At 46.1% G+C, this 60948-nt stretch overlaps 1 protein-coding gene across 1 annotated transcript; it reads left to right on the forward strand.

The window, feature by feature from the left end:
- Window positions 1-44283: 44283 nt before the first annotated feature.
- On the forward strand, window positions 44284-60450 carry LOC134991200 (chymotrypsin-like elastase family member 1). The gene is made up of 8 exons (XM_063950734.1): window positions 44284-44323; window positions 45934-46031; window positions 48253-48353; window positions 50068-50193; window positions 50628-50764; window positions 52581-52726; window positions 58701-58850; window positions 60442-60450. The coding sequence occupies exons 1-8, from the start codon at window positions 44284-44286 to the stop codon at window positions 60448-60450; spliced, it is 807 nt and encodes a 268-aa protein (XP_063806804.1).
- The last annotated feature ends 498 nt before the right edge of the window (window positions 60451-60948 follow it).

Below are 60948 nucleotides of genomic sequence, written 5' to 3' on the forward strand. Positions count from 1 at the left end.
GAGCCGAAATTCACATCAGATCCAAAAATGACCCCAGCGGTGCCAGATACTCAAATGCCACATGCGGTGCCAGATACACAAATGCCCCCAGCGGTGCCAGATACACATGACCCCAGCGGTGCCAGATACATATGCCCCCAGCGGTGCCAGATACACAAATGCCCCCAGTGGTGCCAGATACACAAATGCCCCCAGTGGTGCCAGATACACAAATGCCCCCAGTGGTGCCAGATACACAAATTCCCCCAGTGGTGACAGAATAAAAATTCCCCCAGTGGTGCCAGAATACAAATGCTCCCAGGGGTGCAAGAATACAAATGCCCCACGTGGTGCCAGAATACAAATGCCCCCAGTGGTGCCAGAATACAAATGCTCCCAGGGGTGCCAGAATATAAATGCCCCATGTGGTGCCAGAATACAAATGCCCCCAGTGGTGCCAGAATGCAAATGCCCCCAGTGGTGCTTACCCTCCTGCTGCCAGTGCCACTGCCGCCGATTCCCGTCTCTGATGCTGAGGGGGATCGAGCGCACCGCGTGTCTCTTCTGCGCCTCCCCTCACTGAGTCCATGTCTCCGGCGGCCATTTGAAATATAGCGCCGGCTTGTGAGCCAATCAAAGCTCACGGGCCGGCAGCCAATCAAGAGCCGGTCCGTGAGCTCTGATTGGATGACAGCCACAGACAATTAAAATGAATGCCGGAGACGGGGACACAGTGGGCAGGAGAGGCGCGCGCAGCGCTCTCCTCGCTTCAGTGTCAAGGAGACGGGAATCAGCGGCAGCAGCAAGCGTGTGTGCAGGGTGGGATGCCTGTGCGCACCAGGCAACCCCCGTGCGCACGCCTACACTGTCTCTCTTCGTCTCCCATTCTCCCGCCGCGCTGCACCGCTCTCCAGTCCGGCACCGTGGCGGGACCCGGCCATCCATCCCGGTGCCGGTATGTGTAGGGGGGGCGTTCGCCCTAATCGCCCCCCGCTAAATCCGCCACTGTGTCTTCCTACCCTTTGGTGCGGAAGTGTGTGTATGTTTTTCACCTGAATAGGTCTCCCTCTCGTGTACACTGTGGACTTCAGAGAAACAGGGTTATCTAGGTAAGTCTACCATAACCACTGATATCTTTCCAACAATGATTGTACTAATTGGTAGTTAAAATTAATAATAATATTTATTTAATAATGTATAAATACATTTTTATAGTAAGATAAACAATTAAACTATGGTTGGCCAACCCCAGAAACACTGCCAAAAATTAACATAGGATTGGGAGTCTCTGTATATCTACAGTCACTGTTACAGCTGTCATAAAACGAGATACCAAACATCAGAAAAAAAGGCTCCAGGCCCTATGGTAGTCCTTGATCTTTGGCCCCTCCCTCCATGAAAATTTTTGTTCCTATGCCCTTGACAACAGGTGATGTGCTTATATGTGTTTCATTCACCATCAATATGTCCATGAAAACTATCATGAAATATTTCCATATGGCGTTTTGTGAAATATCTTTCTATGTCTAGTTTCTAGTTATATCCCACTAAACATAATTTTTAGTGATGAGCGGGTTCGGATCCTCGGGATCTGAACCCGCCCGAACTTCACCTTTTTTTTCACGGGTCAGTACGGTACAGTAGTACGGTACAGGAGGCCACAGCTCTACCTACCACTGTGTCGTCAAGTATACTATCCATCCATACCTGTGGTGCATTTCAGTTTTGCACAGTTTGCTGACCACCAGTATATATAATATATAGCAGTACGATACAGTAGGCCACTGCTCTACCTACCTCTGTGTCGTCAAGTATACTATCCATCCATACCTGTGGTGCATTTCAGTTTTGCAGTTTGCTGACCACCAGTATATAATATATAGCAGTACGGTACAGTAGGCCACTGCTCTACCTACCTCTGTGTCGTCAAGTATACTATCCATCCATACCTGTGGTGCATTTCAGTTTTGCACAGTTTGCTGACCACCAGTATATACTATATAGCAGTACGGTACAGTAGGCCACTGCTCTACCTACCTCTGTGTCGTCAAGTATACTATCCATCCATACCTGTGGTCCACTTCAGTTTTGCACAGTTTGCTGACGACCAGTATATACTACGTAGTAGTACGGTACAGTAGGCCACTGCTCTACCTACCTCTGTGTCGTCAAGTATACTATCCATCCATACCTGTGGTGCATTTCAGTTTTGCACAGTTTGCTGACCACCAGTATATAATATATAGCAGTACGGTACAGTAGGCCACTGCTCTACCTACCTCTGTGTCGTCAAGTATACAATCCATCCATACCTGTGGTGCATTTCCGTTTTGCACAGTTTGCTGACCACCAGTATATACTATATAGCAGTACAGTACAGTAGGTCACTGCTCTACCTACCTCTGTGTCGTCAAGTATACTATCCATCCATACCTGTGGTGCATTTCAGTTTTGCACAGTTTGCTGACCACCAGTATATACTATATAGCAGTACGGTACAGTAGGCCACTGCTCTACCTACCTCTGTGTCGTCAAGTATACTATCCATCCATACCTGTGGTGCATTTCAGTTTTGCACAGTTTGCTGATGACCAGTATATACTATATAGCAGTACGGTACAGTAGGCCACTGCTCTACCTACCTCTGTGTCGTCAAGTATACTATCCATCCATACCTGTGGTGTATTTCAGTTTTGCACAGTTTGCTGACCACCAGTATATAATATATAGCAGTACGGTACAGTAGGCCACTGCTCTACCTACCTCTGTGTCGTCAAGTATACTATCCATCCATACCTGTGGTGCATTTCAGTTTTGCACAGTTTGCTGACCACCAGTATATAATATATAGCAGTACGGTACAGTAGGCCACTGCTCTACCTACCTCTGTGTCGTCAAGTATACTATCCATCCATACCTGTGGTGCATTTCAGTTTTGCACAGTTTGCTGACCACCAGTATATACTATATAGCAGTACGGTACAGTAGGTCACTGCTCTACCTACCTCTGTGTCATCAAGTATACTATCCATCCCTGTGGTGCATTTCAGTTTTGCACAGTTTGCTGACCACCAGTATATACTATATAGCAGTACGGTACAGAAGGCCACTGCTCTACCTACCTCTGTGTCATCAAGTATACTATCCATCCATACCTGTGGTGCATTTCAGTTTTGCACAGTTAGCTGACCACCAGTATATACTATATAGCAGTAAGGTACAGAAGGCCACTGCTCTACCTACCTCTGTGTCGTGAAGTATACTATCCATCCATACCTATGGTGCATTTCAGTTTTGCAGTTAGCTGACCACCAGTATATACTATATAGCAGTACGGTACAGAAGGCCACTGCTCTACCTACCTCTGTGTCGTCAAGTATACTATCCATCCATACCTGTGGTGCATTTCAGTTTTGCACAGTTTGCTGACCACCAGTATATACTATATAGCAGTACGGTACAGAAGGCCACTGCTCTACCTACCTCTGTGTTGTCAAGTATACTATCCATCCATACCTGTGGTGCATTTCAGTTTTGCACAGTTAGCTGACCACCAGTATATACTATATAGCAGTACGGTACAGAAGTCCACTGCTCTACCTACCTCTGTGTCGTCAATTATACTATCCATCCATACCTGTGGTGCATTTCAGTTTTGCACAGTTTGCTGACCACCAGTATATACTATATAGCAGTACGGTATAGAAGGCCACTGCTCTACCTACCTCTGTGTCGTCAAGTATACTATCCACCCATACCTGTGGTGCATTTCAGTTTTGCACAGTTTGCTGACCACCAGTATATACTATATATCAGTATAGTACAGAAGGCCACTGCTCTACCTACCTCTGTGTCGTCAAGTATACTATCCATCCATATCTGTGGTGCATTTCAGTTTTGCACAGTTTGCTGACCACCAGTATATACTATATAACAGTACAGTACAGAAGGTCACTGCTCTACCTACCTCTGTGTCGTCAAGTAGACTATCCATCCATACCTGTGGTGCATTTCAGTTTTGCACAGTTTGCTGACCACCAGTATATACTATATAGCAGTACGGTACAGTAGGCCACTGCTCTACCTACCTCTGTGTCGTCAAGTATACTATCCATCCATACCTGTGGTGCATTTCAGTTGTGCGCAGTATATATAGTAGTAGGCCATTGCTATTGATATATTACTGGCATATAATTCCACACATTAAAAAATGGAGAACAAAAATGTGGAGGGTAAAATAGGGAAAGATCAAGATCCACTTCCACCTCGTGCTGAAGCTGCTGCCACTAGTCATGGCCGAGACAATGAAATGCCATCAACGTCGTCTGCCAAGGCCGATGCCCAATGTCATAGTAGAGAGCATGTAAAATCCAAAAAAATAAAGCTCAGTAAAATGACCCAAAAATCTAAATCAATATCGTCTGAGGAGAAGCGTAAACTTGCCAATGTGCCATTTACGACACGGAGTGGCAAGGAACGGCTGAGGCCCTGGCCTATGTTCAAGGCTAGTGGTTCAGCTTCACCTGAGGATGGAAGCACTCATCCTCCTGCTAGAAAACTTAAAAGAGTTAAGAAGGCAAAAGCACAGCAAAGAACTGTGCGTTCTTCTAAATCACAAATACCCAAGGAGAGTCCAATTGTGTTGGTTGCGATGCCTGACCTTCCCAACACTGGACGGGAAGAGGTTGCGCCTTCCACCATTTGCACGCCCCCTGCAAGTGCTGGAAGGAGCACCCGCAGTCCAGTTCCTGATAGTCAAATTGAAGATGTCACTGTTGAAGTACACCAGGATGAGGATATAGGTGTTGCTGGCGCTGGGGAGGAAATTGACAAGGAGGATTCTGATGGTGAGGTGGTTTGTTTAAGTCAGGCACCCGGGGAGACACCTGTTGTCCGTGGGACGAATATGGCCATTGACATGCCTGGTCAAAATACAAAAAAAATCACCTCTTCGGTGTGGAATTATTTCAACAGAAATGCATACAACTGGTGTCAAGCCATGTGTTGCCTTTGTCAAGCTGTAATAAGTAGGGGTAAGGACGTTAACCACCTAGGAACATCCTCCCTTATACGTCACCTGGACCGCATTCATCAGAAGTCAGTGACAAGTTCAAAAACTTTGGATGACAGCGGAAGCAATCCACTGACCACTAAATCCCTTCCTCTTGTAACCAAGCTCCTGCAAACCACACCACCAACTCCCTCAGTGTCAATTTCCTCCTTACACAGGAAAGCCAATAGTCATGCAGGCCATGTCACTGTCAAGTCAGATGAGTCCTCTCCTGCCTGGGATTCCTCCGATGCATCCTTGAGTGTAACGCCTACTGCTGCTCGCGCTGCTGTTGTTGCTGCTGGGAGTCGATCGTCATCCCAGAGGGGAAGTCAGAAGACCACTTGTACTACTTCCAGTAAGCAATTGACTGTCCAACAGTCCTTTGCGAGGAAGATGAAATATCACAGCAGTCATCCTGCTGCAAAGCGGATAACTCAGGCCTTGGCAGCCTGGATGGTGAGAAACGTGTTTCCGGTATCCACCGTTCATTCACAGGGAACTAGAGACTTGATTGAGGTACTGTGTCCCCGGTACCAAATACCATCTAGGTTCCATTTCTCTAGGCAGGCGATACCGAAAATGTACACAGACGTCAGAAAAAGAGTCACCATATGACTGTGACAGCCCACTGGGTAGATGTATTGCCTCCCGCAGCAAGAACAGCAGCGGCGGCACCAGTAGCAGCATCTCGCAAACGCCAACTCGTTCCTAGGCAGGCTACGCTTTGTATCACCGCTTTCCATAAGAGGCACACAGCTGACATCCTCTTACGGAAACTGAGGAACATCATCGCAGAATGGCTTACCCCAATTGGACTCTCCTGGGGATTTGTGACATCAGACAATGCCACCAATATTGTGTGTGCATTACAGCTGGGCAAATTCCAGCATGTCCCATGTTTTGTACATACATTGAATTTGGTGGTGCAGAATTATTTAAAAAACGACAGGGGCGTGCAAGAGATGCTGTCGGTGGCCCGAAGAATTGCGGGCCACTTTCGGCATTCAGCCACCGCGTGCCGAAGACTGGAGCACCAGCAAACAGTCCTGAACCTGCCCTGCCATCATCTGAAGCAAGAGGTGGTAACGAGGTGGAATTCAACCCTCTATATGCTTCAGAGGATGGAGGAGCAGCAAAAGGCCATTCAAGCCTATACATATGCCTACGATATAGGCAAAGGAGGGGGAATGCACCTGACTCAAGCGCAGTGGAGAATGATTTCAACGTTGTGCAAGGTTCTGCAACCCTTTGAACTTGCCACACGTGAAGTCAGTTCAGACACTGCCAGCCTGAGTCAGGTCATTCCCCTCATCAGGCTTTTGCAGAAGAAGCTGGAGAGATTGAAGGAGGAGCTAAAACAGAGCGATTCCGCTAAGCATGTGGGACTTGTGGATGGAGCCCTTAATTCGCTTATCCAGGATTCACAGGTGGTCAATCTATTGAAATCAGAGCACTACATTTTGGCCACCGTGCTCGATCCTAGATTTATAACCTACGTTGTATCTCTCTTTACGGCAGACACAAGTCTGCAGAGGTTCAAAGACCTGCTGGTGAGAAAATTGTCAAGTCAAGCAGAACGTGACCCGTCAACAGCTCCTCCTTCACATTCTCCCGCAACTGGGGGTGCGAGGAAAAGGCTAAGAATTCCGAGCCCACACGCTGGCGGTGATGCAGGGCAGTCTGGAGCGAGTACTGACATCTGGTCCGGACTGAAGGACCTGCCAACGATTACTACTGTCACTTCATATGATTCTGTCACCATTGAAAGAATGGTGGAGGAATATATGAGTGACCGCATCCAAGTAGGCACGTCAGACAGTCCGTACGTATACTGGCAGGAAAAAGAGGCAATTTGGAGGCCCTTGCACAAACTGGCTTTATTTTACCTAAGTTGCCCCCCCCCCCCCCCTTCCTCCAGTGTGTACACTGAAAGAGTGTTTAGTGCAGCCGCTCACCTTGTCAGCAATCGGCGTACGAGGTTACTTCCAGAAAATGTGGAGATGATGATGTTCATCAAAATGAATTATAATCAATTCCTCCGTGGAGACATTCACCAGCAATTGCCTCCAGAAAGTACACAGGGACCTGAGATGGTGGATTCCAGTGGGGACGAATTAATAATTTGTGAGGAGGGGGATGTACACAGTGAAAGGGGCGAGGAATCGGACGATGAGGAGGAGGTGGACATCTTGCCTCTGTAGAGCCAGTTTGTGCAAGGAGAGATTGATTGCTTCTTTTTTGGTGGGGGCCCAAACCAACCAGTCATTTCAGTCACAGTCGTGTGGCAGACACTGTCGCTGAAATGATGGGTTTGTTAAAGTGTGCATGTCCTGTTTATACAACATAAGGGTGGGTGGGAGGGCCCAAGGACAATTCCATCTTGCACCTCTTTTTTATTTCATTTTTCTTTGCATCATGTGCTGCTTGGGGACTATTTTTTTGAAGTGCCATCCTGCCTGACACTGCAATGCCACTCCTAGATGGGCCAGGTGTTTGTGTCGGCCACTTGTGTCGCTCAGCTTAGCCATCCAGCGACCTTGGTGCACCTCTTTTTTTCTTTGCATCATGTGCTGTTTGGGGACTATTTTTTAAATCTGCCATCCTGTCTGACACTGCAGTGCCACTCCTAGATGGGCCAGGTGTTTATGTCGGCCACTTGGGTCGCTTAGCTTAGCCATCCAGCGACCTTGGTGCACCTCTTTTGTAACTTTTGAACCATAACCGCTACTTCAAATCTGTTTGCAGCAATAAACTTTTCAGACTATTCTGATGTCGTTTGACATGTTACACAACCCCCTTTCCATTTGAAAAAACTGACTTAGATTCAAGATGGACGATTTCAAGATGGCGCCCATGTTCGGTACATACCCTAAAAGAAAGCCCACCTCACCCATACCTTACTGGAGTATTCAGTTTTCCCATTTCCTGCACAGTTTTTGAAACAAAAGGTGGTACTGCGACTTTTGAATCACCCTGTACTGTATTTAGCTACTGTACTTAATGTAACATTTTTGCTTGATTATAATGTTTTCCCGTATGACTCATCTTTAGATCATATGATTATATACAAATGGCAATTAATGCAGTATAATTTTTTTTTCATCCAAACTGCATAATATAATATTGCAACATAAAAAACACGACTACAGCAAATGTTCCTTAAATTGTTACACATAACAATTTCAGAGACTGACAACTACAGTAGGAAACAATTATCTTACCTTACCTTATCTAAGACCATTACCTTTATCAAGGTTTCCTAAAATATAATGCAAATATAGTACAGTTCATACACAAGGTTACATAATCTGGGGGAGGCTATTAATACCTTTCCCGAACAGGTGATCAGAAAGGCTACTACTTACAATGGCTATGTTCACTCTGCCAAAGTATTACATCAGTTAAATTTTTAACCATATATAAAACGTGTTCCAAGTTTTTTTAAACACATCCAAATACAATATATCATTAATTATCTGTGTACTGGCCAAACTTTGCGTTGGGTGCCGCTCCCCCATTAGCAACCTTCCTCAGTATATCATCCAGTGGTGTGTATTCATCCATGCTGAGTTCCACTCTGGATAATGAGCCCGATTTTGTCCAAATTTAAACCTATTATTTATTTATCTTGTTCCTGGGTGTTCTGGGCTTGGTCATTTGTGCCATAAGGACGGTTTTTGAACTTCAGGGGGATAATTCAGACCTGATCGCTCACTAGCATTTTTTGCAGCGCTGTGATCAGGTCAGAACTGTGCATATGTATGCACCGCAATGCGCAGGTGCGTAGCACGGGTACAAAGCTGATCGCCGCTCAGCGATGGGCTTGTGCGAAGAATCCATTCGCACGGCCGTTCACAAGGAGTTTGACAGGAAGAAGGCGTTTGTGGGTGGTAACTGCCCATTTTCAGGGAGTGGTTGGAAAAACCCAGGTGTTCCCAAGCGTTTGCAGGGAGGGTTCCTGACGTCAATTCCGGTCCCAGACAGGCCGAAGTGTTCGCAGCGGCTGAGTAAGTCCTGAACTGTGCAGAGACTGCACATGATCTTTTCATACAGCTCTGCTGCACAGGCGTTCGCACACTTGCAAAGCAAAATTACACTCCCCTATGGGCAGCGACTATCTGTTCAAAGCAGTGCAAAAAAACCCTAGCGAGCGATCTGGTCTGAATTGCCCCCCATATTTCACTGCAAACGAACGTTGTGACTCATTATATTTGTTTATGTTCCTCTAGTTAGTCTGTTCTCAAATTTTGGTTCTTCTTCTGACCCCAATTTCTGTCTGCATCAATGGTGTTGGCCTGCACTGTACTCGGCCAGTTGTCGAAGTGTCCAATTCCTTCCCTTTTGCTTTTCCTGATACAATTGGATGAATACAGTCCTATTGTTAATATTTTGTATTATTTACTATATTTTGTAATACTTATTATGTTACATTTTTCAAGTAAAAAAACTATGAAAAATCAAAACAACTTAATGTGTTTTTATTTCCACAGTGGCCAGCTCAATTTTTACCAAACCCTTTGTGGGCAGCAATAACAAGGGCTATGTTATTGCAGCCTACCGAGGGGTATTCACAATTACATACAGGTAACCCTTGGTGGACAGCAATAACATTATTGCTGCACACCAATGGTTACCCCGTATGTAATTGGAAATAACCATCTACACCCAGTATATGCCCACCCAACACCACTGTCCACGCCAACCACCTACTGTATTACCCATAATACATCATTTATTCCTGCCCACCCCTCCTGAATTCCTGCCCACCCCTTCAGAATTCTTTCCCATTATTTAAATAGGCTCAAAATTAGCGATTGTCAACAATATTGTAATATTGTTATATCTTTCAATAGTTCAACAATATCTTTCAGTGTGTATGCACTATATTGTTACATTGAAAGATTGTAAAAAAATGTCACCAATATTGTTCATCAACAGTCCGTAGTGGATGCTGGGTACTCCGTAAGGACCATGGGGAATAGACGGGCTCCGCAGGAGACATGGGCACTTTAAGAAAGAATTTGTATTCTGGTGTGCTCTGGCTCCTCCCTCTATGTCCCTCCTTCAGACCTCAGTTAAAGAAACTGTGCCCGGAAGAGCTGACAGTACAAGGAAAGGATTTTGGGTATCCAGGGTAAGACTCATACCAGCCACACCAATCACACAGTATAACTTGTGATAACTTTACCCAGTTAACAGTATGAACAATGGTGGTCATTCCGAGTTGTTCGCTCGGTAATTTTCTTCGCATCGCAGCGATTTTCCGCTAATTGCGCATGCGCAATGTTCGCACTGCGACTGCGCCAAGTAAATTTGCTGTGCAGTTAGGAATTTTACTCACGGCATTACGAGGTTTTTTCTTCGTTCTGGTGATCGTAATGTGATTGACAGGAAGTGGGTGTTTATGGACGGAAACTGGCCGTTTTATGGGTGTGTGCGAAAAAACGCTGCCGTTTCTGGGGAAAACGAGGGAGTGTCTGAAGAAACGGGGGAGTGTTTGGGCGAACGCTGGGAGTGTTTGTGACGTCAAACCAGGAACGAAACTGACTGAACTGATCGCAGTTGCCGAGTAAGTGTGGAGCTACTCAGAAAATGCTAAGAAGTGTCTATTCGCAATTCTGCTAATCTTTCGTTTGCAATTTTACTATGCTAAGATTCACTCCCAGTAGGCGGCGGCTTAGCGTGTGCAAAGCTGCTAAAAGCAGCTTGCGAGCGAACAACTCGGAATGAGGGCCAATAACAGAGCATCAGATAAAGCCTGATGCAACTATAACATAACCCTTATTTAAGCAATAACTATATACAAGTATTGCAGAAGAAGTCCGCACTTGGGACGGGCGCCCAGCATCCACTACGGACTACGAGAAATAGATTTACCGGTAAGTAAAATCTTATTTTCTCTAACGTCCTAGTGGATGCTGGGGACTCCGTAAGGACCATGGGGATTATACCAAAGCTCCCAAACGGGCGGGAGAGTGCGGATGACTCTGCAGCACCGATTGAGCAAACGATAGGTCCTCCTCAGCCAGGGTATCAAACTTGTAGAACCTTCCAAACGTGTTTGAACCTGACCAAGTAGCAGCTCGGTATAGTTGTAATGCCGAGACCCCTCGGGCAGCCGCCCAAGAAGAGCCCACCTTCCTAGTGGAATGGGCTTTCACTGATTTTGGCTGCGGCAATCCAGCCACAGAATGAGCCTGCTGGATCGTGTTACAGATCCAGCGAGCAATAGTCTGCTTTGAAGCAGGAGCACCAAGCTTGTTAGATGCATACAGGACAAACAGTGACTCCGTTTTCCTGACTCTAGCCGTTCTGGCTACATAAATTTTCAAAGCCCTGACTACATCTAGTAACTCGGAATCCTCCATATCACGAGTAGCCACAGGCACCACAATAGGTTGGTTCATATGAAAGGATGAGACCACTTTTTGGCAGAAATTGTGGACGTGTCCTCAATTCCGCTCTTTCCATATGGAAAACCAGATATGGGCTTTTATGAGACAAAGCCGCTAATTCTGACACGCGCTTAGCCGAAGCCAAGGCTAATAGCATGACCACCTTCCACGTGAGATATTTCAACTCCACTGTTTTAAGTGGTTCAAACCAGTGCGATTTCAGGAAACTCAACACCACGTTAAGATCCCAAGGTGCCACTGGAGGCACAAAAGGCACCTCTGATGAAACCGCCCATTTTGGAGGCGGAGAAACGCGTCAGTTGACTCGTTCGACTGTGGAACGCAGGTGGAACGCAACCGGAAGCCAGAAGCCCCGAACCCGGAAGTCGCGGAACGCGGCACCACAGCGTCCACTGCTACCCAGGACTTGCACGTGGGACTCTCTGCTCTCCGTCCCATCCTGGCCTAGTGTCAGCCGCCAGCACACTGCACCACCAACGGCAGGACTTGCCCCAGGGAACCGCCGCAGAGTGGTTGGCTACGCAATTGGTCAGTGAATCAAACAAGGCTTACGGACGTGAGACAGGTGGACCCAGCTCAGCCAGCATTCTCACAAGTTTGCTTTTGAACTTTCCATATACCAGTTCAACTTTGGTGAAGTATCAACAAGCTTTACAATTCTAACTAGCTTTTCTTTTAACTCTGCACTTTTAGCTCAATATGCACTAACTTTTTACAGCCATCTAACAGTTGATTTTTGCATGCAAGAAAACAACACATTAAGTTGTGTCTAATTACCAGCAAGTCCTGAGGCCTAGGACACAGTCTTGAATTCTATATATATGTTTATTTATTTTTTATTTTTAACTGTGGATATGCAATGTAAAGGCACTCAGCCTTCCAGTGTTTATTTATCTTTTAAAACTATTATTTTACCAATAAACTAATTTGTATATTTACAAAACCAGCAGCCGTTGTATTATCATCCCCTCCGAGCGCCCACATATTTTCTTTTCTTGGAGGCACAAAAGAAGGCTGAATATGCAGCACTCCCTTCACAAACGTCTGAACTTCTGGCAGAGAAGCCAACTCCTTTTGAAAGAAAATGGAAAGGGACGAAATCTGGACCTTAATTGAGCCTAACTTCAGGCCCAAATCCACTCCCGACTGGAGGAAGTGAAGGAACCGGCCCAGCTGAAACTCCTCCGTAGGAGCATTGCTGGCCTCACACCAAGAAACATATTTTCGCCATATCCGGTGATAATGTTTAACGGTCACGTCCTTCCTAGCCTTTATCAGCGTAGGAATGACCTCCTCCGGAATACCCTTTTCTGCTAGAATCCGGCGTTCAACCGCCATGCCATCAAACGCAGCCGCGGTAAGTCTTGGAAGAGACAGGGTCCCTGTTGCAACAGGTCCTGTCTTAGAGGAAGAGGCCACGGATCTTCTGTGAGCAATTTTTGCAGATCTGGATACCAAGTCCTTCGTGGCCAATCTGGAACAATGAGAATTGTTCTTACTCCTCTTTTTCTTATTATCCTCAGTACCTTGGGTATGAGAGGAAGAGGAGGAAATACATAGACCGACTGGAACACCCACGGTGTCACCAAGGCGTCTACAGCTACCGCCTGAGGGTCCCTTGACCTGGCGCAATAGCTCTGTAGCTTTTTGTTGGGGCGTGACGCCATCATGTCTATCTGTGGCAGTTCCCACCGACTTGTAATCTGTGTGAAGACTTCTTGATGAAGTCCCCACTCTCCTGGGTGTAGGTCGTGTCTGCTGAGGAAGTCTGCTTCCCAGTTGTCCACTCCCGGGATGAACACTGCTGACAGTGCGCTTACGTGAGTCTCCGCCCAGCGAAGAATCCTGGTGGCTTCCGCCATCGCCACTCTGCTCCTTGTGCCGCCTTGGCGGTTTACATGAGCCACTGCGGTTATGTTGTCTGACTGAATCAGAACCGGTTGGTCGCTTGACGTAGGGCGTTGTATATGGCCCTTAGTTCCAGGATGTTGATGTGAAGGCAAGTCTCCTGACTTGACCACAGGCCTTGGAAATTTCTTCCCTGTGTGACTGCCCCCCACCCCCGGAGGCTTGCATCCGTGGTCACCAGGACCCAGTCCTGAATGCCGAATCTGCGGCCCTCTAGAAGGTGAGCACTCTGCAGCCACTACAGGAGAGACACCCTGGCCCTGGGGGATAGGGTGATTAACCGATGCATCTGAAGATGTGATCCGGACCATTTGTCCAGGAGATCCCATTGAAAGGTCCTCGCATGGAACCTGCCGAATGGAATGGCCTCGTATGATGCCACCATCTTTCCCAGGACTCGTGTGCAGTGATGCGCCGACACCTTTTTTGGTTTTAACAGGTCTCTGACCAGTGTCATGAGTTCCTGAGCCTTCTCCCTCGGGAGATACACTTTCCTCTGGTCTGTGTCCAGAATCATGCCCAGGAAAGGGAGACGAGTCGTAGGAATCAACTGCGACTTTGGGATATTTAGAATCCAGCCGTGCTGTCCTAACACCTCCAGAGAGCGTGCTACGCTGATCAGTAACTGCTCTCTTGACCTCGCTTTTATGAGGAGATCGTCCAAGTATGGGATAATTGTGACCCCCTTGCTTCCGCAGGAGTACCATCATTTCTGCCAAATATTCTCGGTGCCGTGGAGAGACCAAACGGCAACGTCTGAAATTGGTAATGACAATCCTGTACCACAAATCTGAGGTACGCCTGATGAGGCGGATAAATGGGGACATGAAGGTATGCATCCTTTATGTCCAGTCTTCCTTCTCTGCTCCTCTCATAGGCAATAATGATAAGCCATTAATACAGTCACACAGAAGGGAAATGGGCTGTGGGCAAGTTTTTTATAGGCTTTTCATAGACTTTTTATAGTCTTAAAAGGCCACATGTGTGTGTTAATAAGACTGAGATGTGTAATCTCATTAATCTTGCTGGACTGAGGCCAGTCTATTGGTTGCCAAATTATTCTGGTAAATTTACGGCTGAGTTTTACACCTTGTGAGCAGTATATTTAAAATTAGGGCATATTGTGTCTTGGCGAGATTAGTTGGAGCAAGATTCTGCCGAGTTTGGCTGTATTGACATTCTGTTACACAGTATACAGCAATGTGAAACTCACTGTAAAAATGCCAAAAATATGCTACTTTTTTAAACTTGCACTCTATTACATTTAATCCATATTTTTACTTTGGTGAAGGCCTCAGGAGACATCAACTGGCCTCCCCTTTAAGACTCAAAAAAAGAGATTATTAATAAATAAACATCATGGTAACTGAAAAACCATCTACAATTAGATCTACTTTACATGAATACCTGGAACATCTATTTATCGAATTGCTAAATTGTGCTGAAAAGATGTACTGTATCTGATGTGCAAATGAATATTATATTGGAGATATAATGATACAAGATTCACCTAGACTGCACCACAGGCAGGGGCATAGGAACCGGGAGGAAGGGGGGGCATGATTTCTGTCGGGTGGGCAAAGACTGTGTTTTGTCTCCCCGTGAACTTCGACACTCCAGCTGTTGAAGAATCTGCCCAGTGAAGCACCAACCTACCCTACTTAGTAAGGAGTCTGACACAATGAGAGTCCTTCTCCAGCAGGTGGTATTGCTCTTAATGTTCGTCATGACTGTGCCCACTTCAGCTGAGACATCGGAGCACACCTTTAGCGCACTCCCCCACCTGAAAACATATCTGAGGGCTACCATGATGCAGAAATGCCTAGCGCAGATTCTGATACTTCATGTCCATCAAGAACACACAGCTGCGCTGAACTTGTACTACAGTGTGTTGAGCAAGTTTGTAACCAGAAATGAAGAAAGGAAATGTATTTTTGCCAAAATGTAAGAGTAGGTCCTTCATGCTACTTTCTGAAGTCATGGGGGTATATTTACTAAAAATCGTATTTTCCCGTTTGAGGTCAAAGTTCAATCACGAATGACATCGAAAGTGTAAATATGCAACTTTTTGAATTTAGTACGACTAATTTACTAAGCTGCCGTATTCTGCATTTTCGGGTGACCGAAAGTAACCTCACCGCTGACCACAAAGTTCCCACCATTGGTTACAATGGAGCGCATAGGCGCTACATTGTAACACTGCCGTGTGCCGCCTGTCATACAGTACAGGAGCACACAGCCAATCAGGAGGGTGCCACAACGTGGCGCTCCCTGATTGGCTGAAGAAACCCTCTTAGACATAAGTCAGAGGGGGTTTCTGGCATTCGGGGAAAGGGGTCCCATGTGAAAACATGGGGCCCCTTTCAGTGCGAGGTCGGGTGTCCGTTTTTTTATTTTGACAAGTACCTGGATTACAACTGGATTAAAAGATGAAGAGGCTTCTACACTGGAGTATGTGAGTATAATTTTTTTCACAGGTACACCATGGATTCTACATGGAGAAGAGGACCGACCCTCGTGTGAACATAAAGTAAGTATGTGTATATGGAGGTGTGTATGTATGCATTAAAGTTATACTTTCAAGGTGTGTGTCTTATGTTTTTATTGGGGTATTTTTTTAGTAGTAGTACTACAGGTACCAGCGGGCCCGGTTTTCCTCCGCATGCTGGTACTTGTGGTTCTCCAAGTACCAGCTTGCGGGGGAGGCTTGCTGGGACTTGTAGTACTGCTACTAAAAACAATATTCTTTTTTTTTCCAAACGGCTATCAGCCTCCCATCCGCAGCCCTTGGATGGGGGGTCAGCCTCGGGCTTCACCCCTGGTCCTTGGGTGGCTGGAGGGGGGGGACCCCTTGATTGAAGGGGTCCCCACTCCTCCAGGGTATCCCGGCCAGGGGTGACTAGTTGGTTATGTAATGCCAGGGCCGCCGGGACCTATATAAAAGTGTCCCCCGGCTGTGGCATTATGTATCTGGCTAGTGGAGCCCGGTGCTGGTTTCAGAAATTTTTGGAACCAGGACCAGGCGCAGACCCCGGTGCTGGTTGTTTAAATATGGGGGAACCCCTATCATTTTTCCCCCATATTTTTGCAACCAGGGCCGGCTCAAAGAGCCCGAGGCTGGTTTTGCTTAGGAGGGGGGACCCCACGCATTTTTTTCCCCTAAAAATAACACTTTCCCATCCCCTTCCCACTGATAAACATGCACGGATCTCATGGATCCGTGCATGCCTATCCAAACACGGTAAAAAAAAGCAGGTCTGTTTTTTTTTAGCACTTTTTCACGAATTGTATTTCAGCACGGCAGTGTTTGGCTATTGTCGGCAGTGTTTGTGATTTGCACTTTAGTAAATTACCAATTTCTACCAAATTGCAGGCGTATTTGACCGATGGTGTATTGATTCGTGATTTTTTCCTAGGACTTCCAATATATTACGAATGCCCTCATCACTGCCGAGATTTTTGCTTAGTAAATTACCGACATGACACTTTGAAGAAAAAACGGCATCTCGGTCAAAATCGGGACCTTAGTAAATATACCCCATGGTATCTGTTCTAAACTTGTAAAACTTTTTTAAAATATAGATTATCATAGTATAACTACCTAATGTTCTTTAATATAGATTGCCTTAGTATACAGATTCACTGATTTGTTTATTAAAAAAAACTCGAAGTGTTCCGTTCATAAACATTCAATAAATAACCTGTATTGATGAACAACTATTCACTTTACTTGTACCCTAAATTTCATGTGGTGCATACAATAACAAACATGAGATATAGCAATTTAAATTTATAGGACATACCATAGACAGTGAGGCAGTGACTATAGATTTAAAAATACTCATAATCAAATGAGATTAGGCTGTCAACAAAATCTGAATAAAAACTAGGTTAATGACTATGAAAAATCAACATTTTTAAAATGAACAATTGAATTTTTCTCCTTCAGGGTCTACAGTGATCCACAGGATCTACCTTGGGATATGATGAAGTGGCAGTGGATAGGGCACCAAACAGTCAAACTCTTCAGACTCCCAGGATGCACTGGGGCCACCCTCTGTATCCCTGCCTCCCGGCTCAGGCAATTCAGTTTTTTGTTTGGTGCATCAGGAGCCGGCCACATTAAACAGTAGGGCTGCTAGCTTTTTTGCACACTATGGGGTATATTTACTAAGCTCCCGATTTTGACCGAGATGCCGTTTTTTCTTCAAAGTGTCATCTCGGTTAATCTCGGTAATTTACTAAACACTAATCACGGCAGTGATGAGGGCATTCGTAATTTTTTGCAAGTTCAGGTAAAAAATTACGAATGAATACACCATCGGTCAAAACGCGGCTGTTTAAGTATGAATCTCGGTCATTTACTAAGAAGTGCAAAGCCAAAAAAGAACAAACACTGCCGTGAAAAATTACAACTCGTAAAAAAGTGCTAAAAAAAAACAGACCTTTTTTTTTTATTCGTGATTGGATAGGCATGCACGGATCCATGAGATCCGTGCATGTATATCAGTGGGAAGGGGTGGGAAAGTGCTTATTTTTTCAAAAAAAATTGCGTGGGGTCCCCCCTCCTAAGCATAACCAGCCTCGGGCTCTTTGAGCCGATCCTGGTTGCAGAAATATGGTGGAAAAAATGACAGGGGTTCCCCCATATTTAAGCAACCAGCATCGGGCTCTGCGCCTGGTCCTGGTCCCAAAAATACGGGGGGAAAAAAGAGTAGGGGTCCCCCGTATTTTTAAAACCAGCACCGGGCTCCACTAGCTGGACAGATAATGCCACAGCCGGGGGTCACTTTTATACAGCGCCCTGCGGCCGTGGCATCAAAAATCCAACTAGTCACCCCTGGCCGGGGTACCCTGGGGGAGTGGGAACCCCTTCAATCAAGGGGTCCCCCCCCCCCAGCCACCCAAGGGCCAGGGGTGAAGCCCGAGGCTGTCCCCCCCCATCCAATGGGCTGCGGATGGGAGGGCTGATAGCCTTTGTTGTAAAATAAAAGATATTGTTTTTAGTAGCAGTACTACAAGTCCCAGCAAGCCTCCCCCGCATGCTGGTACTTGGAGAACCACAAGTACCAGCATGCGGCGGAAAAACGGGCCCGCTGGTACCTGTAGTACTACCACTAAAAAAATACCCAAAAAAACACAAGACACACACACCGTGAAAGTATAATTTTATTACATACATACACACATACATACATACTTACCTTATGTTCTCACGCAGGTCGGTCCTCTTCTCCAGTAGAATCCAAGGGGTACCTGTTGAAGAAATTCTACTCACGAGATCCAGGGGTCCAGGCTCCTCGGCAAATCCAGGGATAATCCACGTACTTGAATAAAACAAAAAAACGGTTGCCCGACCACGAACTGAAAGGTGACCCATGTTTGCACATGGGTCACCTTCCCACGAATGCCAGAAACCCACTTTGCCTTCTGGCTAAGTGGGTTTCTTCAGCCAATCAGGGAGTGCCACGTTGTAGCACCCTCCTGATCGGCTGTGTGCTCTTGTCCTCACTGACAGGCAGCACACGGCAGTGTTACAATGTAGCGCCTATGCGCTACATTGTAACCAATGATGGGAACTTTCTGCCCTGCGGTTGACCTAAAGTGACGTCACCGCTGAGCAGAAAGTTCCCATCATTGGTTACAATGTAGCGCATAGGCGCTACATTGTAACACTGCCGCGTGCTGCCTGTCACTCAGTACAGGAGCACACAGCTGATCAGGAGAGTGCTACAACGTGGCACTCCCTGATTGGCTGAAGAAACCCACTTAGCCAGAAGGCAAAGTGGGTTTCTGGCATTCGTGGGAAGGTGACCCATGTGCAAACATGGGTCACCTTTCAGTTCGTGGTCGGGCAACCGTTTTTTTGTTTTATTCAAGTACGTGGATTATCCCTGGATTTGCCGAGGAGCCTGGACCCCTGGATCTCGTGAGTAGAATTTCTTCAACAGGTACCCCTTGGATTCTACTGGAGAAGAGGACCGACCTGCGTGAGAACATAAGGTAAGTATGTATGTATGTGTGTATGTATGTAATAAAATTATACTTTCACGGTGTGTGTGTCTTGTGTTTTTTTGGGTATTTTTTTAGTGGTAGTACTACAGGTACCAGCGGGCCCGTTTTTCCGCCGCATGCTGGTACTTGTGGTTCTCCAAGTACCAGCATGCGGGGGAGGCTTGCTGGGACTTGTAGTACTGCTACTAAAAACAATATCTTTTATTTTACAACAAAGGCTATCAGCCCTCCCATCCGCAGCCCATTGGATGGGGGGGGACAGCCTCGGGCTTCACCCCTGGCCCTTGGGTGGCTGGGGGGGGGGGACCCCTTGATTGAAGGGGTCCCCACTCCCCCATGGTACCCCGGCCAGGGGTGACTAGTTGGATTTTTGATGCCACGGCCGCAGGGCACTATATAAAAGTGACCCCCGGCTGTGGCATTATCTGTCCAGCTAGTGGAGCCCGGTGCTGGTTTTAAAAATACGGGGGACCCCTACTCTTTTTGTCCCCCGTATTTTTGGGACCAGGACCAGGCGCAGAGCCCGATGCTGGTTGCTTAAATATGGGGGAACCCCTGTCATTTTTTTCCCATATTTCTGCAACCAGGATCGGCTCAAAGAGCCCGAGGCTGGTTATGCTTAGGAGGGGGGACCCCACGCATTTTTTGGGGGGATTTTACATTGTTTAATTAAAAATAAAAAATAAAAAGAACCCCAGCACGGATCACACAGATCCGGCCGAGATTGATTGTAAAAAAAAACGGCAGTGTTTTGCTAATCACTGCCGTAAAATTAGGAAAAAAAAAACGAATGACATCGACATCGGAAGAAAAGAAAAACACGAATACGACAGCTTAGTAAATCCATCGTAATAAATTCAAAAAGTTGCAGTTTTACACTCTCGATGTCATTCGTGATTGAACTTTGACCTATTTTCGGAAATTACGAATGTTAGTAAATATACCCCTATGCGTCTTATACGTGTGGTTTAAGATACTCCAACAACTCTCTGCCAGGTCGCGACAACTGTTACCTTCGAGTACACTGCTGTTTCGGTAGGAGTCAGACTGGATGTGCTAGCAAGTCCGTACTGATGATTCCAGGCTGCGGCCGGAGAACAGGAAGAAGGTAAGCATCTTATTACCGATAGCGGTGTGTGACGTGTAACGGAGCCTTACTGTTCTGGGGGGAGACTACCGGACAGTCATTGACGCGGCTGCCACCTCGGGTGCACCAGCAATAGGCCACAGGGATCATAGGTACCGGGAATCAGTTGAGACCACGATCCCTGAGGTTGATGTCAGCAGTGGGCAGTAAGACGCTCCCCTGGTCGCCCCTCCCGCCAGTTCCTGACCGCCATGAACTGCTATTCCCGCTTCCATCTGAGACACATAGTTGTAATTCCGGTCACAGTCGCATCTGTCGCTTGGTACACCGAGGCGTCAGCGTCTATCAGCCGGCTGCTTGCAGCAGGGTCGCTCATGGAAGCAGGGGTTAAGTCTCCTTGTATCCCGCTCTACTGAGGCAGGTGATATGGCACTGAGTTCCTACCTAAGCCTGTCGGTACGAGTAGCAAGTAGGTGCCTAATGCATATGAGTGTTGGAACATACTGCTGTATTATTCACTGTGCGTCCGAATGGGTGTGGATCATAGGGTCAACCACACTTAGGTCAACAGTGTTTAGGTCGACCACTATTGGTCAACAGTAAGTAGGTCGACATGGTTTCTAGGTTGGCATGGTCTGTAGGTCGACATGTACAAGGTCGACAGGACAAAATGTCGACATTAGTTTAAAAAAAATTGATGTTGGTTTCTCTGTAGAGTGACCGGGAACCCAAATGAGTGCACCGTGTCCCCTCGCATGGCTTGCTTCACTCGCCATTCTGCGAGGCTTACAGCAAACAGTCTCAGCAGACAGAGCTGGTAAGACTAAGCAGGGAAAACAGGCCTGGTTATCCAGATGCCCAGCTTCTAAACCAGAAGACAAGCCATCAGTTTGACGGGGCGGGCCTCCACCTGGGGGACCCCAGGGTAGGGGTCTGACTTCTTTTCTTCGCACAGGTCTGGAAAAACTCCACCACAGATACCTGGGTGCAAGAAGTGGTGTCTCATGGTTACGCTTTTTTTCTTCAAGAAGAATATGCCTCAAAGATTCTTTCGTACCAGCCCCTCTCCAGTGGAATCAAAGGCCTTGGCCCTGCAAGAGGCAGTACAAAAATTACTGCAGTCAGGAGTGATAGTGCCGGTTCCTACTGCTCAGATTTGCTATCCTACAACTGCTTCTCCAGTTTCAGGCCCTATCTTTTGGACTAGCGACAGCTCCAAGGGTATTTACCAAAATATGGTGGTGATGGCAGCTCACCTTCATCATCAGGAAATAAGAATTTTCCCATATCTCGATGACCTGTTGATCCTGGCTCAGTCTCAGGAAATTCTGTTACACCATCTCCAAGTGACGATTGCCTATTTGCAGGATCATGGCTGGCTCATAAATTGGTCAAAGTCTTCCTTGGTCCCGTCACAAGGAATGACACATCTGGGAGCTGTGTTGGATACCAGTCTGCAGAGAATCTTTTTGCCTTAGTGCAAGATTTCTTCTATTCAAGCGAGAGTTCAGAAAATACTGCAGTTGGAAGACATCCATCCATGCAGCGATGCGGGATGGTTTCAACCTTCGACATGGTGGAATATGCTCAGTTCCATTCAACATCTGATTCTTTCCAAATGGAATGGAAGAGAGGAGATGGAATAGAGGAGAGGAGATGCCGCACACAGAGGCGGAAAGGTTTTTTCAAAGTAAGGACAATACGAGTTTGGAATTCCCTGCCTGAGAAAGTAGTAATGACAAACTCGGTCAATACTTTTAAGAATGGCCTAGATAAATTCCTAATGGATAAGGATATGCAGGGTTATGGTGGATAGATCACAACACAACGACTGACTTTATCAATAGATAAAATTACTCATGGAAATAATACAGAATAGGAGAACATAAATAGGTTGAACTCGACAGACGGATTGTCTTTTTTCAACCTCACAAACTATGTAACTATGTAAATCATCAGACCATAAAAACCCAGCAATAATCCTTCCTCGGGAAGTGTGTCGGTCTCTCACCTGGTAGCTACAGATGACCCATCTGGATAAGGGTCGCCCCTTTTGGATCACAGATTGTAAGCCTCCAGGGATGGGGAGCTGTGACAGGTCAGTATTCAGTCCAGGGAAGAAAGTCATCTGTCAATAAACATTCTGGAGCTTCAAGCCATATACATGGCACTCACCCAGGCAAAGGGAATTCTCCACGGCAAGCCGATTCAGATTTGTTCACAAAATGCCACGGCAGTGGCGTACCTCAACCATCAGGGAGATACTCGAAGTCAAATGGCAAAGAAGGAGGTAAACCGCACAATAAAATGGGCAGAACGTTATCATCCAGCCGTGTCAGCAGTGTTCATTCTGGGAGTTCTAAACTGGGAGGCGGACTTTCTCAGTAGGCACGACATTCTTGAAAGCGAATGGGCCTTACACCCAGAAGTCTTTCAGATTCTGGTAAACAAATGGGGTCTGCTGGAGGTAGATCTGATGGCCTCTCATTAGAACAACAAGGCACCTGTGTATGGATCAAAAACAAAGGATCCCTAAGCAAGCTTCGTAGATGCTCTATCCGTGAAATGGAAATTTTATCTGGTTTACGTGTTTCCTCCAATCTCTCTGGTACCCAGAGTGATTCGAAAATTCAAACAGGCGCCGTGATATTAATAGCTCCGGCGTGGCCCAGAACGAACTGGTACACAGATCTGCAGAGGCTATCCATGGATGCTCCATTTCTGTTGCCTCAACATCCAGATTTACTGATTCATGGTCCCTGTCTTTACAAACATCTGGAACGACAGTCTTTGACAGCTAGGCTCTTGAAACATCCGTCTTAAATGTGAAAGAGTTTTTGCAAGAGGTAATCCAGACAATGCTAAAATCAAGAAAGCTTTCATTTATTATAGGATATGGCATGCTTATTTTCAATGGTGCGCGGCCAAGAACTTGGATCCGAGATTCTTCAGAGTTTCTAGAATTCTAGCTTTTCTTCAAGCAGTAATGGACAGGGGTCTCTGCGTTGCTTCCTTGAAGGTACAGGTGTCAGCATTATCTGTATGGTTTCAAAAGAAAATTGCAGATCTAAAGGATGATCACACTTTCTTCCAAGGATTGCTTCACATTCAATCTCCGGTTGTTCCCCCGACTGCTCCCTGAGATCTAGCTTTAGTTCTCGGGGCCTTGCAAGTCACTCCATTTGAACCACTATCTAGAGTGGATCTGAAATGGTTGACATCCAAGGTGCTGTTTCTTCTGACAATAGCTTCTCCCGATTACGGATAATGTTTCTGCTCACTCTACTCATAAGAAAAAACAATTTGTGTTCCCTAATGCACACTGAGAGAAAAATAATAATACTACATAATAATCAGATAATACGGAGATCTTAGTTGCGTATATCTGCAGATATAGGGTTAAGCCCCCAGGCCGATCGACAAGGCTTCTCCGTCACTGGGGGTCCCTAATACTAGGTATGGGTCCGGGGTGCAGGACCCCATAACGTCGGCACAGGTCGGCTACCCCAGGTCAGCACACAGGTGAAAATTAATTATGGTTAATAAGAAGCACAGAAGTGCTATGTAAGTGGTGTGATTAAAATAATACAAAATATATACAAAGTAATAGGGAAAATCATGTGTTAATAAAGTGTTAGGGTGTGCCGACCTGAAGCCGCCCAGCCATACCGACACAGGGGCCACCGCACCCCACACCCACCCCATAAATAATTACACATATGTCTGGGTCTAAATTCCCAGTGTAAGGCCACATGATAATGGCTCCTACAGTATCTGAGAGCCAGCTTACCTGGAGACACCCCTGGCTTCTCCAATGGCACTCTGGAGTCAGCAAACCCTCCTAATGCTGACCCATCCATGCCTCTCGAAGTACAATGCACATATGATGGTGAGCTGCTCAATCAGATTGTAATTTCACTCAGTTGCTAAAAGGGAGGGGTAATTCTATGGAAGAAAAAACAATTTATGTTCCCTAATGCACACTGAGTGAAAAATAATATTGTGCATTAGGGAACACAAATTGTTTTTTCTTCCTCAGAATTAACCCTCCCTTTTAGCACCGGAGTGAAATTACAATCTGATTGAGCAGCTCACCATCATATGTGCACTCTACTCATAAGGCAGGTCCTTCCTAGGCAGCTCATCGAGGTGCCTCAGATGAACAGATCTGTAAGGCAGCCACATGGTCATCCATTAACACATTCATTAGACATTATACCTTTGACACATTTGCCTCTCAGGATGCTGCATTTGGGTGGAAGATTCTCCTGTGTGATCAGAAGCGTCCCCTCCCTTAGTACGGCTTTGGGATGTCCCAAGGTAGATCATGTGGATCACTGTGGACCCTGAAGGAGAAATAAGTGGTTATGGTAGACTTACCTAGATAATACTGTTTCTCTGAAGTCCAAAGTATCCACAGGGATCCCACCCTGACGCACCTGATTTGATAATCTGTATACCTACTAATGTCTTCCCAGTGGCGGATCTAGACTTAACTTTTAGGGGGGACGGTTTAAGAATTATGACTCCTCCCCCCAATCATAGCTCCTCCCACTTAGAGATGCCCTTCCCGTTTGCTTCAAAAATTTCCTATTGTTGCCATTATACCACATGGTATGAGCCGAAACTCCCATTATAGCATACTGTATGAGCCGAAATTCACATTATAGCACACAGAATGAGCCGAAATTCACATTATGCCACACGGTATGAGCCGAAACTCACATTATAGCACACAGAATGAGCCAAAATTCACATTACACCAGACGGTATGAGCCGAAATTCACATTATAGCATACTGTATGAGCCGAAATTTACATTATAGCACACGGAATGAGCCGAAAATCACATTATACCACACAGTATGAGCTAAAATTCACATAATACCACACAGAATGAGCTGAGATTCACATTATAGCACACAGAATGAGCCGAAATTCACATTATAACACACAAAATGAGCCGAAATTCACATTATAGCACACAAAATGAGCCGAAATTCACATTATAGCACACAAAATGAACCAAAATTCACATTATAGCACACTGAATGAGCTGAAATTCACATTATAGCACACAAAATGAGCCGAAATTCACATTATAGCACACAAAATGAGCCAAAATTTACATTATAGCACATAGAATGAGCCGAAATTCACATCAGATCCAAAAATGACCCCAGCGGTGCCAGATACTCAAATGCCACCTGCGGTGCCAGATACACAAATGCCCCCAGCGGTGCCAGATACACATGACCCCAGCGGTGCCAGATACATATGCCCCCAGCGGTGCCAGATACACAAATGCCCCCAGTGGTGCCAGATACACAAATGCCCCCAGTGGTGCCAGATACACAAATTCCCCCAGTGGTGACAGAATAAAAATTCCCCCAGTGGTGCCAGAATACAAATGCTCCCAGGGGTGCAAGAATATAAATGCCCCACGTGGTGCCAGAATACAAATGCCCCCAGTGGTGCCAGAATACAAATGCTCCCAGGGGTGCCAGAATATAAATGCCCCATGTGGTGCCAGAATACAAATGCCCCCAGTGGTGCCAGAATGCAAATGCCCCCAGTGGTGCTTACCCTCCTGCTGCCAGTGCCACTGCCGCCGATTCCCGTCTCTGATGCTGAGGGGGATCGAGCGCACCGCGTGTCTCTTCTGCGCCTCCCCTCACTGAGTCCATGTCTCCGGCGGCCATTTGAAATATAGCGCCGGCTTGTGAGCCAATCAAAGCTCACGGGCCGGCAGCCAATCAAGAGCCGGTCCGTGAGCTCTGATTGGATGACAGCCACAGACAATTAAAATGAATGCCGGAGACGGAGACACAGTGGGCAGGAGAGGCGCGCGCAGCGCTCTCCTCGCTTCAGTGTCAAGGAGACGGGAATCAGCGGCAGCAGCAAGCGTGTGTGCAGGGTGGGATGCCTGTGCGCACCAGGCAACCCCCGTGCGCACGCCTACACTGTCTCTCTTCGTCTCCCATTCTCCCGCCGCGCTGCACCGCTCTCCAGTCCGGCACCGTGGCGGGACCCGGCCATCCATCCCGGTGCCGGTATGTGTAGGGGGGGCGTTCGCCCTAATCGCCCCCCGCTAAATCCGCCACTGTGTCTTCCTACCCTTTGGTGCGGAAGTGTGTGTATGTTTTTCACCTGAATAGGTCTCCCTCTCGTGTACACTGTGGACTTCAGAGAAACAGGGTTATCTAGGTAAGTCTACCATAACCACTGATATCTTTCCAACAACGATTGTACTAATTGGTAGTTAAAATTAATAATAATATTTATTTAATAATGTATAAATACATTTTTATAGTAAGATAAACAATTAAACTATGGTTGGCCAACCCCAGAAACACTGCCAAAAATTAACATAGGATTGGGAGTCTCTGTATATCTACAGTCACTGTTACAGCTGTCATAAAACGAGATACCAAACATCAGAAAAAAAGGCTCCAGGCCCTATGGTAGTCCTTGATCTTTGGCCCCTCCCTCCATGAAAATTTTTGTTCCTATGCCCTTGACAACAGGTGATGTGCTTATATGTGTTTCATTCACCATCAATATGTCCATGAAAACTATCATGAAATATTTCCATATGGCGTTTTGTGAAATATCTTTCTATGTCTAGTTTCTAGTTATATCCCACTAAACATAATTTTTAGTGATGAGCGGGTTCGGATCCTCGGGATCTGAACCCGCCCGAACTTCACCTTTTTTTTCACGGGTCAGTACGGTACAGTAGTACGGTACAGGAGGCCACAGCTCTACCTACCACTGTGTCGTCAAGTATACTATCCATCCATACCTGTGGTGCATTTCAGTTTTGCACAGTTTGCTGACCACCAGTATATATAATATATAGCAGTACGATACAGTAGGCCACTGCTCTACCTACCTCTGTGTCGTCAAGTATACTATCCATCCATACCTGTGGTGCATTTCAGTTTTGCAGTTTGCTGACCACCAGTATATAATATATAGCAGTACGGTACAGTAGGCCACTGCTCTACCTACCTCTGTGTCGTCAAGTATACTATCCATCCATACCTGTGGTGCATTTCAGTTTTGCACAGTTAGCTGACCACCAGTATATACTATATAGCAGTAAGGTACAGAAGGCCACTGCTCTACCTACCTGTGTCGTGAAGTATACTATCAATCCATACCTATGGTGCATTTCAGTTTTGCAGTTAGCTGACCACCAGTATATACTATATAGCAGTATGGTACAGAAGGCCACTGCTCTACCTACCTCTGTGTCGTCAAGTATACTATCCATCCATACCTGTGGTGCATTTCAGTTTTGCACAGTTTGCTGACCACCAGTATATACTATATAGCAGTACGGTACAGAAGGCCACTGCTCTACCTACCTCTGTGTTGTCAAGTATACTATCCATCCATACCTGTGGTGCATTTCAGTTTTGCACAGTTAGCTGATCACCAGTATATACTATATAGCAGTACGGTACAGAAGGCCACTGCTCTACCTACCTCTGTGTCGTCAAGTATACTATCCATCCATACCTGTGGTGCATTTCAGTTGTGCACAGTTTGCTGACCACCAGTATATACTATATAGCAGTACGGTATAGAAGGCCACTGCTCTACCTACCTCTGTGTCGTCAAGTATACTATCCACCCATACCTGTGGTGCATTTCCGTTTTGCACAGTTTGCTGACCACCAGTATATACTATATAGCAGTATAGTACAGAAGGCCACTGCTCTACCTACCTCTGTGTCGTCAAGTATACTATCCATTCATATCTGTGGTGCATTTCAGTTTTGCACAGTTTGCTGACCACCAGTATATACTATATAACAGTACAGTACAGAAGGCCACTGCTCTACCTACCTCTGTGTCGTCAAGTATACTATCCATCCATACCTGTGGTGCATTTCAGTTTTGCACAGTTTGCTGACCACCAGTATATACTATATAGCAGTACGGTACAGTAGGCCACTGCTCTACCTACCTCTGTGTCGTCAAGTATACTATCCATCCATACCTGTGGTGCATTTCAGTTGTGCGCAGTATATATAGTAGTAGGCCATTGCTATTGATATATTACTGGCATATAATTCCACACATTAAAAAATGGAGAACAAAAATGTGGAGGGTAAAATAGGGAAAGATCAAGATCCACTTCCACCTCGTGCTGAAGCTGCTGCCACTAGTCATGGCCGAGACAATGAAATGCCATCAACGTCGTCTGCCAAGGCCGATGCCCAATGTCATAGTAGAGAGCATGTAAAATCCAAAAAAATAAAGCTCAGTAAAATGACCCAAAAATCTAAATCAATATCGTCTGAGGAGAAGCGTAAACTTGCCAATGTGCCATTTACGACACGGAGTGGCAAGGAACGGCTGAGGCCCTGGCCTATGTTCAAGGCTAGTGGTTCAGCTTCACCTGAGGATGGAAGCACTCATCCTCCTGCTAGAAAACTTAAAAGAGTTAAGATGGCAAAAGCACAGCAAAGAACTGTGCGTTCTTCTAAATCACAAATCCCCAAGGAGAGTCCAATTGTGTCGGTTGCGATGCCTGACCTTCCCAACACTGGACGGGAAGAGGTTGCGCCTTCCACCATTTGCACGCCCCCTGCAAGTGCTGGAAGGAGCACCCGCAGTCCAGTTCCTGATAGTCAAATTGAAGATGTCACTGTTGAAGTACACCAGGATGAGGATATAGGTGTTGCTGGCGCTGGGGAGGAAATTGACAAGGAGGATTCTGATGGTGAGGTGGTTTGTTTAAGTCAGGCACCCGGGGAGACACCTGTTGTCCGTGGGACGAATATGGCCATTGACATGCCTGGTCAAAATAGAAAAAAAATCACCTCTTCGGTGTGGAATTATTTCAACAGAAATGCATACAACTGGTGTCAAGCCATGTGTTGCCTTTGTCAAGCTGTAATAAGTAGGGGTAAGGACGTTAACCACCTAGGAACATCCTCCCTTATACGTCACCTGGACCGCATTCATCAGAAGTCAGTGACAAGTTAAAAAACTTTGGATGACAGCGGAAGCAATCCACTGACCACTAAATCCCTTCCTCTTGTAACCAAGCTCCTGCAAACCACACCACCAACTCCCTCAGTGTCAATTTCCTCCTTACACAGGAAAGCCAATAGTCATGCAGGCCATGTCACTGTCAAGTCAGATGAGTCCTCTCCTGCCTGGGATTCCTCCGATGCATCCTTGAGTGTAACGCCTACTGCTGCTGGCGCTGCTGTTGTTGCTGCTGGGAGTCGATCGTCATCCCAGAGGGGAAGTCGGAAGACCACTTGTACTACTTCCAGTAAGCAATTGACTGTCCAACAGTCCTTTGCGAGGAAGATGAAATATCACAGCAGTCATCCTGCTGCAAAGCGGATAACTCAGGCCTTGGCAGCCTGGATGGTGAGAAACGTGTTTCCGGTATCCACCGTTCATTCACAGGGAACTAGAGACTTGATTGAGGTACTGTGTCCCCGGTACCAAATACCATCTAGGTTCCATTTCTCTAGGCAGGCGATACCGAAAATGTACACAGACGTCAGAAAAAGAGTCACCATATGACTGTGACAGCCCACTGGGTAGATGTATTGCCTCCCGCAGCAAGAACAGCAGCGGCGGCACCAGTAGCAGCATCTCGCAAACGCCAACTCGTTCCTAGGCAGGCTACGCTTTGTATCACCGCTTTCCATAAGAGGCACACAGCTGACAGCCTCTTACGGAAACTGAGGAACATCATCGCAGAATGGCTTACCCCAATTGGACTCTCCTGGGGATTTGTGACATCGGACAACGCCACCAATATTGTGTGTGCATTACAGCTGGGCAAATTCCAGCATGTCCCATGTTTTGCACATACATTGAATTTGGTGGTGCAGAATTATTTAAAAAACGACAGGGGCGTGCAAGAGATGCTGTCGGTGGCCCGAAGAATTGCGGGCCACTTTCGGTATTCAGCCACCGCGTGCCGAAGACTGGAGCACCAGCAAACAGTCCTGAACCTGCCCTGCCATCATCTGAAGCAAGAGGTGGTAACGAGGTGGAATTCAACCCTCTATATGCTTCAGAGGATGGAGGAGCAGCAAAAGGCCATTCAAGCCTATACATATGCCTACGATATAGGCAAAGGATGGGGAATGCACCTGACTCAAGCGCAGTGGAGAATGATTTCAACGTTGTGCAAGGTTCTGCAACCCTTTGAACTTGCCACACGTGAAGTCAGTTCAGACACTGCCAGCCTGAGTCAGGTCATTCCCCTCATCAGGCTTTTGCAGAAGAAGCTGGAGAGATTGAAGGAGGAGCTAAAACAGAGCGATTCCGCTAAGCATGTGGGACTTGTGGATGGAGCCCTTAATTCGCTTATCCAGGATTCACGGGTGGTCAATCTGTTGAAATCAGAGCACTACATTTTGGCCACCGTACTCGATCCTAGATTTATAACCTACGTTGTATCTCTCTTTCCGGCAGACACAAGTCTGCAGAGGTTCAAAGACCTGCTGGTGAGAAAATTGTCAAGTCAAGCAGAACGTGACCCGTCAACAGCTCCTCCTTCACATTCTCCCACAACTGGGGGTGCGAGGAAAAGGCTAAGAATTCCGAGCCCAAACGCTGGCAGTGATGCAGGGCAGTCTGGAGCGAGTACTGACATCTGGTCCGGACTGAAGGACCTGCCAACGATTACTACTGTCACTTCATATGATTCTGTCACCATTGAAAGAATGGTGGAGGAATATATGAGTGACCGCATCCAAGTAGGCACGTCAGACAGTCCGTACGTATACTGGCAGGAAAAAGAGGCAATTTGGAGGCCCTTGCACAAACTGGCTTTATTTTACCTAAGTTGCCCCCCCCCCCCCCCCTTCCTCCAGTGTGTACTCTGAAAGAGTGTTTAGTGCAGCCGCTCACCTTGTCAGCAATCGGCGTACGAGGTTACTTCCAGAAAATGTGGAGAAGATGATGTTCATCAAAATGAATTATAATCAATTCCTCCGTGGAGACATTCACCAGCAATTGCCTCCAGAAAGTACACAGGGACCTGAGATGGTGGATTCCAGTGGGGACGAATTAATAATTTGTGAGGAGGGGGATGTACACAGTGAAAGGGGTGAGGAATCGGACGATGAGGAGGAGGTGGACATCTTGCCTCTGTAGAGCCAGTTTGTGCAAGGAGAGATTGATTGCTTCTTTTTTGGTGGGGGCCCAAACCAACCAGTCATTTCAGTCACAGTCGTGTGGCAGACCCTGTCGCTGAAATGATGGATTTGTTAAAGTGTGCATGTCCTGTTTATACAACATAAGGGTGGGTGGGAGGGCCCAATCACAATTCCATCTTGCACCTTTTTTTTATTTCATTTTTCTTTGCATCATGTGCTGTTTGGGGACTATTTTTTCGAAGTGCCATCCTGCCTGACACTGCAATGCCACTCCTAGATAGGCCAGGTGTTTGTGTCGGCCACTTGTGTCGCTTAGCTTAGCCATCCAGCGACCTTGGTGCACCTCTTTTTTTCTTTGCATCATGTGCTGTTTGGGGACTATTTTTTAAATCTGCCATCCTGTCTGACACTGCAGTGCCACTCCTAGATGGGCCAGGTGTTTATGTCGGCCACTTGGGTCGCTTAGCTTAGCCATCCAGCGACCTTGGTGCACCTCTTTTGTAACTTTTGAACCATAACCGCTACTTCAAATCTGTTTGCAGCAATAAACTTTTCAGACTATTCTGATGTCGTTTGACATGTTACACAACCCCCTTTCCATTTGAAAAAACTGACTTAGATTCAAGATGGACGATTTCAAGATGGCGCCCATGTTCGGTACATACCCTAAAAGAAAGCCCACCTCACCCATACCTTACTGGAGTATTCTGTTTTCCCATTTCCTGTACAGTTTTTGAAACAAAAGGTGGTACTGCGACTTTTGAATCACCCTGTACTGTATTTAGCTACTGTACTTAATGTAACATTTTTGCTTGATTATAATGTTTTCCCGTATGACTCATCTTTAGATCATATGATTATATACAAATGGCAATTAATGCAGTATCATTTTTTTTTCATCCAAACTGCATAATATAATATTGCAACATAAAAAACACGACTACAGCAAATGTTCCTTAAATTGTTACACATAACAATTTCATAGACTGACAACTACAGTAGGAAACAATTATCTTACCTTACCTTATCTAAGACCAATACCTTTATCAAGGTTTCCTAAAATATAATGCAAATATAGTACAGTTCATACACAAGGTTACATAATCTGGGGGAGGCTATTAATACCTTTCCCGAACAGGTGATCAGAAAGGCTACTATTTACAATGGCTATGTTCACTCTGCCAAAGTATTACATCAGTTAAATTTTTAACCATATATAAAACGTGTTCCAAGTTTTTTTAAACACATCCAAATACAATATATCATTAATTATCTGTGTACTGGCCAAACTTTGCGTTGGGTGCCGCTCCCCCATTAGCCACCTTCCTCAGTATATCATCCAGTGGTGTGTATTCATCCATGCTGAGTTCCACTCTGGATAATGAGCCCGATTTTGTCCAAATTTAAACCTATTATTTATTTATCTTGTTCCTGGGTGTTCTGGGCTTGGTCATTTGTGCCATAAGGACGGTTTTTTATCTTCAGGTGGATAATTCAGACCTGATCGCTCACTAGCATTTTTTGCAGCGCTGTGATCAGGTCAGAACTGTGCATATGTATGCACCGCAATGCGCAGGTGCGTAGCACGGGTACAAAGCTGATCGCCGCTCAGCGATGGGTTTGTGCGAAGAATCCATTTGCACGGCCGTTCACAAGGAGATTGACAGGAAGAAGGCGTTTGTGGGTGGTAACTGCCCATTTTCAGGGAGTGGTTGGAAAAACCCAAGTGTTCCCAAGCGTTTGCAGGGAGGGTTCCTGACGTCAATTCCGGTCCCAGACAGGCTGAAGTGTTCACAGCGGCTGAGTAAGTCCTGAACTGTGCAGAGACTGCACATGATCTTTTCATACAGCTCTGCTGCACAGGCGTTCGCACACTTGCAAAGCAAAATTACACTCCCCTATGGGCGGCGACTATCTGTTCAAAGCAGTGCAAAAAAACCCTAGCGAGCGATCTGGTCTGAATTGCCCCCCATATGTCACCGCAAACGAACGTTGTGACTCATTATATTTGTTTATGTTCCTCTAGTTAGTCTGTTCTCAAATTTTGGTTCTTCTTCTGACCCCAATTTCTGTCTGCATCAATGGTGTTGGCCTGCACTGTACTCGGCCAGTTGTCGAAGTGTCCAATTCCTTCCCTTTTTGCTTTTCCTGATACAATTGGATGAATACAGTCCTATTGTTAATATTTTGTATTATTTACTATATTTTGTAATACTTACTATGTTACATTTTTCAAGTAAAAAAACTATGAAAAATCAAAACAACTTAATGTGTTTTTATTTCCACAGTGGCCAGCTCAATTTTTACCAAACCCTTTGTGGGCAGCAATAACAAGGGCTATGTTATTGCAGCCTACCGAGGGGTATTCACAATTACATACAGGTAACCCTTGGTGGAAGGCAATAACATTATTGCTGCACACCAATGGTTACCCCGTATGTAATTGGAAATAACCATCTACACCCAGTATATGCCCACCCAACACCACTGTCCACGCCAACCACCTACTGTATTACCCATAATACATCATTTATTCCAGCCCACCCCTCCTGAATTCCTGCCCACCCCTTCAGAATTCTTTCCCATTATTAAAATAGGCTCAAAATTAGCGATTGTCAACAATATTGTAATATTGTTATATCTTTCAATAGTTCAACAATATCTTTCAGTGTGTATGCACTATATTGTTACATTGAAAGATTGTAAAAAAATGTCACCAATATTGTTCATCAACATATTGGTTTGCAAATCTTCCAGTGTGTACCCAGCTTAATTAGTATTTATATTTATGGGGTGTGGTCAGAATAGCAGCAGTCAGGATCCCGACAGTCAGAAGACCGACAGCGGGATCTTGATGGCCATAATCCCGACACATCCCAGAGTTCAGTACCGGGGGTTGGGGTTAGGTTTAGGCACTAGGGGTAGGGTTAGGCTGCGGGTTGATGAGGGGTTTAGGATTAGGCTGCAGGGGAAGCGGTTAGGGTTAAGCTGCTGGAGGGGTGGGTTAGGGATAGGATTAGCGGTATGATAAAATGTGTCGGGTTTCTTGCCATCAGGATCTCGCGGTTGGTCTTCTGGCGGGATCCGGGCAGCTAAGATTTTGCACCCAACCCATACAGTACATATACATTACAAACATAAAAAATATAACTTTGCAGTCATAAAATACAGAGAACATTTATTATACTGAGCCTAATAACAAAGAATATGAATAATAAGATTTTACTTACCGGTAAATCTATTTCTCGTAGTCCGTAGTGGATGCTGGGTACTCCGTAAGTGGTACTACTGTGGGATGTGAATAAGGAATAGACGGGGGATGTGAATGGGGAATAGACGGGCTCCGCAGGAGACATGGGCACTTTAAGAAAGAATTTGTATTCTGGTGTGCTCTGGCTCCTCCCTCTATGTCCCTCCTCCAGACCTCAGTTAAAGAAACTGTGCCCGGAAGAGCTGACAGTACAAGGAAAGGATTTTGGGTATCCAGGGTAAGACTCATACCAGCCACACCAATCACACAGTATAACTTGTGATAACTTTACCCAGTTAACAGTATGAACAATGGTGGTCATTCCGAGTTGTTCGCTCGGTAATTTTCTTCGCATCGCAGCGATTTTCCGCTAATTGCGCATGCGCAATGTTCGCACTGCGACTGCGCCAAGTAAATTTGCTGTGCAGTTAGGAATTTTACTCATGGCATTACGAGGTTTTTTCTTCGTTCTGGTGATCGTAATGTGATTGACAGGAAGTGGGTGTTTATGGGCGGAAACTGGCCGTTTTAAGGGTGTGTGCGAAAAAACGCTGCCGTTTATGGGAAAAACGCGGGAGTGTCTGAAGAAACGGGGGAGTGTCTGGGCGAACGCTGGGAGTGTTTGTGACGTCAAACCAGGAACGAAACTGACTGAACTGATCGCAGTTGCCGAGTAAGTGTGGAGCTACTCAGAAAATGCTAAGAAGTGTCTATTCGCAATTCTGCTAATCTTTCGTTTGCAATTTTACTATGCTAAGATTCACTCCCAGTAGGCGGCGGCTTAGCGTGTGCAAAGCTGCTAAAAGCAGCTTGCGAGCGAACAACTCGGAATGAGGGCCAATAACAGAGCATCAGATAAAGCCTGATGCAACTATAACATAACCCTTATTTAAGCAATAACTATATACAAGTATTGCAGAAGAAGTCCGCACTTGGGACGGGCGCCCAGCATCCACTACGGACTACGAGAAATAGATTTACCGGTAAGTAAAATCTTATTTTCTCTAACATCCTAGTGGATGCTGGGGACTCCGTAAGGACCATGGGGATTATACCAAAGCTCCCAAACGGGCGGGAGAGTGCGGATGACTCTGCAGCACCGATTGAGCAAACGATAGGTCCTCCTCAGCCAGGGTATCAAACTTGTAGAACCTTCCAAACGTGTTTGAACCTGACCAAGTAGCAGCTCAGCATAGTTGTAATGCCGAGACCCCTCGGGCAGCCGCCCAAGAAGAGCCCACCTTCCTAGTGGAATGGGCTTTCACTGATTTTGGCTGCGGCAATCCAGCCACAGAATGAGCCTGCTGGATCGTGTTACAGATCCAGCGAGCAATAGTCTGCTTTGAAGCAGGAGCACCAAGCTTGTTAGATGCATACAGGACAAACAGTGACTCCGTTTTCCTGACTCTAGCCGTTCTGGCTACATAAATTTTCAAAGCCCTGACTACATCTAGTAACTCGGAATCCTCCAAATCACGAGTAGCCACAGGCACCACAATAGGTTAGTTCATATGAAAGGATGAGACCACTTTTGGCAGAAATTGTGGACGTGTCCTCAATTCCGCTCTATCCATATGGAAAACCAGATATGGGCTTTTATGAGACAAAGCCGCTAATTCTGACACGCGCTTAGCCGAAGCCAAGGCTAATAGCATGACCACCTTCCACGTGAGATATTTCAACTCCACTGTTTTAAGTGGTTCAAACCAGTGCGATTTCAGGAAACTCAACACCACGTTAAGATCCCAAGGTGCCACTGGAGGCACAAAAGGAGGCTGAATATGCAGCACTCCCTTCACAAACGTCTGAACTTCTGGCAGAGAAGCCAACTCCTTTTGAAAGAAAATGGAAAGGGCCGAAATCTGGACCTTAATTGAGCCTAACTTCAGGCCCAAATCCACTCCCGACTGGAGGAAGTGAAGGAACCGGCCAAGCTGAAACTCCTCCGTAGGAGCATTGCTGGCCTCACACCAAGAAACATATTTTCGCCATATCCGGTGATAATGTTTAACTGTCACGTCCTTCCTAGCCTTTATCAGCGTAGGAATGACCTCCTCCGGAATACCCTTTTCTGCTAGGATCCGGCGTTCAACCGCCATGCCATCAAACGCAGCCGCGGTAAGTCTTGGAAGAGACAGGGTCCCTGTTGCAACAGGTCCTGTCTTAGAGGAAGAGGCCACAGATCTTCTGTGAGCAATTTTTGCAGATCTGGATACCAAGTCCTTCGTGGCCAATCTGGAACAATGAGAATTGTTCTTACTCCTCTTTTTCTTATTATCCTCAGTACCTTGGGTATGAGAGAAAGAGGAGGAAATACATAGACCGACTGGAACACCCACGGTGTCACCAAGGCGTCTACAGCTACCGCCTGAGGGTCCCTTGACCTGGCGCAATAGCTCTGTAGCTTTTTGTTGAGGCGTGACGCCATCATGTCTATCTGTGGCAGTTCCCACCAACTTGTAATCTGTGTGAAAACTTCTTGAGGAAGTCCCCACTCTCCTGGGTGTAGGTCGTGTCTGCTGAGGAAGTCTGCTTCCCAGTTGTTCACTCCCGGGATGAACACTGCTGACAGTGCGCTTACGTGAGTCTCCGCCCAGCGAAGAATCCTGGTGGCTTCCGCCATCGCCACTCTGCTCCTTGTGCCGCCTTGGCGGTTTACCTGAGCCACTGCGGTTATGTTGTCTGACTGAATCAGAACCGGTTGGTCGCGAAGTAGGGACTCAGCTTGACGTAGGGCGTTGTATATGGCCCTTAGTTCCAGGATGTTGATGTGAAGGCAAGTCTCCTGACTTGACCACAGGCCTTGGAAATTTCTTCCCTGTGTGACTGCCCCCCACCCCCGGAGGCTTGCATCCGTGGTCACCAGGACCCAGTCCTGAATGCCAAATCTGCGGCCCTCTAGAAGGTGAGCACTCTGCAGCCACCACAGGAGAGACACCCTGGCCCTGGGGGATAGGGTGATTAACCGATGCATCTGAAGATGTGATCCGGACCATTTGTCTAGGACACAGGTTCTCAAACTCGGTCCTCAGGACCCCACACAGTGCATGTTTTGCAGGTAACCTAGCAGGTGCACAGGTGTATTAATTACTCACAGACACATTTTAAAAGGTCCACAGGTGGAGCTAATTATTTCACTTGCGATTCTGTGAGGACACCTGCAAAACATGCACTGTGTGGGGTCCTGAGGACCGAGTTTGAGAACCTATGGTCTAGGAGATCCCATTGAAAGGTCCTCGCATGGAACCTGCTGAATGGAATGGCCTCGTATGATGCCACCATCTTTCCCAGGACTCGTGTGCAGTGATGCGCCGACAACTTTTTTGGTTTTAACAGGTCTCTGACCAGTGTCATGAGTTCCTGAGCCTTCTCCCTCGGGAGATACACTTTCCTCTGGTCTGTGTCCAGAATCATGCCCAGGAAAGGGAGACGAGTCGTAGGAATCAACTGCGACTTTGGGATATTTAGAATCCAGCCGTGCTGTCCTAACACCTCCAGAGAGCGTGCTACGCTGATCAGTAACTGCTCTCTTGACCTCGCTTTTATGAGGAGATCGTCCAAGTATGGGATAATTGTGACCCCCTTGCTTCCGCAGGAGTACCATCATTTCTGCCAAATATTCTCGGTGCCGTGGAGAGACCAAACGGCAACGTCTGAAATTGGTAATGACAATCCTGTACCACAAATCTGAGGTACGCCTGATGAGGCGGATAAATGGGGACATGAAGGTATGCATCCTTTATGTCCAGAGACACCATAAAATCCCCCTCTTCCAGGCTTGCAATGACCGCTCTGAGCGATTCCATCTTGAACTTGAACCTTTTCAGGTATATGTTCAGGGATTTTAAATTCAATATGGGTCTGACCGAACCGTCCGGTTTCGGTGCTACAAACATGGTCGAATAATAACCCTTTCCTTGTTGAAGGAGGGGAACTTTGACCACCACCTGTTGAAGATACAATTTGTGAATTGCCGCTAACACTATTTCCCTCTCTAAAGGGGAAGCTAGCAGGGCCGATTTTAGGTAATGGTGAGGGGGCATCTCTTCGAATTCCAGCTTGTATCCCTGAGACACAATTTCTATTGCCCAGGGATCCAACTGGGAGTGAACCCACTTGTGGCTGAAGTTTCGGAGACGCGCCCCCACCGGGCCGCTCCGCCTGTGGAGCCCCAGCGTCATGCGGTGGATTTAGCGGAAGCCGGGGAGGACTTCTGTTCTTGGGAACTAGCTGCATTGTGCAGTTTTCTTCCTCTGCCCCTGGCAAGAAAGGACGCACCTTGGACTTTCTTGCCTCTTTGTGATTGAAAGGACTGCATTTGGTAATACGGTGCTTTCTTAGGCTGTGAGGAAACATATGGAAAAAAAATTGACTTTCCAGCAGTAGCTATGGAGACCAGGTCCGAGAGACCCTCCCCAAACAATTCCTCACCCTTGTAGGGTAAAACCTCCATGTGCCTTTTTGAGTCGGCATCACCTGTCCATTGCAGAGTCCACAGGACCCTTCTGGCAGAAATCGACATTGCATTTATTCTAGAGCCCAGTAGGCTAATGTCTCTTTGAGCATCTCTCATATATAGGACAGCGTCTTTTATATGCCCCAGGGTCATAAATATAGTATCCTTGTCCAAGGTATCCAGTTCCTCAGACAAGGTGTCAGTCCATGCTGCTACAGCACTACCTACCCAGGCCGATGCTATCGCTGGCCTGAGTAAGGTACCTGAATGTGTATAAATGGACTTCAGGGTACCCTCCTGCTTTCTATCCGCAGCATCTTTGAGGGTGGCCGTATCCTGTGACGGTAGGGCTACCCTCTTGGATAAACGTGTTAAAGCTTTGTCCACCCTAGGGACGGATTCCCAGCGTAACCTGTCTGTTGGCGGGAAAGGATACGCCATAAGCATCCGTTTGGAAATCTGCAGTTTTTTATCTGGAGATTCCCAAGCCTTTTCACATAACTCATTTAGCTCATGTGAAGGGGGAAAGGTCACCACTTGCCTTTTTTCCCCGTACATATGAACCCTCTTGTCAGGGACTGGGGTTTCCTCTGTGATATGCAACACATCCTTAATTGCTATAATCATATAGCGGATGGCTTTAGCCAATTTAGGCTGTAACTTTGCATCATCGTAATCGACACTGGAGTCAGAATCCATGTCGGTATCTGTGTCAACAATTTGGGATAGTGGGCGCTTCTGAGAGCCTGACGGCCTCTGCGACATAGGATCAGGCACGGGTTGAGACCCTTACTGTCCTGAGGCTTCTGCTTTGTCTAACCTTTTATGTAAGGAATTAACACTATCATTTAAAACCTTCCACATATCCATCCAATCAGGTGTCGGCGCCGTCGGCGGAGACACCTCATTCATTTGCTCCCGCTCTGTTTCCACATAGCCTTCCTCTTCAAACATGTCGACACAAGCGTACCGACACACCACACACACAGGGAATGCTCTTTTTTGAAGACAGTTTCCCCACAAGGCCCTTTGGAGAGACAGAGAGAGAGTATGCCAGCACACACCCCAGCGCTATAAAACCCAGGAATCACACAGTAACTTAGTGTTAACCCAGTAGCCGCTGTAATAATGATTTTTGCGCCTAATTATGTGCCCCCCCTCTCTTTTTCACCCTCTTCTACCGTGTATCTGCAGTGGAGAGCCTGGGGAGCTTCCTCTCAGCGGAGCTGTGGAGAAAAAATGGCGCTGGTGAGTGCTGAGGAAGAAGCCCCGCCCCCTCAGCGGCGGGCTTCTGTCCCGCGTTTTTATACAATATTATGGCGGGGGCTCATACATATATACAGTGCCCAACTGTATATATGTCTACTTTTTGCCAAGAGGTCCTAATTGCTGCCCAGGGCGCCCCCCCCTGCGCCCTGCACCCTACAGTGACCGGAGTATGTGGGTGTAGTGTGGGAGCAATGGCGCACAGCTGCAGTGCTGTGCGCTACCTCAGTGAAAACTGGAGTCTCCTGCCGCCGATTTCGAAATCTTCTTGCTTCTTTCACCGGCTTCTGTCTTCCGGCTCTGCGAGGGGGACGGCGGCGCGGCTCCGGGATAGGACGACAAAGGGTGAGATCCTGTGTACGATCCCTCTGGAGCTAATGGTGTCCAGTAGCCTAAGAAGCAGGACCTATCTTCAGAGAGTAGGGCTGCTTCTCTCCCCTCAGTCCCACGATGCAGGGAGTCTGTTGCCAGCAGAGCTCCCTGAAAATAAAAAACCTAACAAAATACTTTCTTATAGCAAGCTCAGGAGAGCTCACTGAACAGCACCCAGCTCGTCCGGGCACAGATTCAAACTGAGGTCTGGAGGAGGGACATAGAGGGAGGAGCCAGAGCACACCAGAATACAAATTATTTCTTAAAGTGCCCATGTCTCATGCGGAGCCCGTCTATTCCCCATGGTCCTTACGGAGTCCCCAGCATCCACTAGGACGTTAGAGAAAATGGGCTTAATCCACACATAAATGTGAAATAATCACAGCGCATTCCTAACCTGTGACATTGATCCTATGAACGTTTTTTTTAAAGCATGACCAGTTCTTGATGTCAAAGGTAGTAGCAATGCTGATTCCAATATAAAAATTATACTGTGTATTACATTAATGGGTCAATCTTATGGAACTTATTGTGGCCGTGGATGGGCCACCTCTAGTGAAATGATCCTCTCCAGTACAGTATCTTGCCAAAGGTATTACTAGTGGTGTCTTTAGCTACATGAGGTCTCACGACTCGAAGCGGCTAATACACCAGGTCAGATGCCGGATCTATGAAGTAGTAACCCACAGACTGCACTCTAGAGAGATGACAATATAAAACCAGGACTGTGCTTCTCTTCTGATGTGTTTTGTGCCCACTGACACTATTATCCAGGGAATTGGGGCCCGGACCATGCGGGGTGCTTGTGACCAATAGTCTGTCATTCAAGCATGTAAATATGTGTTTGAAAGTCATGTATTGTACTGTATGTATCATACAAAATGCATGAGAGAGCTTTGTGCTTAGCAGACCGTTAGGGAAAGAAACAATGGGGGGCATTCCGAGTCAATCGCTCGCTGCCGTTTTTCGTAGCACAGTGAACAGGTTACTACTGCGCATGCGTATGCACCGCAATGCGCACATGCATCGTATGGGTACAAAGCGAATCGTTGCTGGGCGATGGATATAACGAAGAATCCATTCGCACAGCCGATCGCAAAGAGATTGACAGGAAGAAGGCGTTTATGGGTGTCAACTGACCGTTTTCAGGGAGTGTTTGGAAAAACGCAGGCATGTCCAGGTTTGCAGGGCGGGAGTCTGACGTCAATTCCGGAACCAAAAAGACTGAAGTGATCGCAAGGGCTGAGTAAGTCCAGAGCTACTCAGAAACTACAAAAACTTTTTTGTCCCACTCGGCTGCACACGCGTTCGCACACTTGCAAAGCGAAAATACACTCCCCTGTGGGCGGCAACTATGCATTTGCATGGCTGCTAAAAGTAGCTAGCGAGCGATCAACTCGGAATGACCCCCAATGTTTATTGTATTATTATTATTGTATTCTTTTTCTAATATAAGGAAATGTTTTAGTGAGGATCATCTGAGCATTTTACCCACAGACGCATCAAACTGAAAACGTTATGTAAACCTACTTCTGTGCTTACTACGTTCCCTTTTTGAAATACTTAACATAACAACATGTATATATATATATATATATATATATATATATATACACACTGCTCAAAAAAATAAAGGGAACGCTTAAACAACACAATGTAACTCCGAGTCAATCACACTTCTGTGGAAACAAACTGTCCACTTAGGAAGCATCACTAATTGACAATCAATTTCACATGCTGTTGTGCAAATGGAATAGACAACATGTGGAAATTATAGGCAATTAGCAAGACACTCCCAATAAAGGAGTTGTTCTGCAGGTGGTGACCACAGACCATTTCTCAGCTCCTATGCTTTCTAGCTGATGTTTTGGTCACTTTTGAAAGCTGGCGGTGCTTTCACTCTAGTGGTAGCATGAGACGGAGTCTTCAACCCACACAAGTGGCTCAGGTAGTGCAGCTCATCCAGGATGGCACATCAATGCGAGCTGTGGCAAGAAGATTTGCTGTGTCTGTCAGCGTAGTGTCCAGAGCATGGAGGCGCTACCAGGAGACAGGCCAGTACATCAGGAGACATGGAGGAGGCCGTAGGAGGGCAACAACCCAGCAGCAGGACCGCTACCTCCGCCTTTGTGCAAAGAAGAACAGGAGGAGCACTGCCAGAGCCCTGCAAAATGACCTCTAGCAAGCCACAAATGTGCATGTGTCTACTCAAATAATTAGAAACAGACTCCATGAGGGTGGTATGAGGGCCCGACGTTCACAGGTGGGAGTTGCGCTTACAGCCCAACACCGTGCAGGACGTTTGGCATTTGCCAGAGAACACCAAGATTGGCAAATTCGCCACTGGCGCCCTGTGCTCTTCACAGATGAAAGCAGGTTCTCACTGAGCACATTTGACAGACGTGACAGAGTCTGGAAACGCCAAGGAGAATGTTCTGCTGCCTGCAACATCCTCCAGCATGACCGGTTTGGCAGTGGGTCAGTAATGGTGTGGGGTGGCATTTCTTTGGGGGGGCGCACAGCCCTCCATGTGCTCGCCAGAGGTAGCCTGACTGCCATTAGGTACCGAGATGAGATCCTCAGACCCTTTGTGAGACCATATGCTGGTGCGGTTGGCCCTGGGTTCCTCCTAATGCAAGACAATGCTAGACCTCATGTGGCTGGAGTGTGTCAGCAGTTCCTGCAAGACGAAGGCATTGATGCTATGGACTGGCCCGCCCGTTCCCCAGACCTGAATCCAATTGAGCACATCTGGGACATCATGTCTCGCTCCATCCACCACAGACTGTCCAGGAGTTGGCGTATGCTTTAGTCCAGGTCTGGGAGGAGATCCCTCAGGAGACCATCCGCCACCTCATCAGGAGCATGCCCAGGCATTGTAGGGAGGTCATACAGGCACGTGGAGGCCACACACACTACTGAGCCTCATTTTGACTTGTTTTAAGGACATTACATCAAAGTTGGATCAGCCTGTAGTGTGTTTATCCACTTTAATTTTGAGTGTGACTCCAAATCCAGACCTCCATGGGTTAATAAATTTGATTTCCAATGATAATTTTTGTGTGATTTTGTTGTCAGCACATTCAACTATGTAAAGAACAAAGTATTTAATAAGAATATTTCATTCATTCAGATCTAGGATGTGTTATATATACATGCACACATACATATCTCCATATTTGTCCTTCAGGGAGCCTTGGAAATTCATTTACCAGCTGTTTTACCTGTATCACCTGGAGATATTCTCACTATATGTTGACGCCTTTTTCAGTGGTATAAAAGGGGAGAAACTACTGTTAGGTCTTTACAGAACATTCCCCAGGAATCATCTCACAATGCTCAGGCTTCTTGTATTGGCTGCTCTTGTCCTTTGCGGTAAGTTTTATTATCTAAGCACATGTATACTCTATGTACACAGGTAAATCTTTAGAAGCAATTCCTGAAAATGTTGTAATTTTTTGAATCACCTTGATACAATTACTACTGAAAGAATTACTGATAATTAGCTTGTTCAGTGGTGGCCAAATTCTGAAGGATGTCCTTTTTTCTTCACCCAAGTCCTTTGTTTTCCCCATCAGTGTCTTCATCCCTTCTTCAAAATTACATATTACCTCCCCGCAGCCTAACCCTAAGTCTCCCTGGTGGTACCTAACCTTAACCACCCTTTCCTGCAGCCTAAACCTAACCCTCCCTCCCTCGCAGCCTAACCCTAACCCTCCCTGAGGCTGCCAAACCCTAACCACCGGTGGCTTACCTCTTCTCAGCACCAGCAAGCCCTCGGTTGGGATCCCGGTGGTCGGGATTGCGATCCATGCCGGAGTGGCAGCATCGGCCTTCCTGAGCAATGTCAGGATTCTGGTGTTGACATTTTGACTGCCGTGATCCCAAACGTCGGTATCCTGACTGTATTCCAACCACTGTAGATGCAAATTGTTCCTAGAAAAAAATCAAAATGGTGGCAATTGTGGCAAGAGCAGCTGCTTTTATATATTTGCAGTGCCTCTTGTACCTGATCATAAATAATAGATAAAAAAACAGAGCTATGCAGTTGCAGTAGGTAAAACTACTTTATGACCCACTTCCCCTTAGTAGCAGATATGCCTTCCTTGTGTGGCTGCTCCTAGGCCTAGTGCAATACTAGTCTCGGAGTTCCCCACTCTGCTCATCTGAGCATGTTAGTGGGCCACTTTAAAGATGTATCATTTATTCACAGGAAGCCCCAGTCTTTGCAACCCCCAGACTGATCAGACCAAAGCCTCCCAAATGCACATGTCTTTACAGCCCTGTGCACACATTATTGATTTCACCAGTTTTAAAATTTTATTGATCTGAGGAAACCTCTGTTTTCCAATTTGTAAGAATATCATACTGAATTTTATATTGTATTTTTTTTCTTTAACTGCAATTATATTTGTTAAAAAATAAACTGGAGTTATTGATATATAAATTCCAAACTACTTATTATAGAAACTGGAACTAAAGGCAGTGGCATTATTAGGAGGGTCTGGGCTGCACCCGAATATCACCCACCGAGGTGTGACACCAAAATGCGTCTCCTTCTCAGTGACAGGAGCCAAGTGTTGCACTGCACTGTCACAGTGTAGGAACTGGCACTGCAGACAGAGTCAGCGGGGGCAGCCAAGCATCTCCGGGACCACCGAAGTAAAGAAAAATGGGGGTCACGATGAGATGCCCCAAACCTTACCATGAGGTCATGCCCCTTCCCACTAGACAAGGACAGTGATACCCCAAAAGGATAAAATGTCATCCACAAATTTCAAATGACCTGTACCATGAAGGGAAAATAGAGTGACCACATGAACATAAATGTACACAATACTTGACCTGTATTATGAGCAACTAAAATATTTTGATTTAAAACACCTCTCAAATATTATTTTAGAGAGCAAAAAGAACTAAAAAAAAAATCTAAGGCATGTTTTAAATAAGTAGTAATATTCAATATCTGTTTTCTCTGCCTAAAGGATATTGTCACGAGGATAATATCCAATATTTGGAAGAAAATCAAAATGGACGTGTGGTAGGAGGAAGTAATGCAGCAAAGAATGCCTGGCCATGGCAGGTGAGTAGGACAGAATTTACATCTGGCTTTCTAGCTGTGTATCTTATACCCCTTTTACACTCACAGAAAAATCCCGGGATATTGCACGTGAACGCGCATCATCCCTGGATTTTTGTAAGTGTGAATGGGTACAGGGACAATTTCCCAGGAGGAGCATACCGGGATTTCAACCCAGGTCTCGACCTGGGTTGAATCCGGGACCGTCCCGGGAAGCTGTGCAGTGTGAACGGGTATACCGGGTCAAGGCGACCCGGCACCCGTTCTCTGCATAGGAGGCGGTGTTTGGAGAAGATTATCTCCAAGCACCGCCTCCGCTAGAGGCAGCGGTGACGTCACCAAACCGGCAATATGCCGGGTCGGCCCGCTAATGTGAAAGGGTCATTCCCGGGAATGTGTCCCGGCAAATATACTGGGACACATTCCCGGGAATGACCTTTCACTGCGAGTGTAAAAGGGGTATTACACACAGACAATATACAGAGCACTAGATATACCATAAACATCATAAGTAGCATTCAGAGTTCATCAAGCTTTTGTTCACTGCTGCTTGAATGTAGGTTCCACGAGAGCGAAATAAACACCTCTGGGCCATGTGAAAAATTTCTCCCCCCAAAAAATGCAGTTGCAGCTCAAGCTACGGCTATATGCATGTAGTTACTATTTAAATGCGCCTAGTGTTGTAGTGCCCAAAAGACCCACAACAATGTTCTCCTTTATCCTTATTTCCTGAGTATCATTTTAAGAAAATGTATTTTTATATAGTGTGCAATTGCAGTTATTTAAATGTGGCTCCAAGACGTAAGCAATCAAACAGTGACTAATTAGAAACACACCCACAGATCCTCATACCAGTGTTATTGTGCTGCTTCATTGGCGCAATGGAAGCTGGATACACATGATAAGATTATCTGTCCAATCTTTATGGTTGGAGTGAAAATCTGGTAAAGTATGGGAGCAAATGACAATCAACCATTTGCTCCCAAAAGCTAGAAAATGGGCAAAAATAGTTGTTAGGATAAATTGGTTATATCAAATGGAATTCACTATTTTGTGTGAACGTCCATTTTTGTCTGTTTTCTGGCCTTTGGAAGCAAATGGTTGATTGTCATTTGCTCCCATACAATAACAGATTTTGTCTCTAACCAGAAAGATTGGACAGATAATCTTATAGTGTGTATTCAGTTTAAGGTTTCAAAAGTAAGAAATGTGAACAGACACCTGCCATATATCCACAAATTAATTTAACCTTTTCAACTGGAGAACGTAATCCGCAATCAGCCAATTATTATTATCATCAGTGTATTATGCATCACGGGTCAGGTACCCTCAAGAGATATGCCTGCTGATAGACACAGCACATCTGTGTCCATGTTTAAGTCACCTTTATGAGGAATATATCACTGTACTCATCCTATATCTGAAGCTCCTTCCCTCTGCCATTATCAATCACTACTGTAACTGTAAGATGCGGGTGGTCTTCAGTATGCCGGCTGTCGGGATCCCGGCGCACAATATACCGGCGCCGAAATCCCGACAGCCGGCATACCGACACTTATTCTCCCTCGTGGGGGTCCACGACCCCCCTGGAGGGAGAATAAAATAGCGTGGCGTGCGTAGCGCACCACCGTGCCCGCAAGGGGCTCATTTGCGCTCGCCACACTGTCGGTAAGCCGGCGGTCGGGCACCCGGCGCCGGTATGCTGATCGCCGGGAGCCCGACCGCCGGCATACCATACCACACCCGTAAGATGCGACTTGATCTGCAGATGAACAAAGTGCACATCTTTAGTGTGCACACGCACTCTACGGAAATGTATTTTTTATGCAAACTAAAAAAGAGTGCTTCCATCAAACTCTACATTAACCCCTGTGTTCCCTAAATGGATGGTTGACTGTATCTTGAAACAAGCATACCATGGGGGTTATTCAGGTTACATCATCAAGCGATGCGACTGCAATAACCCTGGTGTTGGCAGTGCGCATACGCAGGTACTGTCCTGCGTGGCCACTGAATGTGATGTGATCGCATTGGCTGCAAATGCCTCTGCCTGATTGACAAAACTGTCATTTGAGCACAACTTCCATTCATATGTTTTATTTCATCCTATTATTATGCTTTGTAGGATCAGGTATTAAGAAGCATGTATTGATCATTATATCCAAGGTTTTATTATTCAGTTAATTGTGTCATATAGTAATGTCCTGTTTTTGTGTTCCTCCAGGTATCTCTCCAGTATCTCTCTGGCAGCAGCTGGTACCACACCTGTGGAGCTTCCCTGATCCGTGCTAACCGTGTGCTGACTGCTGCTCACTGCGTGGACAGGTAACAGACTGGCTTGTTTACAGTGAATAGTCCCCTGAAAGATCACTAGTATAATATGTATTGTTAAAGCTTAATTTAATTGTTAATATTTTCAAGGGAAGGGTTCTTACCAGCAAGCCATTAAAGACTCACTACTGGACATTGGGTCTACTTCAGGTTTGTACGCAATGCCCGATCATCACACAACGGAGCGATTATCGGCAGACTGCGCATGCGCTGAGATTGCAATACACATGCACCAATGTACCGCTGTAACCTCGCTTGAAATGAGGATTTCATAGAAAAGTGATTGACAGGGACTGACCATTTGGAAGTGTAAGCGGGATGTTTGTGGGGTGGTTGGAAAAAACGCAGACGTTTCATGGCCGTTTCTGTGGTGTGTATCTGCACGAACCTGCGATCATGTACACAGAGAAACATGGCGCCAGTGTCACTACTGCTGAGGCCAGTCTGCCATAGGGCAACCCTTAGACCAAATGTTCCTCATTTTTGCGTAGAGCATGTGTACACAATTGCAAATGATTTTGAGATAGCTCCAGTGAGCGTCTTTTTTCATCCCTGGGCAGCAGCTTCACTAGTTAACATTAGCAATTCTGTAGCCAAGAAAATCACAATTGTATTTGCAGTTGCATACAAACATGAATTAGGCCTATTGATATGTCAGATTAATTAATATAACTTAAACACCTGAAGAGTTACACTAAAGATTTCCTGCATGCTCCAATATAGTGCCAGTTACACATAATGTATCCCAGTATAGTGCCAGTTACACATCATGTCCCCCAGTATAGTGCCAGTTACACATCATGTCCCTCAGTATAGTGCCAGTTACACATCATGTCCCCCAGTATAGTGCCAGTTACACATCATGTCCCTCAGTATAGTGCCAGTTACACATCATGTCCCCCAGTATAGTGCCAGTTACACATCATGTCCCCCAGTATAGTGCCAGTTACACATCATGTCCCCCAGTATAGTGCCAGTTACACATAATTTTTCCCAGTATAGTGTCAGTTACACATAATGTCCTCCAGTATAGTGCCTGATACACATAATGCTTTCATTGCACCCCCATACCCTGTGCAGAATACCTCAGAGACTTACATTAGCAAGATGCTCCTTCGTGGCCATGCTGCTTCAGGGGTCAGGACGTAAGGGCTCTGGCTTTAAGGGCTCTGGTGGTCAGGGCTGCAGCTTGAGAGTCTGTGGCTTTCTGTTAAGGCTCTCGGTTCCTTGCTGTGTGCTTCACACCACCGCATGGGTGCTGATGGGCAGTGAAGGCAGCAGGACAACATCACCATGGGCAGATGGAGGCGGAATGCGGAGGATGCAGTTCCGCCCCGTTCCAGCCCAAGTTAACCCCTGCCAACAGGTTGCAAAAGGCCCACTGCCCGCGGGCGCAAAAGAATGTGATAAGGCCGAATGCAGCCCTCAAGTTTGACACCCCTGTATTAGAGTATATTTTGTAGTGCTGCAGATCCCTATTGAGGGATCTCACTGTTCTGCAAATTATGCTAGATAACTAAACCCACCCTGTATATACTGTATTCAATGCAATATAACTGGTTCCTTAAGTAATTAGCACATACAGTTGTTGTGCTGTGGTTCTCATATTACTATAAAACTGATGAAGATATTTGGGTTCATGCTTTAGAAAATGACTGACAACACACACTGAAAATTCCATGTTCCTTCTTCTCATCCTCTGCAACAGAGTAGTCTCATTCCGTGTGGCTCTGGGAGATCACAGCCTCAGTGCTAATGATGGCACTGAACAGTACATTTCCGTGTCTTCCATCAGGAAGCATGCCAGCTGGAATACCAACAATGTTGCTGCTGGGTAAGAAACTATAATAGGAAAAGATTATCATAGTTACTGTAACTAAGACTTTGTAGTGGATGTGAAAAGATAGTATAACATCTGTACTAGGCAAAATGTACAAAGTGAGCACTGGCAGATGCATGTGCAATTTTACTGACTACAAGGTTGCTATGGGCAACATCCCATCTTAAATAGAACTCCCATCTTAGTAAATTTACCCCTAGGTGAGAACCAGTGCCTGCACTATGTGTAATGGTCATCAATGGTGTAAACCATTAATGGCTCATCATTGACGGCTTCCTGCCATCGATGTAAAACACTGATGTCACCATTGATGGTAGACCCTTTGATGGCCATCCCTATCAGATTAGTGATGGTAGTCACCTAAGTGCTTGAGATTATAAATGTTTACTTAACTTATTAAAAGTTTCTCAATATTTGTATTTTTGCAGCAATGATATTGCTATCCTCTGGCTGGCTTCCAGCGCTACCCTGAACAATGCTGTGAAAGTGGCAACACTGCCCGCTAGTGGTGTTACCCTGGCACACAACTACAACTGCGTTGTTACAGGATGGGGATTACTCTCCAGTAAGTTCTCTGTGTAAAACTTTATCTGTAAAATGGGCTAGATTTTATAGTGGTATGTAACTGGAGGGACTACACTGCAAAAGGCAGATGAGCAATATAACATTTTTAATAAAGGACATGTCTATGTATTATTTTTGTTAGATATCTGTTTTGAACATTGGGACCGATTCAGCTTGAATAGTAGAAGTGCAGAAATCGCTATTTCGTGATTTCCGGACTTCTGTGCATGCTAGCACGCCACTTCGCACATGCGTGAGGACTTAAACTGCGATTGCATGCGATGGCAGTTTAAGTATTGGTGAGGGACGGGGCATCCCCACTGTGTTTTAGTGATGGTGTAGGTGGTGTTGGCGGGGCATGGTCCGGACAATGGAGTTGTGTGCAGACCGTTTGTGGGACGAGCCACGGCAGCTGCGTGATGTCACACGAAGCTGCTGCGACCCAAAACATTTCAGTGAGGGGGAAGACCCAGCATGCGGGGCGGACTTGCCCTTTGCTGGGCGGCCCCCTGCACGCTAGACCCTTTGTCAGAAGTGTAAGTACAATAAAAGAGAAAAGAAAAATATAAGAATGATGAAAAACTATACTTTATAAATAAATATAAATGACATAAAAAAATAAACAAAGGGAATAATTGAGCAGTTTCATCAGAGGAATCTAATTAAACTGACTAACTAAAAGTTCAGGACAGCCTCTGATGTGACCTTAGATCATACTTGCCTACCTGACCCTCTCCATGAGGGAGAAAATGTTCTGTTCCTGGACTTTCCTGGTAATGTATGATTGCCATCACCTGTGGTGAAACACCTTTCTTATCAATTACCTAGCTCACCACAGGTGATGGCAATCATACATTACCAGGAAAGCCCAGGAACAGAGCATTTTCTCCCTCATGGAGAGGGTCAGGTAGGCATGTATGCCTTAGATCTCTTCCTCAAGAGCACCTAATATTGAAGAAAGCAGTGGTGGAACTGCCAGAGACAATGGAGACGGCTGCCGCTGAGCTCCTGCAGCAAAAGGGTCACTTCTCCTCCATTATCTCCACAGCTCCGTGTGCTGATGTGTGACATGGGGGCCCAGTGGAGCACCATCCGCAGTGTTGGCTCAAGGCGTAGCAGCCGCAGTCACCTGCCAGCTCTGTATTAGCCTAGTAGACAGGGGCACAGGTGGCAGAGAGGAGCTCAGCGCTGAGGACCGTGCATCAGCTCAGTACAGCTGGCTGAGAGATCGGCGCTGGGGACTCCACCCCCATGTGAAAGTTCTTGCAGTGGATCTGGCTGGTTGGCTCACCAAAAATCAGCCAGCCAGGGGATGCAAGGTGAAAACACACAGAGGGTAGGCTGGGGAAGTACCTCACATAGGACATGTGAGTAGGGACTAAGGGCAGTGTGCGGATCAGTGCAGCTTGTACAGAGAGTTACTGACACTTGGCTCCACTCTCAGTCGCACGTTAGTGGGCAGGGCCGCAACAAGAATGAATTCCATCTAGAGCAAGAAACTGTTTTGTGTTCAGAAATGATGTGTGTGTGACTATGCAGCATCGTATGTTTGTGTGTGAGGCTATGCAGCAGTGTGTGTGGAAACAGTAACTGTGTGAGGTTATGATGCCACGTGTGCGTGTGTGAGGCTGTGGGGCAATGAGTGTGTGAGGCCTCTACTTAGTATCTATCTATATCTCTATCTACCAATGATGGGGGGGGGGGGAGGGGGATATATTGCCTCCCTGCGATTAAGACGAACTTACACCACTGGAGGAAAGTAATGCTACGTTATTATTTTTATTATTTTCATAATATTAACTTGCCTTCCTGTGCAGGTAATGGATCTCTTGCCACCATCCTCCAGCAGGCCACTCTGCCCGTTGTTGCCCACGCAACCTGCTCTACTAGTGCCTGGTGGGGCTCCACTGTCAAGACCACTATGATCTGTGCTGGTGGTGATGGAGTCAGATCTTCCTGCAATGTAAGTTGTGTCTACTGCTCTTTTAATAGACCTAGAAAATAAGAATTTACTTACCGATAATTCTATTTCTCGGAGTCCGTAGTGGATGCTGGGGTTCCTGAAAGGACCATGGGGAATAGCGGCTCCGCAGGAGACAGGGCACAAAAAAGTAAAGCTTTACTAGGTCAGGTGGTGTGCACTGGCTCCTCCCCCTATGACCCTCCTCCAGACTCCAGTTAGGTACTGTGCCCGGACGAGCATACACAATAAGGGAGGCATTTTGAATCCCGGGTAAGACTCATACCAGCCACACCAATCACACCGTACAACTTGTGATCTAAACCCAGTTAACAGTATGACAACAGAAAGGGCCTCTTAAAGATGGCTCCTTAACAATAACCCGAATTAGTTAACAATAACTATGTACAAGTATTGCAGATAATCCGCACTTGGGATGGGCGCCCAGCATCCACTACGGACTCCGAGAAATAGAATTATCGGTAAGTAAATTCTTATTTTCTCTATCGTCCTAAGTGGATGCTGGGGTTCCTGAAAGGACCATGGGGATTATACCAAAGCTCCCAAACGGGCGGGAGAGTGCGGATGACTCTGCAGCACCGAATGAGAGAACTCCAGGTCCTCCTTTGCCAGGGTATCAAATTTGTAAAATTTTACAAACGTGTTCTCCCCCGACCACGTAGCTGCTCGGCAGAGTTGTAATGCCGAGACCCCTCGGGCAGCCGCCCAAGATGAGCCCACCTTCCTTGTGGAGTGGGCTTTTACAGTTTTAGGCTGTGGCAGGCCTGCCACAGAATGTGCAAGTTGAATTGTGTTACAAATCCAACGAGCAATCGACTGCTTAGAAGCAGGTGCGCCCAACTTGTTGGGTGCATACAATATAAACAGCGAGTCAGATTTTCTGACTCCAGCCGTCCTTGCAATGTATATTTTTAAGGCTCTGACAACGTCCAACAACTTGGAGTCCTCCAAGTCGCTAGTGGCCGCAGGCACCACAATAGGTTGGTTCAGATGAAATGCTGATACCACTTTAGGGAGAAAATGCGGACGAGTCCGCAGTTCTGCCCTATCCGAATGGAAGATTAGATAAGGACTTTTATAAGATAAAGCCGCCAATTCAGATACTCTCCTGGCAGAGGCCAGGGCTAGTAACATAGTCACTTTCAATGTGAGATATTTCAAATCCACCTTTTTCAATGGTTCAAACCAATGGGATTTGAGGAAATCTAAAACTACATTTAGATCCCACGGTGCCACCGGAGGCACCACAGGAGGCTGTATATGCAGTACTCCCTTGACAAAAGTCTGGACCTCAGGGACAGAGGCCAATTCTTTTTGGAAGAATATTGACAGGGCCGAAATTTGAACCTTAATGGATCCCAATTTGAGACCCATAGATAATCCTGATTGCAGGAAATGTAGGAAACGACCCAGTTGGAATTCCTCCGTCGGAACCCTCCGATCCTCGCACCACGCTACATATTTTCGCCAAATGCGGTGATAATGTTTCACGGTGACTTCCTTCCGTGCCTTAATCAAGGTAGGAATGACTTCTTCTGGAATGCCTTTCCCTTTTAGGATCTGGCGTTCAACCGCCATGCCGTCAAACGCAGCCGCGGTAAGTCTTGAAAAAGACAGGGACCCTGCTGTAGCAGGTCCCTTCTCAGAGGTAGAGGCCACGGTTCGTCCGTGAGCATCTCTTGAAGTTCCGGATACCAAGTCCTTCTCGGCCAATCCGGAACCACTAGTATTGTTCTTACTCTTCTTTGCCGTATGATCTTCAATACCTTTGGTATGAGCGGCAGAGGAGGAAACACATACACTGACTGGTACACCCAAGGAGTTACCAGTGCGTCCACAGCTATTGCCTGTGGATCTCTTGACCTGGCGCAATATTTGTCCAGTTTCTTGTTGAGGCGAGACGCCATCATGTCTACAATTGGTCTTTCCCAACGGTCTATTAACATGTTGAAGACTTCTGGATGTAGACCCCACTCTCCCGGATGAAGATCGTGTCTGCTGAGGAAGTCTGCTTCCCAGTTGTCCACGCCCGGGATGAACACTGCTGACAGTGCTATCACGTGATTCTCCGCCCAGCGAAGAATCTTGGCAGCTTCTGCCATTGCACTCCTGCTTCTTGTGCCGCCCTGCCTGTTTACATGGGCGACCGCCGTGATGTTGTCCGACTGAATCAACACCGGCTTTCCTTGCAGGAGAAGTTCCGCCTGGCTTAGAGCATTGTAGATTGCTCTTAGTTCCAGAATGTTTATGTGAAGAGACTTTTCCAGACTCGTCCATACTCCCTGGAAGTTTCTTCCTTGTGTGACTGCTCCCCAGCCTCTCAGGCTGGCGTCCGTGGTCACCAGGATCCAATCCTGAATGCCGAATCTGCGGCCTTCTAATAGGTGAGCCTTCTGCAACCACCACAGAAGTGACACCCTTGTCTTTGGTGACAGGGTTATTCGCAGGTGCATCTGCAGATGCGACCCTGACCATTTGTCCAACAGATCCCTTTGGAATATTCTTGCATGGAATCTGCCGAATGGAATTGCTTCGTAAGAAGCCACCATTTTTCCCAGGACTCTTGTGCATTGATGTACTGACACTTTTCCTGGTTTTAGGAGGTTCCTGACCAGATCGGATAACTCCTTGGCTTTTTCCTCTGGAAGGAAAACCTTTTTCTGAACCGTGTCCAGAATCATTCCTAGGAACAGCAGACGAGTTGTCGGGATTAAATGGGATTTTGGAATATTCAGAATCCACCCGTGTTGTCTTAGCACCTCTTGAGATAGTGCTAAAGCTGTCTCCAGCTGTTCTCTGGACCTTGCCCTTATTAGGAGATCGTCCAAGTATGGGATAACTAATACGCCTTTTCTTCGAAGAAGAATCATCATCTCGGCCATTACCTTGGTAAAGACCCGAGGCGCCGTGGACAATCCGAACGGCAGCGTCTGAAACTGATAGTGACAGTTTTGAACAATGAACCTGAGGTACCCCTGGTGTGCGGGGTAAATCGGAACGTGTAGATACGCATCCTTGATGTCCAAGGATACCATAAAGTCCCCTTCTTCCAGGTTCGCTATCACTGCTCTGAGTGACTCCATCTTGAACTTGAACTTTTTTATGTAGAGGTTCAAGGACTTCAGATTTAGAATAGGCCTTACCGAGCCATCCGGCTTCGGTACCACAAATAGAGTGGAATAATACCCCTTTCCTTGTTGTAATAGGGGTACTTTGACTATCACCTGCTGAGCGTACAGCTTGTGAATGGCTTCCAACACCCTCTCCCTTTCGGAAGAGACGGTTGGTAAGGCAGACTTCAGGAAACGATGAGGAGGATCCGTCTCTAGTTCCAACCTGTACCCCTGAGATATTATCTGCAGGATCCAGGGGTCTACCTGCGAGTGAGCCCACTGCGCGCTGTAATTTTTGAGACGGCCCCCCACTGTCCCCGAGTCCGCTTGAGAGGCCCCAGCGTCATGCTGAGGTTTTTGCAGGAGCCGGGGAGGGCTTCTGTTCCTGGGAAGGAGCTGCCTGTTGGTGTCTCTTCCCTCTTCCTCTGCCTCGTGGCAGGTACGACAAGCCCTTTGCTCTCTTATTTTTGTAGGAGCGAAAAGGCTGCGGTTGAAAGGTCGGTGCCTTTCTCTGTTGGGGAGTGACTTGAGGTAAAAAAGTGGATTTCCCGGCAGTAGCCGTGGCCACCAAGTCTGATAGACCAACTCCAAATAACTCCTCCCCTTTATACGGCAAAACCTCCATGTGACGTTTTGAATCCGCATCGCCTGTCCACTGTCGTGTCCATAAGGCTCTTCTGGCTGAAATGGACATAGCACTCACCCGAGATGCCAGTGTGCAAATATCCCTCTGTGCATCACGCATATAGATAAATGCATCCTTTATTTGTTCTAACGACAGTAAAACATTGTCCCTATCTAGGGTATCAATATTTTCAATCAGGGATTCTGACCAAACTACTCCAGCACTGCACATCCAGGCAGTTGCTATAGCTGGTCGTAGTATAACACCTGCATGTGTGTATATATTCTTTTGAATAACTTCCATCTTTCTATCTGATGGATCCTTAAGTGCGGCCGTCTCAGGAGAGGGTAACGCCACTTGTTTGGATAAGCGTGTGAGCGCCTTGTCCACCTTAGGGGGTGTTTCCCAGCGCGCCCTAACCTCTGGCGGGAAAGGGTATAATGCCAATAACTTTTTTGAAATTATCAACTTTTTATCAGGAGCAACCCACGCTTCATCACACACGTCATTTAATTCTTCTGATTCAGGAAAAACTGTTTGTAGTTTTTTCACACCATACATAATACCCTGTTTTACGGTATCTGTAGTATCAGCTAAATGTAACGTCTCCTTCATTGCCAAAATCATATAACGTGTGGCCCTACTGGAAAATACGTTTGAATTTCTACCGTCGTCACTGGAATCAGTGCCCGTGTCTGGGTCTGTGTCGACCGACTGAGGCAAAGGGCGTTTTACAGCCCCTGACGGTGTTTGAGGCGCCTGGACAGGCATTAATTGATTGTCCGGCCGCCTCATGTCCTCAACTGACTGTTTAAGGGAAGATAAACCATCACGTAATTCCACAAATAAAGGCATCCATTCTGGTGTCAACCCCCTGGGGGGTGACATCTGCATATTTGGCAATTGCTCCGCCTCCACACCAATATCGTCCTCATACATGTCGACACCACGTACCGACACACACCGCAAACTCACAGGGAATGCTCTAATGAAGACAGGACCCACTAGCCCTTTTGGGGAGACAGAGGGAGAGTCTGCCAGCACACACCACAAAGCGCTATATATACAAGGGATATCCTTATATTAAGTGCTCCCTTATAGCTGCTTTAATATATATATATATAGCCATTAATGTGCCCCCCCTCTCTGTTTTACCCTGTTTCTGTAGTGCAGTGCAGGGGAGAGACCTGGGAGCCGTTCTGACCAGCGGAGCTGTGACAGAAAATGGCGCCGTGTGCTGAGGAGATAGGCCCCGCCCCTTTTTCGGCGGGTTCTTCTCCCGCTATTTTTCCAGTCAGGCAGGGGTTAAATATCTCCATATAGCCCCTATGGGCTATATGTGAGGTATTTTTAGCCTTGTATAAGGTTTATATTTGCCTCTCAGAGCGCCCCCCCCCAGCGCTCTGCACCCTCAGTGACTGCCCAGTGAAGTGTGCTGAGAGGAAAATGGCGCACAGCTGCAGTGCTGTGCGCTACCTTATGAAGACTGAGGAGTCTTCAGCCGCCGGTTTCCGGACCTCTTCACGCTTCAGCATCTGCAAGGGGGTCGGCGGCGCGGCTCCGGGACCGGACTCCACGGCTGGGCCTGTGTTCGATCCCTCTGGAGCTAATGGTGTCCAGTAGCCAAGCAGCAAATCCACTCTGCATGCAGGTGAGTTTACTACTTTCCCCCTAAGTCCCACGTTGCAGTGATCCTGTTGCCAGCAGGACTCACTGTAAAGAAAAAAAACCTAAACTAAACTTTCTCTAAGCAGCTCTTTAGGAGAGCCACCTAGATTGCACCCTTCTCGTTCGGGCACAAAATCTAACTGGAGTCTGGAGGAGGGTCATAGGGGGAGGAGCCAGTGCACACCACCTGACCTAGTAAAGCTTTACTTTTTTGTGCCCTGTCTCCTGCGGAGCCGCTATTCCCCATGGTCCTTTCAGGAACCCCAGCATCCACTTAGGACGATAGAGAAATGTATAAATACCACCCAGTTCATATAAAGTTTAGTAAAGATTAGAAATCCCACTACTAGCAAATTGTATCTACTATTATGTATATAAATGATATAAGATGCATAAAAGATTGTAAGGATTACATCATGGTCTGAATAATGATAGAGGGTCTTTGAAATGTCTAAAAAGGTAAATACTAATGGAAGAAATTGATGAAGTATTATAATTACTGAACTGTTGTATTATTAGTGTGTAATGTTAATATCTTTGTTGTCTTCAGGGTGATTCTGGTGGACCCCTCAATTGCTCTGTCAGCGGTGTGTACCAGGTCCATGGTATTGTCAGCTTTGGATCCTCTCTTGGATGTAACTACTACCAGAAACCATCAGTGTTTACCAGAGTCTCTGCTTTCACCTCCTGGATCAACAGCGTAAGTGGCCAATTATAAATGTTCCAGATAACAGTGCTTTACTTCTTATGCTATAATATAAATATAACCAGCTGTTATTGCGCCACCTGCATATAATAGCTGGAACAGTGACATAACTGGAGTGTACATCACAGGGAAGTACAGTAAAGTCCTATAAGATATCACAAGTGTAAAGTAGTGCCAGTATTTACTAGCACACAGTATGAGAGATATATTAAATCTTCGAGAAAGATAAAGTGGAGAAGTTGCCCAAAGCACCAATTTTAAAGGCGGGTACACACTATTCAATTATCTGGCCGGTTGGATTTGATAGTATGTCTGCAGGAGTGTTACAGCGCTTTTAGCCGATAAACGCTCACAATGCTTGTGATCAGGAGAACAATAGAGTGTGTGCTGTACACAATATATCATTCCTGACCTCCCAATCCCATTTTAGAGATCAAAAGACCGTACATACTGAGTAAGAAATAGCTCAGTGCGCACTGATCTATCAGAAATTCGCTCCATTGGATCACAGGCTTTATAGGATTGGCACACACTATCGTATACTGTGCACCTAGCTTAACTGTCGTTTTATAGACTGTGCTATATAAATGATAGCTAGAGCTGATTGGTTGCTATGGGCATCTTCTTCTTCTGGCTGTAGTGCCACTGTCAAGTACTAGTATATTTTTCAAACGCAACTCAAACATATAAGTATGTCTGTAATGTGTACATAATGCCGGCAGTGGCTGCGGATCTTACAAGCCTTGTTATTTTGCACCATGTCCGGCTGTTCTGGTCTGTTCGAAAGTTTCACTGTAGTAAAGCAGCTTCCACAAATTGGATGCAAAAACATTAAATGCAAATACAGCAACAAGCTTTTTCCTAATTGATTGCCCCTGGCTATGTATTACTTGTTACATTATATTACTTGGGTGAATTACATCTGAATGGTGCATTTATCATGTAAAAATCTAGAATTGGGTCGTTGACATCTGAATGGTGCATTTATCTCTAGATTTTGGCATGATAACTTCAACATGACCCAAGTAATAGAATGTAACAAATAGTATATAGCCATGCGCTATCAATTAGGAAAAAGCGTGTTGCTGTATTTGCATTTAATGTTTCTGCATTAAGGCGCGTGCCCCAGGCACGTAAAGCATAATCCCTTAGAACCAGCCCTCAGAGTTACGATAAACACACGGGTCCATGAACTTTTCCCGGATCCCTTCTGTTATCGTACAAAAATTGAACATTTTTTTGACTGATAAAAAAAGGACAATAACTGGATAGCCCGATAATGACCATCGGGCTAAAATCTCAATAATAGCTAATTTTTATCAGCAGAAAAATGAGCGCCTATGTCATATTTGTATACATTACCCATACTGCACTCATAAGCAAATGGTGCATTTTTTTTAGACTTTTAAAATTTTTATTGCTTACTAAAGACACAAAAATGTAATGATGTGATGTCTAAAATTACATTTTTGTTGTGTTCGCGTCTACACTAATGTTATACAAGTGCCATGATGTATCTGCTATCTGTTGTCAGAGTCTAATATATGGGAATGTGTTCTAAAAATATATTTTCTTATTTTTTCAGAACGTCTAAATGTATCCTCCCTGGAGAGAATTCTGCAAACAATAAAATATAATGTATATATTTTACTGAATATGAACAAACTGCTAATAAAGAATTTATCTCCAGCAAATATTTTATGAAAGTTTTAATAATTTCATCTGTAGGTGAAATACAACATTATCCATTGCATCACATTCATTTACTAAGTGTACTGAGTACTCCGTAGATTGTTCTAGTTAATTTTTACGCTTGTCTGGGTCTTGTACGAAAAGTCTTCATTTTACACTGCAGGGTCATATTCCCTCTTTAAGAAGTGTCACTTAGGGCCTAATTCAGACCAGATCACTAGCAAGGGATTTTTGCACTGCTGCGATCAGATAGTCGCCGCCTACAGGCGGAGTGTATTTTAGCTGTGCAAGTGTGCAAACGCATGTGTAGCAGAGCTGTACAAACAGATTTTGTGCAGTCTCTGCGCAGCCCAGGACTTACTCCGCCGCTGCGATCACATCAGCCTGTTCAGGACCGGAA

The sequence above is a fragment of the Pseudophryne corroboree genome, chromosome 2 (genome assembly GCF_028390025.1).
Source record: "Pseudophryne corroboree isolate aPseCor3 chromosome 2, aPseCor3.hap2, whole genome shotgun sequence".
NCBI classification, from domain to species: domain Eukaryota; kingdom Metazoa; phylum Chordata; class Amphibia; order Anura; family Myobatrachidae; genus Pseudophryne; species Pseudophryne corroboree.

Excerpts from the sequence above, each read along its gene's own strand:
- LOC134991200 (XM_063950734.1), top strand. The coding sequence starts at position 44,284 with ATGCTCAGGCTTCTTGTATTGGCTGCTCTTGTCCTTTGCG. Across the intron at positions 48,354-50,067 it reads GCTGCTCACTGCGTGGACAG|AGTAGTCTCATTCCGTGTGG; the intron begins GTAACAGACTGG and ends CCTCTGCAACAG. Across the intron at positions 50,194-50,627 it reads ACCAACAATGTTGCTGCTGG|CAATGATATTGCTATCCTCT; the intron begins GTAAGAAACTAT and ends GTATTTTTGCAG.